The sequence below is a fragment of the Hordeum vulgare genome, chromosome 2H (assembly GCF_904849725.1).
Source record: "Hordeum vulgare subsp. vulgare chromosome 2H, MorexV3_pseudomolecules_assembly, whole genome shotgun sequence".
Taxonomy (NCBI): domain Eukaryota; kingdom Viridiplantae; phylum Streptophyta; class Magnoliopsida; order Poales; family Poaceae; genus Hordeum; species Hordeum vulgare.
The window spans coordinates 663,469,328-663,536,349 of record NC_058519.1 but is presented as its reverse complement, the minus strand read 5'-3'; the positions used below and the strand labels follow the sequence as shown (position 1 = coordinate 663,536,349).

At 45.5% G+C, this 67,022-nt stretch overlaps 3 protein-coding genes and 1 long non-coding RNA gene across 6 annotated transcripts; 2 read left to right on the top strand and 2 right to left on the bottom strand.

The window, feature by feature from the left end:
- The first annotated feature begins 7,761 nt into the window (after window positions 1-7,761).
- On the top strand, window positions 7,762-10,924 carry LOC123428563. Its single transcript, XM_045112780.1, has 3 exons — window positions 7,762-8,895; window positions 9,736-9,965; window positions 10,065-10,924. The coding sequence occupies exons 1-3, from the start codon at window positions 8,043-8,045 to the stop codon at window positions 10,731-10,733; spliced, it is 1,752 nt and encodes a 583-aa protein (XP_044968715.1). The 5' UTR covers window positions 7,762-8,042; the 3' UTR covers window positions 10,734-10,924.
- A 13,398-nt stretch (window positions 10,925-24,322) lies between these two features.
- LOC123428562 lies at window positions 24,323-26,319 on the bottom strand. Its single transcript, XM_045112779.1, has 4 exons — window positions 25,273-26,319; window positions 25,044-25,186; window positions 24,796-24,971; window positions 24,323-24,629 (listed from the first exon to the last, which is right to left on the bottom strand). The coding sequence occupies exons 1-3, from the start codon at window positions 25,825-25,827 to the stop codon at window positions 24,797-24,799; spliced, it is 873 nt and encodes a 290-aa protein (XP_044968714.1). The 5' UTR covers window positions 25,828-26,319; the 3' UTR covers window positions 24,323-24,629; window position 24,796.
- Window positions 26,320-32,382: 6,063 nt separating this feature from the next.
- Window positions 32,383-34,864, bottom strand: LOC123428561. 3 transcript variants are annotated; one of them, XR_006622579.1, is made up of 6 exons: window positions 34,762-34,864; window positions 33,699-33,764; window positions 33,324-33,431; window positions 32,762-32,964; window positions 32,557-32,606; window positions 32,383-32,459 (listed from the first exon to the last, which is right to left on the bottom strand). It is a non-coding gene; the product is annotated as an uncharacterized LOC123428561 (long non-coding RNA). The 3 variants fall into 3 exon arrangements; XR_006622578.1 differs by having other exon boundaries at window positions 32,383-32,606; XR_006622577.1 differs by lacking the exon at window positions 32,762-32,964.
- Window positions 34,865-35,741: 877 nt separating this feature from the next.
- Window positions 35,742-37,286, top strand: LOC123428977. The gene is made up of 7 exons (XM_045113049.1): window positions 35,742-35,823; window positions 35,911-36,014; window positions 36,103-36,314; window positions 36,419-36,571; window positions 36,627-36,714; window positions 36,800-36,880; window positions 37,149-37,286. The coding sequence occupies exons 1-7, from the start codon at window positions 35,742-35,744 to the stop codon at window positions 37,284-37,286; spliced, it is 858 nt and encodes a 285-aa protein (XP_044968984.1).
- The last annotated feature ends 29,736 nt before the right edge of the window (window positions 37,287-67,022 follow it).

Genomic DNA, 67,022 nt, shown 5'->3' with positions numbered 1-67,022 from the left:
CTGCCCCTGCAAAATATGAAGCATAAGAATTATATGATGGAAAAGCGTTCCTGAATATAAGTCTTTTAAGATATTTCATTAGAAAACTACATACAAAGCAAAATAAATAAATTTATATATACACTAAAGTATGTCTATATATTTATATGTAGTTCCTTAATGAAATTTTTAGAAAAACTTATATATTTAAGAATAATATAAGAGAACGCTTATATTAGAAGGTGTATAATATAAGAGCGTTGTAGTGTAAAAAGGGAAACATTTTGCCATGCTGCGCTGGCCGAATGCGGTCCTATGCGCGTCGTGCTATCACGCGTGCACGTGTAAACCATCCCTTTCTGTTTTTGCTGCGAGGCGTTATTTTTTATTGCAACTGTTATTTTTTTTTACTATCGACAGGTTTTTTGCCGTAAACGTTGGTGATTGTTGCTACATTTTGTCCACCAAAAAAGTTGCATTCATGTTCAGTTGCAATCCGAGTTTGTCGGATTTTTTGTTACAACTGTGTTAATTTTTGCTATAACCGGTATCATTTTTTCTACAACCGTTCATTAAGAAAGTTGCAAACACGTTCGTCAGAGTTGCAACCTGAGTTCGTCGGATTGTTTTTGCTATAACATTTTGCTGCATCCGTATCGAAATTTGCTGCATCGTGACCGAATTTGCTGCATCGACGATTTTTTGTTGCATGGATAGATCTAATGGTACCACCCGCGATCGGGTGGCCCATGTGCGACCATTTTCGGCCGGCGCACGGGCGTAAAGCACTGTGGGTGTAAAAAACGTTTTTATATCATGGGACGGGGGGAGTAGAACCAAATCATGTACCGGTGAGCTACCTGAGATAAGCAGAAGCCACTTATAACTCTTGTCCTCCTTTTCTCATATTTCTCCTCTGTCAAACTGAAGCCTGATTTACTATCTGAAGTAGGCGTCCCCCGAAGTCATAACTTGCTCCTGATTTAGGCATGAGCACTCAGACGGGTTCTCAGCAAATCCCCTAATTGCTTTTTGAGGAGCCAACACCCTCGATGGTCCTGCTGATCCAATGTGAATCCTGCTTATAAATACACCCCAGTTTAGTGAGACCGCACCATGTAATTTGCACACTGATGTTTTCATGTCCAGCTTCAAGCCCAAGAACAAGTCAGTGTACTTCCAAAAAGAAATCTACTGATGGACCTAATTTACAGTTCCACCACATTCGATATTTGGGAATCACCAAATCACATAACACTTCTTTGTGAAGGTTATTGCTACTTCAGTTCTGACATGAAAGGAGCATACATCCTACAAGCAATGCTGCAACAGTTTGTGTGTTTCCTACAGATTACAAAATGCAGCCTGATGTCCGTTAAAAACTTACAAGCCTTTTTCTGCACATATTTCAGTGTATTTTTCTAAAAACTTATAAGCATTATGCATCCAGTACTTTACATACCTCTGAATTTATTAGAGGCTGCAAAAACTAGTATTTAATCGTCAAGGGCCTCCTCATCCACACATAATAAGCTACTGGTTTTTGCTATTCCTTCTTACAACTCCATGTTATTGTTTTTGTTTTTCCCTTACTAGTAGAAAACAAAGCTTTTGTCCTAGCCCCGATTGAGCAATAGTCCCGGTCGACTAATGAAACAGGACTAATACGTGCATCAATCCCGGTTCGAGCGCCCAGGACGCCGGTCGGGCCTCGACGGGCATCAGTCCTGGTTCGTGTGTGACCTTTAGTTCCGGTTCCTACCACGAACCGCGACTAAAGGGCCTGGCTCGTGGTGCAACCCCTTTAGTCTCGGCTCGTATCTCGAACTGGGACTAAAGGCTAGTCTTCGGTCCCGGTTCTAGACACCATCCGAGACTAAAAGAATGCATATATATATAATTGTCCCTGCCCGCTCACTCCTCTCATTTTTGGCCGACCGACGTGTGAGAGGTGTGTGCTACTCCGTTCTCACCTCCTATGAACATGAGATGTTCGATGAAATGCCCGAGCCACACTTAGAGCATCTCTAGCAGACCCCGCATTTTTGCGACCCGCAAAAGCCGTTTACAGTTCGACGAAGCGGGGTTTTGCGGGATAAAATCTTGCGCTGCAGAACAGTCCCGTATATGAAACGGCATAATTTGGAAAAAGCATTCGCGGGCGAAATTGCAACCATACTCATTCAGAGTTCATTACTTAGTACATGATCATACATACTACATTCAGAATTCATCACTTACTAGAGGGAATAGATGTAAGCTAAACCTACCGGAGCTACTAACTATCCAACCGCGCTACGCAGTCGTCGGAGCTCGTGCAGTAGTAGATGCGTCAGCACTCAGTCGTCGTGGAACAGCTCCATGCCGAACCGCCACACGACCTCATCCAGCTAGAAGTTGGTGATGCCGTTCACCCGAGCGGCCACCTTGTGCAGCGGCAGCTCCACTATTGACAGCCAACACGGATCCTTGGCGTCGCTCATGTGCATATCCGGTGCGACCTCGCCATCAGCGGCTGCTTCGGCGTGCGATGAAGGTCGTCACCACATCCTCGCCCATCAGCCAGTTAGAGTTGGGCGGCTTCAGCTGGCCGACCATTTCCTTCAACTTGGCAAAGGAGGGCTCGATCGTCCAGTTCGTCTCAGTCGGCGGCTGATCGACAAAAGGGAAGAGGCCGACCCAGTCGCGATTCTCGTCAAGGCTATAGACGTAGAAGAACGTGTGCTGCCACTTCTTGAAAGATTCTTTAAATGTCATCTTCTGGAACGGTGGGCCGGTCCACCTATAGACCATCGCCATCAACCCTATGCTGGCTTATGTCACAATCAAGTATGGAGACTCTCAAGCCGACTCTTTCAGTCGACTTAAGACTCGGGGGCTACATGGATATGGCTCGACAACCTCAATTGGGATGAATAATTCAAGAACCCCGGGTCGCTACAGGAAAATTAAGCCGATCCCGGGGCTGCTGCCTCATTGACGAGAAGATTTAAAAATCATCCAAAGAGATAGGTCGCCATGATGCGACCGCCCAAACATGGGTGCCTGACCTTATTGGCGGATGATTTAGAAGTCGTCAAAAGAGGATGGCGCTATCAGTATCAAAGAGGATAAGTCTCCACGTTGCGCTTGTTCAAACATAGGTACTGGTAAGACGAAGAGGACCAAAAGTTGACATGATGCACGGTTCAAACATAGGCACCTAATTATGTTCTTGAAAGTTAAGCCGGCTTACTTGGGGGCGACTAGCTTCCCAAGTCATTTTGCGGTAAGAGCATGAGCTCCTGCAATCCTATGCTCGACTTTTCCCTGATCATAGGTCATTTGGGGGCTTCCCACTCACTGAGTTTAGCCTGAATACCCTCTTGGCTAGCGAAAAATTACCGCATTATAATGGTTATACTAGACTGTATGTTTGACGACTCACCCTTCACGCCCCAGTACTCTTGGCGAGTCAATCCAATCTTGGACCCTGAACTCCCAACGTTAAAACAAGTGGGGCTGGTGAGAGTTGTCATATGGAAAATAGAAAAACCATGGGTTCACTTAAACTGCTTCACCGAAGCTTGACTTGCGCCTCATCAACCAGTCTAAATTATACGGTTATTGCACAAACCTCCTCGGGGTACCACTAGAGCCTTGCAAGCTCGTCTTACCCCCCGCGTCTCACTGAGCCGAAATAACTTTTTGGGTACCACTAGAGCGTTATAAGCTCGTCCTACCCGCCGAGACTCATTGAGCCGACTTAACTCTTTTGGGGTACCATTAGAGCCTTACGAGCTCGTCCTACCCGCCATGACTCACTGAGCCGGCTTAACTCTTTGGGGCACCACTAGAGCATTGCAAAGCTCGTCCTACCCGCCGTGACTCACTGAGCCCGCTTATTTAAAATAACTTGATGTCATACTATGGTATTACCTGTTCTCAGAAAACCAACATTATTCTATCATATACATGCATCATATTGCACTGCATCATGCATCATACGTACATATCATGCCCTATCACATATAATGTCGGGTCATCTAATTGATCGTGTTGGATTTCTTCAATTTATGCTTTGTAGTAAACTACAACACTTATGGATTTCTCAAACATATGGAATTCCCAAGCATATATTTACCGGGTTACATGACAACCACGGTCAAGGATTTCTTTCATCACAAAGGCATCATCAGAGTGGATATGATTTTATTCTACAATAGAAGGAATAGACCAGAGTCGCTGTAGGCACACGACCCGTCACTTGGGGGATACACTATTTAGATCATAATTTTTAAAAGTCTCAGGTTGCTGCAGGCAAGACAACCCGACACTTGGGGGCTACAACACTCAATTTTTTCACAGATCACGAGGTACAAATTGAAGACCCGGGCCATCACACACTAATGAGCCGGCCCTTGGGGGCTACACCAGGACGCTACATAGTCATATATTAGTGAAAATCTCCAAGTCATCACCAACTGATAAACTTGGAGCTTTGGGGCTACAGGTAATATGGATATATCAAAAAAAATTGAAGAGCACATTTCATTTCATCATGGAGCTGAAGCATTGAGAGACCAACTCAACATATTTTTATCTAGTTGAAGTATTGAAAGACCGGTTCAACGTCACATGGATTTGTTTATCCCCAATAATTTCATCAAGTCAATTGGAGTTCAGTTGTTTGACGGGGCATTACTAAACAATCATGACCTGCCATTATCAATCATAACCCATCGAAGTAAGAGAAGCTGATTTAACATTGTGTGGATTTCTTATTCCCCAAATTTACATAAAGCCAAAGCATTGGAGGTCGACTCAATGGCATATGTATTTTATTGCAAAGGACACGTACCTACAAGATGATTGTGAAGACGACTCATTAATATCAAGAAGAAACCTGGATTTTGAAAGGAGCCACTTCATTGAAGTACGACGACCAGGGAAGCAAGCTGGTCTCTTGGCATATTTATTTCAGGAGCTTAGCATGAATAAATTGAAGCTAACCTGGGGGATAATGTCGGGGATATACCTCGCGGTATAACCCGGCTTGAAGTATGACCCGACTACATCTTGGCGACTCACTGGCGATTCATTAGTGACATGGCGGGCGACTCATACATGACCCGGCAGGCGACTCACACAAACGACAAAGGCCCAAGGCCCGGCATGCACCTCGGTACAAGGCGGCTCATAGAGAGGCCAAGAGGGCTAGTTTACAAGAGAAGGCCCAAGAAGAGGAAAGACTCCTCCCAGAAGGAAACAAGACCCGAATTAGGATTCAATAGAGACTAGTCCTATTCCTACTCCTAGTAGGACTCTACATGTAAACCTACCCCTTTCACTTATATAAGGAGGGGTAAGGCGCCTCAAGAAAGTTAAGTTAGATTGAGACATGACAAGGTCAAGCAATTAGAGATAAACAAACTAGACACCCTCGAGATTAGAGGTAGCGTTTCCGCACCCATAGATATACCTGACTATGAGAAACCTGACCAATTTTTTTTGGCCGGACCGGGCCTGGGCTTTCCCGTGGGCCGGGCCCAGGCCTAGGCCTGAGAATCAAGCCTGTGTGGGCCGGGCTTAGGCCCGCGGAAACCCGATTTTATGCCTACGTCGGACCAGGATTCTTCAGGCTCAGGCCGGGCTTGGACCCAGAAACTAGGCCCGATGGTCGGGTCGGGCCAGACCTGGGCCCGAGTTTTGTCCAGGTATAAGAGGAACTCCAACGGGGCGACCCATTTCGTCCGCCGCCGTCCGTTTGGGCCGGCGCGGACACAAAAGTTGGCCCAACGCGCTGACCCAAACGGACGCGTGTCCGCTTTTCGTCCGCGGACGACCCATTCCCGACGCATTTTTGAGCCGGATTTGCATCGGCGCGGACACGAGATGGACGCGCGTGCGCTCGCCTTCTCCTCCCCCCGGTCTCGTTGGTCGGTGGCACATTGGCCTCCCCTCATCCAACAACAACCCTCGCCCCCTTCGCCGCCGACACCATCGGCCATTTTTTCCGATGACTCTGCCAGCTGCCGGTGCCGCAACATCCGCTCAGCAACGCCGCCACCTCCCACGTCGCCCGCCCACCGCCGACTTGTCGTCGGGGAACCAACTGCTTCCCACCGCGACCAAGAAGCCGCCTCGCCGGCCCGACCAGATCCTCACCGGCACGGACGTCGGACGCCGGCAGGGCAACTAGTTGGTCCGTGCGTGTCGCGACTCCCTTTGCCAGCCGTCTCTTTCGTCGAGCTCGCAAGGTGTTCGACAGTTTTCCAAGGTACAAAATGGACTCCGCCGACGAGTTCTTTTTTCACAATTTCCTTTGCGACTCCGACGATTCGTCATTCGATGATGAGGAGGAGATATTGGCTGTTGTGTTGGTCCATCACCACCACAATAGCCAGCGGTCATTGTTTCGTGGCTCCATTCCGGACCACCTTCCGGCGTTGAATCACAACCGAGAGAGCGGGCATCTCCTTCTTTGGAAGGACTACTTTGATACAACAAATCCGTTGTTCAAACATCAGAAATTCTGCCGCCGTTTCCGTATGACCAGGCATCTTTTCAACCGTATTAGAGAGGGGGTGGTCGGCTACGACGACTATTTCGAGTGCAAAGAGGATGCCGTTGGAAAGATTGGTTTCTCCTCTTATGAGAAATGCACTGCCGCCATCTGAATGCTTGCATACGGAGTGCCCGATGACCTCATTGACGAGTACGTCTGTATGAGCGAGTCTACATGCCTAGAGGCCCTGTATAAGTTCAGCAAGGCTGTTATTGCTATGTTTGGCCCTGAGTGCTTGAGAGAGCCGACTTCTGAAGATACAACATGTTTGTTGGCGATGAATGCCAGCAGGGGCTTTCCAGGGATGCTTGGCAGCATAGACTGCATGCACTGGGAGTTGAAGAACTGCCCTTCTGCTTGGCAAGGATAGTATAAGGGCCATGTCAGGGCTTCCTAGGCTTGCCGAAGGCAACAACCCACTGGTGAAACTTCACTATCAATGGGCACAACTATGACAAAGGATACTACCTAGGTGACGGTATCTATCCTCAGTGGACCACTATTGTCAAAACATTCCCCAACCCTGTCGGAGAGAAGAGGAAAAGATTTTTCCAAGAGCAAAAGTGTGCTAGGAAGGATGCCGAGCGTGCCTTTGGTGTTTTGCAATCTCGATGTGGCATCGTTCGATATCCTGCTAATACATGAAGAATGCAGAAATTGTAGAAGGTGATGAGTGCTTGTGTGATCATGCGTAATATAATCGTAGAAGATGAGCGTCTGGAACGTCTGTACGATCAAGGGTTTCAGTTTCACGACGGGAATGTTGTGCGTGAGCATGGAGGAGCAGTAACGATCGAACAGTTCATCCAATTTCATCATGACATGCGTGATTGGGAAACTCACGTGCAACTTCAAAATGATTTGGTTGAGCAGATGTGGGCTTATGTTGACAATCAATAAATGTATCTTCTTTACTCGGCTTGCAAAACTATGTGAGACATTTTTACTTTTATTCGGATTGTAAAACTATGTTGTTTTATCCGGTTGAAACTATGTTATTTGACTATATTTCGAATGCAAAAGAAATGCAAAATTAAACTATTTATTGAAATATGGCGGCCAGCCAGCAACACCGGCACATATGGATCGACGCGTTAGGTGCAGTGTCTATCCAAATCTACAATGAGATGGACTCCGAACGGGTGACCGATTCAAACGGATAAAAACGGCACAAAATGGCCGTCCCAAACGTTTGGGTGGACATCCTGTTTGCTAGAAACCGAAGCGGTATGTATACAGAAAGGCCCCCCGCAGGGAAAAAAAGCCCATCCTCGCTCCCCCTCTCGCTCTCGTCTCGCACTCCCGCATAGGATAGGGTTCCTGTTGCAGCCGCCGCCGCCTCGTGTCCTCCGCGTCGCGGTTAGCTCCGGCGACATGGCCGGAGGGTAAGAGCCCGTCTGCCGCCGCTTCTTCAAGCTCGGGCGCGACCCCTACCTCCCCCGGCGGCCAGCAACAGCTCGTGTCAGTCCGGTCGGCGCCCCTCTCCGGCGATAGAATCCACGAGGAGGTTAAGCGTATGCAGTTGGAACTCAAGGAATTGGAGTCCGGTGTCATCTCCGTGGAGAGGGTGCACAGAGGCCTAGCCAGGAAGATGGACCAAGAGAAATCCCAATCCGAACCCCTGCTGAAGGATGCCATCTCCGTGGAGAGGGAGCGCAGAGACCTAGCCAGGAAGATGCACCAAGAGAAATCCCAATCCGAATCCCTGCTGAAGGAGGTCATCACCATGGAGAGGCAGCGCAGAGACTTGCTTGCCTCACTTACTCCCACTGTTTCTCTCTGGAAAGAAATCGATTCTCAAACAACCTGGACCATGGCCACAAAGGAGGAGCCTGCTACGGCTACTGCCACTGCCAGGGACGATGAGAATGAACTTTCTGACTACTTCAACTTGATGCTCCAGGATATGGAGGATTTGGGTCATCGAATGCTTTCCATGCTATATTTTCTCAACAAATCCAGTGACCCCATCTGCTCATACAAGGCCACTGAGCTGTGCAGCACCACAGCCAAATTGAATATGCAGATATCCAAGGGATTCAGCACGAAGCAGGAGCCCAAGCCGGAGCCAGAGCTGGAGCCGGGGCAGATCAACTTGCCTAGTCTTTTCAGGAAATACTTTCGATTTCCCAATAATTACGAGAACACCTTAGCCCAGTTAGACATGGAGGAGAAGGAGGAGACCAAGTGTGAGGACATTAAGGTGAAGAAGACCAAGGAAGAGGAGGACATGGAGAAGCGCCCATCCACAATGGAGTATTTCAAGAAAAGTATGGAGCTTGATCAATACTTTTTCGCCGAGAAACGGACATACTGGGAAAATGGGTGGGTCACCAAGATCGGACGCTGCGGTGGATTCGTAAATACAAGTAAGTTATTTCCTTTCTCCTTGCATATATCTGCTAGTCATTTCTGTTTTCCCCCCCAAAGTAGTATTGCTTGGTGTCTGCTGCCCTGTAATGAATATTCCCATAAGAAATGCCATGTTATGTTATAAAGTATGACCTCCTGTTATTGTTTGCAAATAATATAATTATATTATATCTTAGAAGCAGCTTGCTACCTCGGTGTTTGGATCCTCTGTAAGTGGAGGTGTACGGTTGCCCGAGATGGTTTAAAGGGTGGTCTGGTCCGTGCCACATTGGACACGTGGCTCAGTAGAGTCTACTTGGAAGAAATGGTCGTCGGCATCTAGAGAATTATCTGTTGGGGAAGCCATAGCAATAAACTGCGATGCCTTGGGACTGGTCTATTAACAGGACAGCATGGACACTACTTATAAGTGTCTCCCTCTGCTTGAACCTTTTTTTTGTCCAGCAGTACTTGCAACTTCTGTGGATAAAGCAGAATTTTATCATAGCGAAATGATTGCAACTTCTGTGGATAAAGCAGAATTTTATCATAGCGAAATGATTAGGAACACTGTATGCAATGCAGCATTAATAGATAGTAGTAAACTTGTGAATCGGTCGACAATCCGCTAAACTAGAAAGTTCTTCTAATTGTAGAAGATGAAACTATCCTTTCAAGCGCTGTGGCAATTTCTGGAGTAGGAACATTTGTACCATTTGGTAGCTCACAAGGATTTAAATGCAAGCAAGCCTGTGTGCTGTCAATGAAGTTCTGTTTTCTTCAAAATGAAATATTTCTATTCCAAAGCTTATTCATATTAGAATTCTGACACTTGTCACTTGTCTTTGGCGCTGCAGCCATACTGAGCCCTATGCAGTTTACACACTACACATCTGGTAGCATCCCTTCCCCTGCTGCTGTCACCGGTAGTACATTGCAGATCTACTCAATCAAGATAAAGAATCTAAAAGGCTTGAACTGGCCACTCAAAGTGTACGGCAAGGTTGCTGCTCGAGACACCGTTGACCGCAACCGCAACATTCTATTCTCTCGGCCAAAGTTTGATTACCAACAATTGATTGGAGAAGTATGTACTCTATTCAGTTTTTTGCTCATTTTGTTCATCCTCCTGACTTTGTTGTACAATTGCGATTAGGTATTTATAATGATGATATGATATTTGCAGGATGATTCCTTGTGCTTGACTGGTCCGTCTCGTGCGATTGTTGCTTCGGGCCATGTTGACTTTGAGGTTGAACTCAAAGCAATCGAGGGAGCGGGGTCGCAAAAATTGATCTTTTGTAGAGGCCGTTACGGTGGTACAGATGATTGTTCCTCTTCCTCCGCTAGCGTGATTTATGGTGGTGATGGACCTACCTTTTCGCTCTCCACTGACTGTTGTACGGCCGAGGTAACACTTGAGCAGCTTGATAGATCGCTCCAGGCTACTATCGTGGGTATACGTGTAACCAAAGGGGGTTGGCCTTTCAAATATGGATGCCGGGTTATTTGCTTTTGGGCTCCTGCTTCTGCCGCAGATGTCATTGATACCATTTGCAGGCCAGTTGTGCTGCTTGACCGCCGTGGTAAAGGATTGCCTAGAGGATCAGAGAAGTACCTTCAACTATCGAGGAAAGTGGTTTCAGTGGAATCACAAGGAACGCTGAGAGTGGCCATAGAAGCCTATGGGAAGTCCCGTCGCTGGATTGCTCGAAAGGGTCACGTCGACTTTCCTGTTCAGCAGTGCCAAACAAGCACGACAGTATGTTCAGTTGGCGACGCCACGGTGCAGGTTGTTGTAGCCTGGTCCTTGCTTGTCAAGGAAAAGGTGGATCTCCAGGTCTTGCTTAGTTGATTGCCCAGGTGGCTATCTATATAAGATTGTGATGCTTATATGCTGGCTATACAAATTGTATGCGGTGAATCATGCATTCTGGTTTGTTAAATGTGAGCACCATGCAGATTGTTATTCCGCCTGATGATTGTATTTCTTTCTTCTGACTATTATTCGGCTTATCTTGGCAAGGCTGTGCAAATCTCTTTTTATTCTGCTCTATGTTTGGTGAACTTTTAGATGTAAAAAATGTTTTTGAGGCAGAAATTCTTCTTTATTTTTTTTTCTCAAATTCCCTATTGGCATATTGCATATCTGGCTATAGGAAGTTGCGATGTCATCGGGATCATCATTGTGGCAGCCGCTCCTCCTGTGCGGTGCAGATGTTCATCTACCTCGTCTACAAGCTCGTATGCGGCTACATCTGCACGCTCCTCCGGAGGCTTCATTCCTCCTTTTCAATAAATATATCTGCACACTCCTCTGCTCGGCTCCTCCTCCTCAGTCTCTAAGCACAATAAATAAATCTGCACACTCCTCTGCTCGGCTCAGCCTCTAAGCACGACTGTGCGCTCGTCAGCAACAAAATAATCAGGAGTATCAAACGAGAACGCCGGAGACAGACACGGAGATCAAGGGGAAAATCATCACACTTCTGATCAATGTTTGATTTACTGGCCGTAAATTAATTCTCTCGTAACCGATGGCTAGGGAATTTGAGGTTTCACCCTCAATGGCCACCACTGCCCTATCTGGGCATGGACATCATGATCATCCTTGTGTTTCGTGGGATAATGTGTGAAATCCAAGACCACATGATTCACCTCTCGTCAGGATCACACTGCTAACAGAAAAAATGTTGTCTTATATATCACAAGGCGCTATATTGATTCAGATCTCAGCTGGGACAGGACCCTATGAGCACGGAGAATGCGATGGTTGTATATACCTCAACTGACATAATTAAAGACTATGAATAGTCTTTCAATCTCGTGAGTGGTCAATATAATTATTGTCCATTTTACGATGTTGTATTAACAACATAAGTATTGTCGTCCTAATATATTGTATACCACAATACATTATATCAACACTTTGATACAAATACATTTGTATGTACTATATATATCTGACAGTGATTTTCTTAAGAAACATCATGTCTAATATAGATTTCTACAGGGTTCAATCTGATGAAATATGATATGTGCCTTGTGGACATATGCATCACAAACTCTATACACAGGGAAGTCCAATGTTTCCACTCTCGTTGAGAGAAAGGAGACATTTTAAAATCGCTAGACGCGATGAGGTATTTGTTGACTCAACTCGAGTCATATTTACTATCCCCATGGGTACTTGAGTAATGTTAGGATGCTTTATTGCTTCCCGGGTTAACTCGTACCCTACTAAACTATAGAGGTATCCGTCAAAACAGTTTCCATGGCGAAACTTATGATGACAACAAAGAGAAATAACTTCTCTTTATCATATGCAACGGATATGGCAAGCACATTTTCTATGTATCATCTTGAGTGTACTACACATACGGCACAACCCGTAGCACATGTTGCGTACGAGATAGTTTTCTAGAGTGTCTTGTACATGACAAACTTGGCATTCTTGCCTTGGTCATTGAGACATTGGGTTGAAAGCGAAACTATCAACAATTCCAATAGTTTATTATTATTATGATGCTAAATTCTAATAGTATTTGGATTTTATGTGCACTACATGTGACACGGGGAAGCTAATTTTAAGGCTTGCGCACCTTAAAGTCTACGCTGAACCATTCACACTCCTTGAATGCATCAAGTTGAGGTAAGTGATTCTTCCCATCCATTGACTAGACCATTCAGGTATTCCATGGTTCTAAAAGACATATCTATACGATTGTCTCAAGTGTGATTTACTCACACGAAACCATTGGCTCATTATCCTGACATCGATTTCAAGCAAATCGAATGGATAACATTGCAAAATTCTCCTTGAGTGCCTTCTCTATGGCCCTTGGATTGAAGTTTAGCAATTTGTCCTAATGTCTAGACTCAAAATGGTTTGGTAGAATCCTATCCAAAGAATTAAGCTCATTGCATTATCTTTACTTTGGAATTGCAACTTACCAACTTTACGTTGGAGTCATGCAGTTTACACGCTCGTGACAGAACTGCATAATATTATTCCCCTCTATCATTGATACATGGAAATCTACCAAGTATTTCCATCTGCGGTTTTTCGGTTGCATACCGATATCACCACCCAGCATACAGCATTGGCCCCTCAACATATAGTTGGGATCTATGTGAGGAATAACTGTATTTCCGTCAATACCTCGAGCCCCTCGCATGGGGAGTTATTCAAGGCTAGTATGCTGATTCATGAGGAATATTTCCAAACATTAGGGGGAGATTTCAAGTACCATAAAGAATGCCAAGAAATTAGTGGAATGTTAAACACATTTCTTCCTCAAATCCACGTACTCAAAGATCTAAACCATGCATTCAGAAGGTTTGCAACACATTGCAAATAACCTGCTAGATTCATTTACTGACTATATAGGTGTCACGAAATCCTACAATCCTGCAAAAATACGTCGAAAAGAGTGGAGGTACCAACTAAAACCACTCAACTCCCCGTTCAAAGCAACATGGGGAGAAGTACGACGATGATATCATGATTCAGTTTCTCGCAAGCAAGGATATCAAGGCTTGTGAATCAATAAATGCAAGTCAACTTCACGTTGACAAACACCTAATGGGTAATATATATCCAGTGGATGGGAAACCTACGCAAACCCAGGTCATAGTGCACACAATGACCTAGACATCGGAATACCCGACTAAAACACATTGGGAAATCGCGAGCAGTCACCATGGGTAATGATATTTCCATCAACTATATGCTGATATATAGATTCTGGAGAATCATATAAGCGGAAGTCTACAATTGTCGACATACATTTCTCAACTAGATTGCAAAAATCTTTCAAATGATTCAGATCCAAAGACCATGGCCATGGCAAAGTGTGAACAACACTCGGACTGAACTCAAGCAAAGGGTATAATCTAGGTAGAAATGATCTTGCTCAATAATGAGAAGGTATTCATAAGCAATATCTACACCAGTTTTCTTCTGGAGACAGAATTGAGAACAACAAGGTGGTGAAACATAGAGGAAGCGTTGTAGCACAAGGGTTCACACAGATACCCAACTATTCTCCAGAGGTTGAATCTCTTTCTGATAACTTATATCATTGGTAGTACAGAATCATCTATCTCTGCAGTTGATAGATGTAGTGATCACATATCCATGTGGATCACTAGATTCATACAAATATGATTGCTTCCGATGGAATCTCACTTCTGAATTGAAATGCAAAACATACATTATGTAAAATCAGTAAGTCACCATAAAACTTATTGTTGTCGATACATATAGTATAACCGACGTAGTGGGATCTTTATACAAGGATTACTCCTACAATGATGATTATCCATTTTTGTGTGTGTGCAGTGACAACACATGTAATCATCTAAATGATGGACTTTAAAATGAATGATTTGGGTAAACCAAAATATCGCTCGTTACTACAACTTGAGCACCTTCATTGATACATTATTGTATACCATGTTGTCTATATCCATAATATATTGGGGAAATTCATTGTGGACAAATCTTATCCATCCATAACTCTCATGGTAGTTCATTCTCTAAACGTAGAGAAAGATCTATATAGACCAAGAGATGGTGGAAATGATATATTGGGACTCAACATTCCATAATGCCATTGGATCCACCAAACACAATTGATTGGTACTCAAGAATATCTTTCGATATCTCCAAGGCATTAAACATCTTGTCATGGTTTTTCAGTTTCACACAAATGTGAACGTCGATATCATTGGATACATCGATCAGATCCCAACTATGTCGGATCATAGACAAGCTTAGTTTTCCTACTAGGTGTGGTAGCCCTCTCATGAAGAGTCTTCGAAAGAGACATCATGGCTACATCCACCAACAATTATCTCCACGATACTGTTTCTTGTGTTGCCCGGATGCAAACATGCTACACAATAAGCAATATCACTATATTGCATATCTTGCAAATCAAATCATGTGACTCATTTTCTCGCGAAGTCTCTACCAACTTTTACATTCTAGAACTATGTTCACGGAATTGGTATATGACGGCTTCGAAATTTGCAAGAATCAAGGGAAGTATCTTCCTGAATTGTTGATGTTCAATGCATCATATTATACTCTTTTTCCCTTCATGAATTTACTATACATGTTCTCATAAAGGTTTTTAATGAGGTAATATCAACATGAGGTCATATGTCATACTTTCAGTTTTCCCCACCGGAGTTTTTAAGAAAGTATATATGACATATTTATTGTCCTCTTAGTTCTATGAGTTTTCTCATATTGAGTTAAAAGAGGCAATAATGATTATATGTTGCATCATTTTCTCCTTATTTTTCCCACTGGGTTTTGAAGGAGTTTTGGCAACATATGATACGTATTATTAAGATTAATTACACTAATGTAATTAGGGAATCTACTTTTCCCAACCGTCGGGCGGTTCTATCCTCAACCGACGCATCTCCCGCTCGTCCTGGAACCGACGTCTCTTCTCAGAGCGTCGTGTCTGTCCTGGCGATATATATACCCTCTGTAAACAGTAACGATGAATCTGAATGAGATTACTTTCGTTCACAACACGTTATCAGCACGTAGAACAGCCAGCGAGAGCGAAAAGAGAACATAGAAGGAGAAAGAGAGAGGGAGCACCTTGCCGTCGTTTTTCTATGGGGACAATCCAATGGAAGAGGAATTATGCCTAGTGGACAGTGGTACCACAAACTCCATACTGAGGGAGATGAAATATTTCCAAACTCTAAAAAATATGAATGGGGATATTTTAAGTATCGCTGGATGTGATACCGTGATTGTTGGTACTGGACGTGCCATATTCACCCTCCCAAGTGATACACAAGTGACGATAGAGGATGCTCTATTGTATCCCGACTCATCACGTACCCTGATCAGTTATCGAGATATCCATAAGAATGGTTTTCATATTGAAACCCATGAAGACAACAAAAAGGAGTATTTACTCTTTACCAAAGATCACGGATATGGCAAAAAGGTACATGAGAAAATTCCTTCTCTATCGTCTGGTTTGTACTATACGTACATCAAACCCGTGGAACATGTTGCATACAAAGTAATTTTTTAGAATGTTGACGCATTCCAAACCTGGCATGATCGCCTAGGCCATCCTGGAATAGGGATGATGAGAAAAATTACTAGCAATTGCATTGGTCATAATTTGCTTGAGTCAAAATTTCCTCAATCTTCTGATTTTGGGTGCACATCTTGTGCCACGGGAAAGATAATTTTCAGGCCCTCGCATCTCAAAATACAAGCTGAACCACTTCAGTTCCTTGAACATATTCAAGGAGACATTTGTGGTCCCATTCAACCATTATTTGGACCTTTCCGGTATTTCATGGTTCTGATTGACGCATCTACACGATGGTCACATGTGTGTCTTTTATCCACACGAAACCATGCATTTGCCAAGATAATGAGGCAAGTCATTAAGTTGCAAGCCCGTTATCCTGAAAGTCGAATTAAGACAATTCGAATGGACAATGCTGGAGAATTCTCCTCACGTGCTTTCAATGATTATTGCATGGCTTTGGGGATTGAAGTTCAGCACTTTGTTCCATATGTCCATACACAAAATGGTTTGGTTGAAGCATTAATTAAGAGGATTAAACTCATTGCAAGACCTTCGTTGACGAATTGCAACTTGCCAACCTCTTGTTGGGGTCATGCAGTTTTACACGCTGCTGACTTGATACAATTGAGGCCAACTGCATATCACACTTCTTCCCCTCTCGAATTGGTACGTTGAAAATAGCTCGATGACGCCTAGAGGGGGGAGGTGAATAGGCTATTTAAAAACGTCTTCGGATTTGGCTTAAACCTAATGCGGAAGTAAACTAAGAGGATACTTGTCAAGCACAAATCCTAAATGCACTAGGCACTGCAACGTGTATCAACAACACGATCTACCAAGATGGACACAATACAGTTACCAACAAGCACAAGTAAGTTACACAAACTTACTTGAGCTATATCACACGACAAGTAGGAGAACGACACAAGATACTAGATCACACTATAGCACACGATATATCAAAAGCTGCAAGTGTGAACATGTGGATATAGAGGGTATGCTTGAATGATTAATCTTGTACAAGAAATAGCCAACACAATATAATGAGCACAACCAATATGCAATGTATGTATGCTCAAGTAACACAAGTAAACCACAAGTAAGGAGTTAGGGTTAAGGATAACCAAGGTCACTGAGACGAAGATGTATCCCGATGTTCACTTCCTTGGAGGGAAGCTAGTCACCGTTAGAGAGGTGGATGTTACCACGAAGGCACACCAACGCCACGAAGTCTCACCCTATTCTCCCTTTGAGATAACACCACGAAGGCGTTTCTCAACCACTAGTGGTAAGCCTTTGAGGTGGCTTCCAAACCCTCACAAACTTTTCCGGGGGTAATCACATGGATTGATTCCTCTCCGAAGAACTCCTACTGCCTAGGAGTCTCCAACCTCCAAGAGTAACAAGATCACGGGGAATGCTCAAAACTTGCTCAAATCTCAAATAGCTTGGGTTGAGAGGAGGAGAGGGAGACGATCTATCTTTTGATTGGAACAACTCTCAAAGGGGCTCACAAATGCTCTTGGGATCTAAGATTTGGTGTGAGCAAATGTGTGTGAGGTAGAAATGTGTTCTTATGAGGATAAGGCTGTGTTGGGGCACCCTCTCACGAAGTGGGAGGGGGGGGGTATTTATAGTGGGGGAGAGAAAAACAGCTGGTGGAGACACTTTAAGTCACACAGGGTTTGGACATCCGGCAGTTCACGGATGTCCGGGCGTCCACAAGGGGTCGAACGTCCGACAGGGTTCGGACGTCCGAGGGCTGTAAATATATCTGGAACCATTGTGGAGTTGAACAGGGACCGGACGTCCGGAGAAGGCCGGAAGTCCGAGTTATTCGACTCAAACTTCTCTGGTGCAAGATTCCGAATTTCCGAAAGGGGACGGACGTCCGGCCCTCGGACGTATGGAGGGAGCCGGAAGTCCGAGTTATATGGCTCAAGTTTCTCTGGTGCAAAGCTCCGGATTTCCGAAGCTGGTCGGACGTCCGGCCCTCGGAAGTCCGGAGGGAGCCGGAAGTCCGAGTTATATGGCTCAAGTTTCTCTGGTGCAAAGCTCCGGATTTTCGAAGCTGGTCGGACGTCCGGGCCTCGGACGTCCGGAGGAGGCCGGATGTCCGGGCCTCAGACTTCCGGAGGAGGCCGGATGTCCGAGGCACTGGTCCTGTTTTTTGATAACAGCAGAGCAGTGGAGATGTGGTAAGAGCAGAACAGTGGATATCTAGTTTGAGCAAGTTCATCACAAAACCTGTGATCCCCTCTTAATAGTGCGGGATCCCTAAAGACTCAAGAATTATAAAAGGGGTACCGATGATTCATACTTGAGTGTATACTTTTATTCGCTCATCATCACTCCGCACCACTAACGTCAAAGAAACTGATACATTTGAGTTAGCCCTTTCACTTGAGCTTGATGTTGTTGTTCCTTCTTGGCTCAAGTTGAAAGCAAGACATGATGAAGTCTTCAAGCAGCTCTCTCGTACACAATGTGGAAACCTAGCTTATGTATTCATCTTCATTTGTCCACCATGTGAACATCCACAAGAATCAAGCATGTAGTGCTCAGGAATGCTTATCTTGATCTTGTCCTTGTTAGCACATGAGCTTGTCCTTATCAACACATGATCATTAACAATAGTTTCAATGATATATTCGTGCTGATCCACTTGAACTTGCACACCACAATCTTGATGACGATCACCACTTGACGTCATCCTTCATGGGTTGTATGAGATCTTCCTTTTGACGCAAGCCCATGGAAGCACACCTAACCCCCACATAGGACTCTCACAAAGACCATGGGTTAGTACACAAACACGTAATGGACAATGCTTACCATACCATGGGATCACTTGATCCCTCTCGGTACATCTTATACGCCTTGTGTGTTGATCATCTTGATTTACTCTTTGTGTGAGATCTTGATCAACCTAGTGTCTCTATGACCATTCTTTGGATAATACCTTGAATACCATCTTGGTCATCATATAAACTCCTTGAACCCAACAGATGGACTTCAAGAAGTGCCTATGGACAAATCCTATAAATATAACTTGAGGCAACCATTAGCCCATAGGAATTGTCATCAATTACCAAAACCACATATGGAGATATATGCTCTAACATACGTGGAAATCCTCCAAGCATTTCCCATCTGCGTAAATTCGGATGTGTTGCATACATCCTGATCTCACCACCACAGCGGACATCTATGGGCCCACACATAAAGTTGGGGATCTGTGTGGGGTACAAATCATCGTCGATTATCAAGTATCTGGAACCCCTAACTGGGGATTTGTTCACAACCCGTCACGCTGATTGCATATTTAATGAGGAACATCTTCCGGCATTAGGGGGGATTTCAAGTACCATAAAGAATGCCCGGAAATTGATTGGAATGATCATGCCATTTCATCCTCTGATCCACGTACCCATGTGACCGAACTTGAAGTTCGAAAGATCATGAATTTGCAACATCTTGCAAATAATCTGCCAGATTCATTTACTGATCTAAAAGGTGTTAGAAAAATCCTTGAATCCGGCCAGAAACGCGCTAGAAAGAGTGGATGTACCAATAAAAACCACTAAACTCCCTGTTCCTAAAAAGAGGGGGAGTAGTATGGCTTCTAACCTGGAGCTAGCTTCTAGCAAGCAGCAAAGGAAATCGAGGAGAAAATCCTCGGAGTCAGTAAATGCAGATCAACTCAACGTTGACAAACACCTGATGGGTAGTTCACACACAGTGGAAGGGCAGCCTCCACAACCCAGCTCCAGTATGCACAAACTGGCTGGAACATCGGAACACCCGGGCTTAATCGTATTGGGAAATCAAAAAGAGTCTCTAGGGGTGCAGGAAATTTCCATCAACTATGTTGATTCTGGAGAATCCCGTAAGACTACGATTGTCGGCATATATTTTGCTGAAAAGATTGCAGATACCCTTATCACTGATCTTGATCCAAGGTCTATCGTCGAATGCCAAAGGCGCTCCGACTGGCCTAAATGGAAGTATGCAATCCAAGCAGAGATTGCCTCGCTTAACAAAAGAAAGGTATTCACTGAAGCAATACCTACACCTCCCAATGTTTTCCCTGTGGTATTCAAATGGGTTTTCCTCCGGAAACGGAATGAGAACAATGAGGTGGTGAGATATAAAGCAAGGCTCGTAGCACAAGGTTTTACGCAGAAACCCGGCATTGATTTCAATGAAACATACTCTTCAGTAATGAGTGGTACCACTTTCTGATATCTTATATCTTTGGCAGTGCAAAATCGTCTATCCATGAAGTTGATGGACGTCGTGACCGCATATCTTTACGGGTCACTAGATTCAGACATATATATGAAGGTTCCTGACGGAATCTCTGTCCCGAATAACAGTGCAAAATGCAACATGTATTGTGTAAAGCTGAATAAGTCATTGTATGGCTTAAAACAGTCGGGACGGATGTGGTACAACCGACTAAGTGAGTTCCTTCTTCAGAAAGGTTACTCCAATAGTGATGATTGCCCATGTGTCTTCATCAAGAAGTCCTCTATAGGATTTTGCATCATTTCTTTGTATGTTGATGATCTCAACATCATCGGCAGTGCACCAGACATTGATGAAGCACGCAATCACCTAAAGATGGAATTTGAGATGAAGGATTTGGGTAAAACCAAATTTTGCTTAGGTATTCAACTTGAGCACCTTCCCTCAGGAATCATGGTACACCAAGCTGCCTATATCCAGAAAATATTGGAGAAATTCAATATGGACAAATCCTATCCATCTAAAACTCCTATGGTGGTTCGATCTCTAGACGTAGAGAAAGATCCGTTCAGACCGAGGGATGATGGAGAAGAGGTGTTGGGACCTGAAGTTCCATACCTCAGTGTTGTTGGAGCGCTTATGTATCTTACAAATTGCACAAGAACTGATTTGCAGTTGTACTGAATCTACTTGCTAGACAGAGCGCAGCTCCCACCAAACGGCATTGGTCTGGAGTAAAGAATATCTTTCGATATCTCCAAGGCACAAAGGATCTTGGCCTATTTTTTCAGTTCCAGCAAAATCTGGACTCTCATATGATTGGGTATGCAGATGCCGGTTATTTGTCTGATCCCCATAATGCGAGATCTCAGACCGGTTTTGTGTTCCTACATGGTGGTACAACTATATCATGGAAGTCTTCCAAACAGACTCTGGTGGCTACATCTACCAATCATTCTGAAATAATTTCATTATTTGAAGCATCATGTGAATGTGTATTTTTTTGCAGAATGATAAACCACATACAACAATCATGTGGAATTGGTTCGATAGAATCACTCACCATTATCTATGAGGATAATGCGGCCTGTGTTGCACAGATGCAAACAGGATACATCAAGATTAATATCACTAAGCATATTTCTCCTAAATGGTTTTTTCCCCCACAATCTTCAGAAAAGCGGGGAAATAAGCATTCTGCAAGTCAAATCATGCGACAACCTTGCTGATTTATTTACTAAGTCTCTAACAAACTCAACATTCCAGAAATATATTCATGGAATTGGTATGCGACGACTTAAAGACTTGCACGCAACAGGGGGAGTCTCTCCTTGAGATGTCCTTGTTCAATAACATCACATTATGCTATCTCTTTGTGAGTTTATGTTTCAGGTTCTCATCAAGTTTTCATGAAGAATTTTTGGAGGAGAATCTTTTCAAGATGATAGCCCTACCTGGATGATCGAGCAACGATTCTACATGGTCAAGCGTAGATTAGGGGGGTGTTAAGATTAATTATATAATTAGGGAATCTACTTTTCCCAACCGTCGGGCGGTTCTGTCCTCAACCGACGCCTCTCCCGCTCGTCCTGGAACCGACGTCTCTTCTCAGAGCGTCGCGTCTGTCTGGGCGATATATATACCCTTTGTAAACAGTAACGATGAATCTGAATGAGATTACTTTCGTTCACAACACACATATCTCCTCACATTTTTCCCATAGGATTTTTGAGGATCTCTTCAAGATGATGATGCTATATGAACAAGTGTAGATTAGGGGGAGTGTTAGAATTAATTAACAATGTTAATTATGGGGCAAATATCCCCTTGTTATCTGCCAGGCGGTTAACACTAATGCTAACCGTCGCATCTGTGTGGAACGGACACGTCCCCCCAACTTGTATATAAGCATCACTATCAATGAAAGAGAGGGATATCATTTCTGTTGTTTCTAAGAAATGACATCACAATATGCTATATCTTTGTGAGTTTATGTTTCAGGTTCTCATCAAGTTTTCATGAAGAACTTTTTGGAGGATCTTTTAAAGATGATAGCGCTACCCGAACAATCATGAAGTGACTCTACAATGTCAAGCATAAATTAGGGGGTGTTAAGATTAATTACGGGGAAAATCTCCCCAAGCCAAAACCGTCGGACGGGTCCTCTAGGAGATATATATACTCCTTGTAAATGTTGATGAATCTCGCTCGATCACTGTTGATTCGAAACAAGATTAACAATGTGGTGCATGGATTAATTCATGCAAAAAAAGACAAAATACAATGTGGTGAAAAAATCCATGCAATAGAACTTGCTCAAAATGCAAAACAAATGCCACAGATGGATTCCTTGGATTTTTATACCCCAAAATCATATATAATATGCATATGTTCTTGTGATTAAAAATGCCACAAACGCAATAAGTTAAACACTGCCTAAAAGGGAAATTGACAGAAATGACAATTTCCAAATTTGGAAATGTCCAGAATCGAGCTTGCCCCAAATGGAAGTTGGGCTCTTTCCTAAAAAGGAATTTGCGTTGGGTTTCTAATTAATAAATAAATAAAGAGGCACTAGAAGCTGACGATGGGGGCTACCTTGTAGGGACTCTAGAGGCCGACAACGTATGACACGTGGGTCCCATGGGCCCACGATCATAGGCTCATGAAGAAATTAAGAAGACAAATGAGCTACGCATCCATGTCAGTTAACAAGACAAAATGTAATGTTGACAAACTGCTTTGGACTAGAAGAAATTTAGATAGCTCAATTTCGCAACTTTGACATGGCATGTGCACAAGGTGAAAACTACAACTATACATGGATTTCAAGGCATGGCAAAAACTCTAGCAGCAAGTACACATGAAAATGGCCCTACCACATGTACAAAGTTTAACAATGTGGTGCATGGATTAATTCACACAAAGAAACACAAAGTACAGTGTGGCGAAAAACTATCATGCAACAAAACTTGCTCAAAACGCAAAACAAATGGCACAAATGGATTCCTTGGATTTTTATACCCCAAATCAAATATAATATGCATATGTTATTGTGATGAAAAATGTCATAAATGCAACACATTAAATACTGCCTAAAAGGGAAGTTGACAAAAATGACAATTTCCACTTTTAGAAACGTCCACGGTTGGACCTGCGCCAAACGGAAATTCGGCTCTTTCCAAAAAAGGAATTTCACAGAGTTTTTTATTAAAATAAAATAAAAGAAAGATGCAGTAGAAGCTGGCGATGGGGTTACCTAGCACAGACATGAGAGGCCTACGGTGTAAGGCAGGTGGGTCCCATGGGCCCACTGTCATAGCCTCGCAAAGAAATTAAAAAAGACAAATTATAATGTTGACAAACTATTTGAGACTTGAAGAAATTTAGATAGCTCAATTTGGCAACATTGACATGGCATGTTCACAAGGTGAAAACTATAGCTAAAAATGAACTTTTATGGCATGGCAAAAATAGTAGGAGTAAATACATATGAAAATGGCCCTAGCTCATGTACAATGTTTAACAATGTGGTATATGGATTAATTCAAGCGAAAAAAAACACAAAATACAATGTTGTGAAAAAAATGTCATCATGCGAGAACTTGCTCAATACGCAAAACAAATGCCATATATGGATTCCTTGGATTTTTAGACCCCAAAATCATACTCCCTCCGTACCATAATATATGACGTTTTAGCAGCTCTGCTAAAATGTCATATTATGATACTGAGATAGTATATAATATGCATTTGTTCATGTGATGAAAAATGTCAGAAATGCCTAAAAGGGAAATTGTTAGAAATGGCAATTTCAGATTTGGATATGTCCGGAGTTGGACTTGCCCCAAATGGAAGCTGATATCTTTCCTAAAAGGGAATTTCGCTGGATTTTTATTGAAAATAAAATATAAGTAAGAGGCATTTGAAGCTGACGGTTGTGGGGGCTACTAAAAATGGCACTTGAAGTAAGAGGCACTTGAAGCTGACAAATGGAAGCCGAGACGCTGGACCGTCCCAGGAGAGCAGACACCGACGCCAGCAGCAGGCCGGCGGGGTTCAGGATTTAGAGCGACACAAATATTACGGAAGCTACCAAAATGGACATTTGTTTTTGCAAGGAAATACAACCCATATCTCATTACCACATTACAAACAGCTTCCTGACAGCACCCACCGCCATCACAAAAGGAGTGGTTCAAGGTCTTCAATGTGACTCATCTGCCGCGGTTGCTTCACACTGCCACCAGAGTCCTTGACCCGCAGTCCTTGACATGCACAGACAACAGGCGGTAGCATTTGGACCAAAAATACACACCAAGAAACAGGTCTTCAAAGTGGTTCAAGGTCTTCACTGTGACTCATCTGCCGCGGTTGCTTCACACTGCCAGAGTCCTTGACCCGCACGCACAGACAATCTACCACCACCCATGAAAATGCAAACATACACCACAGTCAGTCATATGTTCAGAAAAAGGCAGGACTCAGATAGACTTAGCACACCACAAAAATAAATTGACAGCAGTAGCAAAACGATTCATAATAACTACAACAAACTAATCGGAAGGAAACTCATCACATTACCTCAGTCAACATCGCTGCCATACTGGGGACAGTTTGCTCCAATGAAATCAAAAAGAGCCTTCAAAGCAGCATTCAAATCAATTCTCTTCTCCACATCTTCAAATGCATTATTTTTTGCATTGTTTGACTCAATCCAAGCTCTCATAACACTTTTTGCAGCACCAACTTCAGTCATACTGTAAAGAATAAAATTTTCACCATTTAGCTAACATGCAACAAGTTTGTATACAGTACTATGCATGAATTACCTTTCTTTTTTAAATTTGAACATTTCACACCACTTCTCAACATCTTCGAGATCCAATGCCGGGCTTACATGCATGGAATAACACCACCGTTTTAGAAACACAACAGCATTATCATGAAACCCCAATAAGAGTGCCAACCTCCGCTGAAAACAAAACAACGCTTCAGTTTTCCAATAATGAAAGGAAATAAAATAATACATAATTTAATGCATCAACCACAAAGCGATACCTTGCCTTCTTTGTACTCAATTTCAAAAATCTTGTATTCTGCAATAAATAATGCCTCCGCATCCATGGCCCTCGAAGAACTATCCCTATCCTTAACCACAAATTCTTCTAGGTAAACTGGCCTTTTATACCCTTCGTGTCTCAACATGACACCAAGAACAAGTTCAGAATACATAATCATGGACAAGCAATAATCCACAATGCGGTTATAGGCTTTGTTTCTATAGACGTAGCAGCAAAGATTTTCTCCATTGACAACCTTGTTCACCTTCTCCTTTGTTAAACAGAGAACTTCTTGAATGTTCATCGTATGTGCTACCAGGTCACGGCAGCGCAGCTGCGCAATTTGATCATAACTTATGAACTCATTTTTCAATTCATCATACATATCAGGCCACATACCCTTTACTGCTGGAGCAATTTTGACCAATTCAATCGCAAGCTTGAGCAACAATGCTGTTTTGCAAGTGGAATTCCAGTTCTTACCAAGACCCTCAAACACTGGTCCAACAGGTTCACAATTTTCTTCATCTGTGCTTGTGATGGTCTCATACATCTTTTCCTTGTACGGATCTGACCTTGGGCATTCTCCCAGTAGAGCGGAAAAAAATGAAAGGCCAAAACAGTAGCAGGATCAAGACAGGTGTTCAGGTAACCATCATCATCAACAATATCATTGGCCTCTGCAGCATCTTCTTCATCAACAACACCATGACCACTATCATTGGCCTCTGCAGCATCTTCTTCATCAACAGCACCATGGTCATCAGGAGCATTGCGATATTGCTCATAAACTAGAGGAAGCAAGTTTGCTCCATTAATTATTGAATCTCTGCCAAATCTAACCTTCCACCTATAAATAAGACAGACAAATAAGATTCATTTGGAAGCACAATTTAATAAAGGTAAAAACAATAAATCCAATTCAGTACTTACGGATATACATATGCTGCATGGTAGTGTGTTCTCTTAAATTTAAAGATCCCAATCAGATCTTTTACAAAGTCAACAATATCACAGAAGTAACACCAATAAGGTGTAAGCAAATCATCCATGTGTGGATAGATCCGTGGAAGGTGGCCTGGTAGCAGGACCTAGCTGTGTAGCTGTTGTTGGCCGTCCATTTCCAGATCAGCTTGTCTGGCTCATGGGAGAGGGTGGCGCGAGACACCAGCATCCAGAGTTGGAGGTACTGCCCAATCTCCTGGAGGCCAAGGGTGCCGCAGATGTCCCGCGCCCAAGCATTGCCGTGAACGCCCTCCGCCACCGTCCGGGAATTCCTGCGACTCTTGGGGATGCACATGTACAGCGCGGGCGCGTGCTCGCGGATGGAGAGGTCGAGAAGCCATCGGTCCTCCCAGAAGAGCGTTGTGGTTCCATCCCCGAGCTGCATAGTGGTGGAGGCGTGGAAAAGGCCGTGCTCCTCGGGGGTGAACTGCATGTCCAGGCCATGCCAAGCGCGACCAGTGTCCGTCCGCAAGAGCCATAACCATCTGAGCCGAAGGGCGAGCCCCGTGCGCTCGAGGTCTCGGACTCCCAGGCCACCAAACTCGATCAGACGGCATACCCGGCGCCAGTTCACGTGGCAGTGCCCTCCGTGGACTGCCTGGTATCCTGCCTAGAGGAACCCGCGCTGAATCTTCTCGAGCTGCTTCAGGGTTTTTTTCGGGGGGGCGAGGGCAAGCATTTGGTGCGTGGGAATGGCGCTTAGCACCGATTTGACGAGCGCCAGTCGCCCAGCTTTGTTCATGAGCCACGCCTTCCACGACGGGAGGCGGCCTACCACCTTGTCGACGAGTGGTTGCATCTGGGCCGCAGAGAGGCGGCGTGTGGAGAGGGGGATGCCCAGGTATGAGATGGGCAGGTCCGCCGTCTGGCAACCCAGGGTCTCCAGCACTGTGGCAGTCGTCTCGTCCCCCTGCAGTGCCGTGGCGGAGCTCTTCCCGTAGTTCACGTGTAGGCCAGAGGCGACACCAAAGACTCCTAGGATGCCCTTCACGGCCCTGACCTCGCTGGTCGTGGCGTGACAGAACAGCATCACATCATCGGCGTATAGTGAGATGGCCGGCACCTCTCGACAGGGGTGGAGGCTCCGGAGGATGCCGGTCTAGAGCGCTCGTTGCATGAGGCGACTGAGGGTGTCGACGGCCAGGACGAATAGTTGCGGGGACGTCGAGTCACCTTGGCGCAGCCCGCGGCGGTGCCATATCGGGGGCCAGGCACTCCGTTGAGAAGGACCCGGGTGCTGGCCGAGGAGAGCAGAATGGCCAGCCACTCCCGGAACCTTGCTCCGAACCCATATTGGCGCAGGGTCTCAAAGAGGAAGGGCCAAGATATGGAGTCGAAAGCCCGGGTGAGGTCGAGCTTGAGCATGATTCTCGGAGCTCCCAATTGGTGCAGCAGCCTTAAAGATTGTCGGACTAGGATGAAGTTGTCGTGGAGGGTGCGCCCGGCAATGAATGCATTATGATATCGGCTCACCAGGGAATCAAGTTTCGGGGCTAAGCGCAAGGATAGCACCTTCGCGAAGAGCTTCGCCACGATATGTATCAAGCAGATCGGCCGATAGTCATTCAGCCTGTGGGCGTCGGCGCGCTTCGGCAGTAAGGTGAGCAGCGCTTGATTGAGCCTGTGGAATCCACGCCCTCGCAGAGCGTATAGCAGCTCGAAAACCTCAAGAATGTCGTGCTTGATGATGGTCCAGCAAGCGCGCAGGAACTCCGCGGTGAAGCCATCCGGTCCTGGCGCCTTGTGTGCGGGCATGCACCTCACAGCCTCCCAAAACTCCTCTGGGCTGAAAGGCGCCTCGAGGCTCGTTAGGTCAGTAGGATCAATGAGGTGTTCGAGGTCTAGCGTGTGTGCTCGGTCGGTCGCGGTGCCGAGCAGCCCGTCGAAGTGATCATATGCTGCCTGGGCCATCTCGTCGTGCTCTACTAATGTCTGCCCATCCACAAGCAGGCTGTGCACACGGTTCTTCTGACGACGGTAGGTGCATTGCCGATGGAAGAAGCTCGTGTTCGCGTCGCCGTCCTTGAGCGAGGCGAGGCGGGCACGCTGCCGGGCGATCGTGCGCTCAAGCGAGGCCAAGCCCAGGTAGGACATCTTGAGCTGCTTACGCAACCAGTCTTCCGGGGGCGTGAGTGTGCGCGTCTCCATGGCCTGATCAAAGCGCAGGATGAGTTCGCGGGAGACGGCGAGCTTGTCCCTGATGTTGCCCGTGGATTTGGCGCTCCAGCTCGTGAGGGCGCGGCCCGTGGCCTGCAGGCGCCCGACAAGCCGCCGGAAGGGGTCAGTGTCCGACACCGAGCTCCAGGCTGCAGCCACCGTGTCATGAAACCCGTCTAAGCGCAACCAGAACTCCTCAAAGTGGAAGCGCCGGTGAGCCGTGGGCATGGGCGAGAAATCCAGGAGCAGGGGACAGTGCTCGGAGACGACGGATGCCAGGCAGCAGAGGTGGCACTCGCCATGGCAATCCTCCCAGTCCGCGGTGCAGAGCACCCTGTCAAGGCGCACGAGCGTAGGAGGCGACTGCTCATTGGACCACGTGAAGCGGCGCTCGTTGAGGTACACCTCCTTAAGGGCGAGGTCGTTGATCACGCGGCGGAATCTGCCCATCATGCGATGGTTCACATTGCCCGTGCTCTTGTCCGAGGCGTGGCATATCAAGTTAAAATCCCCGCACAACATCCATGGTCCTGGGCTGGTGGTGCGTATGTCGCGCAGCTCCTGCAGGAACGCCAGTTTGTCCTGGTCACTCTGGGGTCCATAAACCGTGGTGAGCCACCAGGGGTTGCCACCGGGCACGCACACCTTCGCGGTCACCGCGTGCTGTGTGAACTGGAGGCGGAGATCGTGACAACCCTGGTGTTCCAAGCGAGAAGGATGCCGCCACGCGTGCCATCAGCCGGGAGATAGGTGGACCCATCAAATTCAGACCCCAACGTATCCAACACAACAGACGACGAGATCAAGGCCATCTTTGTTTCTTGGAGGCATACAATGGCCGCACGAGTGTTACAGAGCAGCGAACGGATAGCGCAGCACCGAGCGCGCGAGTTAAGGCCTCTAACATTCCATACAACGATTTTCAAGTCGTGATCCATGAGCAAGGGGTCGACGGTGGAGGAGCGACGACGCTAGCGCACGCAGGCAGCAGCGTTTGGTGCAGCAGACAAACATTCTGGGATCACCCTGTCAACGAGGGAGGCAATAGCCTGTAGCACGGGCAGCCGGATCGGTGCAGCGAACAGGTCGTCGTAGGCCTTCATCTCGGCCGTGGAGATGTGCTGGTTGATGCCGACTATGCCGAGGGTACGCAGAATCTGGACTTGGGCTCGCCTCTCGGTCCTGGGCGGCGTTGCAGTGGCCGCAGGAGATGCCGCAGATCGTCCTCGCCGGGGACTGAAGTTCAGAGGCGGCCGCGGGCGCTTCCCAGGGGACGGCAGGGTGGCGTTGAGCTGCTTAGTGGCGGCTGCCAGGATCCAGGAAGAGGGGCATGTGGCAGTCCGGCTGCGTGGCCGTTGCATGGTGATGGGGGGAGGCGAATCTGCTCGTTGCCGTCGCGCGAGGAGCTGAAACCGGGGCGCCTTTGGGGTCGCTGTGTGTGGGCCGTTGCAGAAGGCGAATCTGCTGGGGGCTGTTGTGGCATCTGGCCTCATCGAGCGCTGCGCGCGGGGGGGGGGGGGGGGGAGGCAGGAGGGTGGGCCTCTTGCGCTGCTGGCGCGGGGAGGGTGCGCACGGTCGGGGGCGCCTCTGCAGCGTGCTGGTCACTGGCCAAGGGCCCAGGCGCCAGGGCCGTTTCGACAGCATCGGCGTCCTTGATTCCCGCACATGCAAAAGCAGTTTCCGCGCATGACCGTTGTGTTTGATCCGATGCATCATGCGGGTCCCTCGCCGCAGGGGTGAGCGCAGCGCCACTTTGCCCCGACCAGGCGGCAGGCGAGACTGGTAGGGTAGGGCCGACTGGTTGCGAGTCTGGCACTTGGCTGGCGAGCGCAAGCTCAGCCGAAGCCGAAGTGGCCCCAATCGTGTCTTGGTCCGGCGCGGGGAGAGCTCGGGGGCGCGCGGTCCCGAGCGTATCCGCCTCGGTAGTGGTGGGGCTGCTGGGATTAGGAACGGCAGAGAGCATGTGGGCTTCGGCAGCCAACGGCTGCACACCAGCTGTCCCTGGGCATGTCCTTACTGGCACCAAAGCGGAGACCGGTCTGTCCTGGCCCGAGACCGTCCTGTCCTGGTCCGAAGGTGGGCGCGCGCGGGCCCCTGGGGAAGCTCCCTTTTGCAGGGGGGTGACGCGGTTCAGCGGGTCTTTCTTGACGCGGTGACGCATCTCGGTGGGCCCCTGCAGCCGAGGCCACGCCAGCATGCCCAGCCTGGCCATGTTGGTGCCTTTCGGCAGCGCAGCCGCGCCGGGCCAGGAGGCCGCCGTGGCAGTGCATCGGCACGGCCAGGACGACGCACGCGCCAGGCCGACGCATCAATGGCCATGCCGTCCACGCGCCCAGACGGGACCTCGTCGTAGCGCCTGCGCTTGCGGCCGCGGCGGCGCGCGCGCCCTGGGGCTGGCCCCTGGTCGTGGCCCGGGCCGCGTCCACCGCCCTCGCCAGCGCCGTCCCCATTCAGGTCTCCGGCAGCCTGGTGGCCGTCCGGCGCGTCCCTGATCCGCGCCGCCATGGTGAGCTCAATCGAGATGGGGTAAGACAGAGACCGGACGAAGGGGGTCCGAAGGCGCTCGGCCAGACACCTGATCAACGATGACCAGCACCGCGGCGCGCCGGATGTCAGCAGGGTCATGCGCGCGGCAGGAGAGACGGAAGACAGCGAGGTCGTCGCGCGGACGTGTGCGAGGGTGCAGCCTCTCCACCCAGCAGCTCGTGCCCAGTAGGTGCTCAGCCGTGGCGAGGTGCCACGCGTGGGCGGGGATGCCGCGGAGCTCGAGCTCCACGCGGTACCCCAGGTCGTCGGCGTTGGCGTGCGCCAGTTTGCACCATGGCCGCAGGGAGAGCGAGAACCGGGGCGAGCAGAGGAGGTGTTCGCCGTGAAGCCGGCGCATGGTGGCCATGGAGGAGAAGAGGATGAGGAAGTCCTCTGGGTGGTGCATGTGCACGGTGAAATCGCCCTCGGCAAGCTCCAGCAAACTCAGCAGCAGCTCGGTCACCTCGGCCGGAGTCACCCGCGGCCTGTTGCCCGTGATGGTGGCCACCATTGCGCGAGCGAGGACAAGCTTGGCGTCGTCCATCTCCGCCGTCTGCGCGGCGATAACCCTCGCGGGGCCATCGCATGGCGTCGGGGCGGCCGGGGCCGGAGAGTGTGGGGGTGGAGGCGGGGGTGCGCCGCTGGGGGAGGGCCTCTGGCATCGGCGACGGCACCGCGAGGAGGGGGGGCGGAGCGTTCTCAGCCGAGCGTGTGGGCCGCCGCGGCGCGTCCGTGGTGCGCCGGGACGCGTCGGCGGCGCGACGTCCGCCGCAGGCGCGGGAGGCGTGGCCGAAGACGAGGCAGCATCGGCACCGGACATCATTAGGACAGTCGCGTACGTGGTGCCGGGGGTCGAGGCAGCGAAAGCATAGGCTGGCGGCCTCCTCCGGGGTTGGACTGCGGAGATGCGGCGGGGATGCAGGGCTGGCCGGGGCGTCGCGGCGAGGTCGACAGTGGTGATGCCTGCGTCGGGCCTGCTGGAATCCTTCCGCGTCGAGCACCGGGCCGCCCGACGCGCGGTGCACCTCCGAGCGGGGCCCAAGGCGGTCCTGGACCGTCGGGCGGGTGGTGGGCGCAGCACGTCCGGGGGCGGTGGTGGCGCGCCTGAGACCAGCGGCAGCCGACGGGCATGCGGGGGGCGCGCGCGACGTCGCTGTACGACCTCCCCGAGGACTCGCCCTCTGAGCTGCTCCAGCATTTCCTGGAGGAGACGCGCTCGCCGGAGGGGGTCGCTCGACGGTCGACAGGGTCAGCGGCGGCGGAAGCAGCCATCGCGCGGGCTTGGGAGGGCCGGGCAAGATGACCAGATCTAACCTCCATTGATCACGGAAACCGTCAAATTAGGTGGAATTAATGACAGCAACAATAAAAACTAGGCCATCTTCATGAAATGGGAAGGTTCACATGGAAACCATACATAAATATTTACGAACTTATTTTTAGGGTTTTCTGGAACATACAGACAGCAATCGACTCCATAGGATCTCTCCAGTAATTCTGAATTGATGTAAAAAAAACAGGGGGTTTTAGCACCATCTTTTCACATTTTTAACCAGTGTTGAATGTGAAACTAACTAATTCACAAGGACATTACCAACTCAGAGATCAGGACAAAGGTGTTTCATGAACCGGCGAGCATCATCACTGGAATACAAGTGAGAAAATATGAGAAGGCACTGTGTATATCCATGGTGTTAAGATGTCAACAGAACAGTAACAAACAGTGCACATAGCAATTTATAGCATGTCCTCAAAGAGGAGAAAATAAATACAAATTAAAAAATGTAAGACACAGCTACCTAGGAGCATCCACAGCGATTTGGGACTCTTAGCCGTCAGATCACACTCATGTACGCGCCGGATTGGTTGGGTCGTCCCCAGATGGTTTACGCTAATTAATTCCCCGTTTGTCCCCTCATAGCACCGTTTTCTGGGTTCAGCCATGCTACTAGTACATAATACCGCTTGATAGATATCAAGCCGTTGTGAGAGGCAGCGCCCTCTGGGAAAACAGATTGAATCTCAGGTCAGAAGGTGAGGAGGAGAACAGTCCACATTTCTTCAGTAGTAGTAGTATTTAGTAGTACAAGTTACTGAATTCGTTGCTTGTCCCGCATGAGTTCAGACACATCTTTCTTATGGGATATGGGATAGCTTGACACTCAGCTCACGCAACGGAGGATTATCTATTGGGTTTGTTTAGCTCTAAGCTTGATGGAAGTGTCACTCTCATCCATTCATCCAAGAACAAGAAAGAAGTAGAAGTATGTCAAATACTTTAACCCAAAAAGCGATCGTCAATCTCATGAATATTACTGGAAGAATACAGAAACTGGATCGATAAAAAAAAAGTGGACGCACCTTTGCTTTTAAACTAAAGATCATCTCGTTGTTTGCTTCATCAAACTGATCCCTCTCTTCCCTTGTTAGCTTGAGCCGCCTAACAGCAGCATTCAGTGAAATGTTGACCTGTTGGACAAAATAAGGAATGACCTCAAAACACGATATTTTTCGAAACTCATACATATGATTAGTTTTAGCACAACAATAAATATCACTTTTAACTCAACACCTCCGATAATCCTGCATCAGAGAGGCTTTGGGTTTAGGCGACTAATGATGAAACTCATCAGTCTGTCAAACAGAAACATTTGTTTCCATGTCAAACCTATGCCTAGAAGTAGTCAACACGAAAATAATAATATAGGAAGGTCTTATTAAGGAAAACATAGGTACCTTCTTCAGCCGAGCCTCGAGTTCATTCTTTTGCTTCTCCAATTCAGAAATCTCAGCAGTCAACTCCTATATAAGTGACACATTAAAAGGTAAGGAACATCAGCAGAATTTACAACAAAGCAATATTAATCCAAGCATTTATTCTAATGTATGTGTGACATATGTGAATTTGCATGTGAAGTACTTATGATCCAGAAATATAGGTAGACATCCTAATGGCCTTGTAAACAAAGCTTGGGCTCCACAAGCTGCTCGAGCTTGGCTAGAACTAGCCTAAGTTAAGTTTGGTTCAAGTTCAAAGTGACCTGAGCTCAACCTCATCTCAGTTAGCTGGAGCTGACCTCACAAAACTGTCTTCACTTCTTATATGCATGGCCTTACTGATCTTTTTCGAGCTAAGCTGAACCACATATCAGTTTGCTAGAGCTGAGCTCGAGCCTAACTCTAGTCTCGAACCACATCGCGGCTGGCTCGAGCTTGACTCGCTAGCAACCCTACATATCATGAACACTGTGCGCATGCATAATGGTTTCCTTACAGCAGGTGTTAGATGCCGTTTTCATGAAATAAAACACATGTCCAAAGGTGCACGGCCAAAACCAGCTGCTAAATGAAAATCACGATGAGAGACCTATGTTCCAAAATGTGAGTTCTTATAATACAAGGAGTACAAATATTTCTACTGCCACCGTATGGGCTAGGATTCCTACTTTTTCAACTGCACTCACTTCATTCTCCTTTTTGGCACTTAAGTTAAGAGCCTCCTCTTTCTGGGGTCTGCAGTATGCACAATAAATTTTGAAAGGTCACCTCGAAGTTCTTGTACAACCAATGGATTTGTTAAAGAAAATAGTGCCACAGCAAAATCCAGAAAAAGAATGCAACCACGCTAGGGAGCAACATGACAGATACTTCATGGTCTACCAAGTTTTTTAATTCACCCACAAAAAACATAAACTCAAAGGGTTCATGGATGAAGGAAAATGAATCCGTAAAGGTAGATGATATGAAGTAAATCAAATGGCATCAAAATATTCATAGACGAATTGTATGGAAGCTCCACCTGTGATCCAAAATACGCTTCTATCCCTTGGAGGATGAATTGGCAAGGGAGGATGCCAAGACATTTAATTTTTCAACCTGCAAAATTTACCACAATGTATTTGTTATTGCAATCCATGCCTTTTTCAACAAGTAAACATATATAAGAAGCGTTCATGCCGAGTGTCTATCAAGTCAATATCAGAAGTCTAAACTAAACACTTACAAGCATATGGGCTTGAACCGTCTAAACTCCACTTTTGAATTCAGAAAAGTCTAAAACAGCAGGCAGTTGCAACCCATCCACTTTCGAATTCAGAAAACGGTATGCGAGAAGGGCCCGTGAAGAAATCCTGCAGATGGAATCGAAGGTGCTTGCTGTGGTACACAGCGGAACAAAAGCTTGTCAAGACGTCCATAGGACCAAATTTTAATTTTAAGATTTGGTTGGGGTGCGCGTGCCGAGGCAATAGTGCAACGCACTGGGCGACACCCGAGGGCCCAGCAGCAAGCCACTGTGGCGAGCCCTCCCCCACAAAAAATAAATTTAATATCGTTCTGGGCACATGGCCCACATATCAGATATCTCCCCTAATAATAAAGCGCGTAGTGCTTCTGTCGTCCGTTACGGCATTTTTGCAAAAACACCCTCAATTTTTCCGGTATTCAACCCGTGGTACGTTTTTAAGTCATGCAAACAGAAAAACGTTTCATTTTTGTAGAAACGCCCCTGTAGTTTTCGAAATTCAACCTGCAGTCCATTAAACAAACACATCACGCCAGATCCCCTTCCTCAAGCACGAGCGCACCGTCGCCGCCACCGCCGCAGGCCTGGCGTTGGACGCACCCAACACCTCTCGCGCCGCCCGACAACCCAGCACCGAATCGATGGAGTCTGACGGCGAGGAGGAGGCGGCGGCGACGCCGACGTCGGGGACGGCCGCGGCGGCGCAGGCGGCGGGGAAGCTGAAGGGCCGCCCGAAACTGACGGTGGAGGGCGACATGCGGGAGATGGCCAAGACGGCCGCCTGGAGCGTCAACTCCTGCAAGCCCGGCAACGGCGTCGCCTCCCTCCGCGACGACAGCCTCGACACCTACTGGCAGTAAGCGCCCCCGACCCATCCTCTCCCCCTCAAAATCTCTCCCTTGTCTCGTGAAACCACAGGCTGAGCCGCGTACCTGGAATCCGACATCCCAAAGGAGCAGGCCAGGTACAAGATCATATTCGTCCATGGCTTCTTCTGCTGCAGGCACGACGTGCTCAACGTCTCCCAGGTACACGGATGATTTGGATTTCAGAATCAATCCGTCATACGCAGACCAACCAGAGTGATGAATAGCATGAGTTGGGCTCTGTTTCGAGGGGCTGCTACAAGAGCTTGGCATCTACCTGCTGTCCTTTGACCGGCCGGGGTACTGTGAAAGCGACACGCACCCGGCAAGGACGGAGGAGAGCATCTCCGTCGACATCGCCGAGCTCACCGACAACCTGCAGCTGGGGGCCAGGTTCCACCTCATGGGCTTCTCCATGGGCGGTGAGATCATGTGGAGCTGCCTCAAGCACATCCCGCACAGGCAATAAGTGGGTGGAATCTCATCTTCTTCCCCCATCTCAACCTGTTGACAGTCTTTCTTACCCATATTGCATCGCGTGCCATGGATGAAATCGACAAGCGCAGGCTCTCCGGCGTGGCCATTCTCGCGCCGGTGGGAAACTACTGGTGGTCCGGCCTGCCGGCGGACGTGTACGAGGAGGCGTGGTACGCGCAGTTCCCGCAGGACCGGATCGCCGTCATAATCACGACAAGACAGAGACACAGACAAGGAAATATGTGGGTTTGAAGTGTTTAAGCCTGAAGTTTCTAAAATGAGTTTTTTTGTTTTCAGTTTCACTGACAAGACAGAGAAGCGCTATAATCCAAACATGTCTCCCGTCATTAGAAAGGATAAATGGAGGAAAGGATCACATGTTCTTGTGATTTCATGGCTTTCTTTTTGCTGTAGATTTTTCATACTTGTTTAAGAGCTTAACTCTGAATCCATCTGCCATCTCATTACAGTGGGTAATGTTAATCAGAAAGCACGCAGAGGTTGTTGTTGGTGACAAGCATGTCTTTCAAGTATTCAGAAAGCATTGTAAGGTAGTTGTTGTTGTGGTGATGTGGATGCCGGAATTTCCGCGGACGTGAAGTAAATGTTACATTGTTTTTGGATGTGTTTGTTTGAGTTTCTCTTCATGTGCTACAGCCTTGAATCTTAAACTTACAATTCGTTTAACAAATAATGCTAGCAATAGAAAATCTGTTGTGTCCTTTCATTAAGTACATGTATATGAAATCATGGCCTTTATATTCCCTCCGTTTTCGAGCATTCAACCGCAGTCCTTGATTAAGTGGAAAAACGTTTCAGATTTGCAAGAAAGCCCCTCGCGCCCGGATCGGATCCGCCCCACCGCCGCCAGGGCCGCCCCGCGCCAGCCACCCCCGCGCCTCCCCTGTCCTCCTCCGCCCCCCGTGCCCCTCCTCTCCACCGACTGGCTCCTCCTAGCACCCGCCCACAGCCCCGCCGGCCACCACGTCGCCACCAGCCACCTCCTCCACCTCCGGGCGGACGCGTCGAGGTGAGTCTCTCCCGGCCATGGGGTCGGCGAGGAAGGCCTCGGTAACGCCGAGGATGGGGTCCTTGGGCGCCGGCTCGACGTGGCCGAGGAGCAAGGCCATGGCCCGCGCCGGGAGCATGGGCGGGGCCCCACGCCGCCGGATCGCGGAGGCCGCGCGGCGGTACAGCGCCATGGCGGATCCGGCTTGAGGGGTAGGCGGTGGGCTTCTTGGCCGGCCGGTCAGTCGCCGGAGCAACAAGCGGTACAGCGCCATGGCGGATCCGACTTTATTTATATTGTTTACTGACAGTATCAAACTTGAAGAAACCTAGACGGCATTCATGGCCATCAAACTTCTCTTCTGATTTGCCAAATCATGTGCAAATTTTATAGGGCCACATGACTCAGAAAATAAGAGTTCGGAGTTTCAAACAGAAGCTAGCATCGAGCTCATTGATTCATGTTTGCAATTCAGAGTTATTGCACTTCTTTAATCGTAATCGGCTGCATAGTAGAAATACAGTACTGTACTCTTTAAGGTTTAGTGCATTTCTTCTTTGAACTTCTGATTACAAGACAACAGGGTTCTCTAAAAAACAGATTTCAGAGCTTATGTATGACAAATCCTATAGACAGAGGACATCATCAACGTGTTTGGTTGGGACAACAAGCATGCCGGCCTCAATGTCCTCATTTCCAAGATTCTCCCATCAACCCTGTTTCATTTCTAACACAACTACCAAATTAACATAACACACGACTGACTCACTTGGTCTGCAGGAATTCATACGAGGTGACAGATTCTGAAGTTGCAGATTTACAAAGGGAGGCATTACATCTCACCAGCAGCAGGCAGCAGCACATGTCATTCCGGGCGGAGGAGCATCAACTTGCAGAGCATCAAAAGGAGCAGGATCAGGACCTTCGATGCAGCAGGAGGAGCATGACCGGGGTGCCGGAGGAGCTTGTCGTCCGAAGAAAAAAATAAGTTTGACTTTAGTCAACCCTAATATGCAGAGTAAATAAAATTATAAAAACGAAGGGAGTACCATATGACATTCAAATAATGGAAAACCAACTTGTACATGTGATTGGAATGGATGGCTGCATTTGTTGGGTAAATGTGGCAAAGATAGAAAGACGTGCATACCTTTACAACAGGCATCTAGTTCTTTGTCGTAGATGCTGCCCAGTTATTGCAGCACGCATCTTGGGAGCTTCCTTAAATCAGGACAACATGTAACTCTAAGCCATTTTAGAGACCCGTATGCTTGCAGACCCGTATGCATCGGGAGGGAGGATACGGGGTCAACGGTGGATGGATCTGCGTGGAGGCCACGACCATCCCGGAGATGCGGGGAGGCAGGGCGGCGCTCCGGATTTGGGCGGAGCTCCAGAGGAGGCAGGGCTGCGGGCGACGGCTTAGGTAGCTCGCCGGGGCGGGATCCGACGTGGATCGGGGCCGGCGACCGGCGAAAGGAGCGGGGTGGCGGCGCGGTGAGCAGATCAGGGGCTCGGGAGGAGTCGGTGGCTGCCTGCTGCCTTGGCCCGCCCCGATGCAGGGGCTTTTTTGGAAAAAGAAAAGTTTTTCCACTTAATGAAGGACCGCGGGTTGATTATCAAAAAACAGGGGGGCATTTTTGCAAAACTGCCACGACGGACGATCAGAAATTGTATTTGCTTTATTAATAGGGAGAGATTGGACTTGAGATCAGTGCATGCACTATAATTTTTGTATGTTATTCTAGGGTAAAAATATGATAAATTACGTGCTTGATTTCTGAGAGTAGACGGATATTCTAAACATGTTTTGTTTTTGATTTTTCCGCATAATTAGGTTATTTTATTATTAGGGAAGATTTTAAAACTTTAAAAGAAACTCCTTCCGTTCAAAAATAGATGTCTTACATTTAACATTATAATTGACATTTATTAAAATTAATGCGGCATAATGACAAAACAAGTAGGTTTTGCACTTTTTTCTAGCCCGGTGCAACGCATGGGCATTTGTACTAGTCTATACCTAATAATAAAGAGGCTATTGCTTTCGTCGGAAAACCCATCACGACATTTTTATAAAAAAACCCGTGTAATTTTTGTTATTCAACCCACGGTTTAAAACCGTTTTGTTCATGAACGACCCAAGCGCACCTAATAATAATTAAAAACGAACATCGTTCTCCACATGATCTCGCCTCGCTTGACCAATTTCGGACAAGGACTCTGCAGGAGCCTCGAAGCATCACGACCCGATCCATGACTATATAAATTAACACCAGTCAATATATCAAGCCTCGAAACTCCTCGCTACCGAAATCACCTGTCGCTCCCCAGGCAACTGCGTGTTTAACCACGCTCATCTTCCTCCCCATCGGCTATAGGTCAGGCAGTCCTGAAATCTTAAAAAAAAGATCATTGGTGCGACTCCACGCCACCGAGCTCGCCCGCGGAGAATCGATATCTCCTCCGCTCCCTCGCCTGTGAGTCTCATCGAAATCGAGCTCCTGGAGAGGCAGGAGCTTGCCTCGCTACCTTGGCTGCGCTGCTTGCCGGTCGCCGGCCGCCGCACTTGCGCAGTTACCTCGAGTGCCTCCAAGCGACACAGATCTAAGGTATGAAGGGACTTTGCGTGGAAAGAGAGAGATGAAGACTTAGAGAGACGATGCATGGACAAAATCGCTGGAAAGAGAATAACGACAGACAACCAACCGTCGATAGCCTATCCATCTTAGCATCAAACCAAAACAAATATGGGTCCCACGAAGGGGCGTGCGGTGTGTAGCACAATTGACTGCGTGATATGCTCTAGATTTCCTATTATATTCTTTCTGATGCGTATACAATATATGGTTCATTTTGAGCTGAGATTTTTGCATGCACAAGTGGATTTTGTGCCTCCTAATGATTACGCATGTCTCATGGATTTGTGGCTACTGGCCTACTGCTTGTTTGTCACATGATTAGTCATGTGGAGATGGATTTCTGGGTACAAGTGATTAAGCTTGTGATTTTATGATCCTTATCTCCATTCTTTTCTTGATCTCGCTTTTGCACCATCATTTTTTCTCATCTTCTCTTTTAATATGTTTTTTCTATCATGCCTACTATTTTTTGTAGGTGTTGGGCAGAAAGGTTATGCATGGGCGGATCCATCAAGATACTATTATACCTTGACCCAAGATCATCACGTGTGAGAGGTGGGTGTTTCGGCCACACAAAGACAAAAATGAGCTTTAGTTACACAGTTTAATGTTCAAATTTGAAGTTGTTTATTCAAAATCCATACTAAAATGCGAAGAGTCTTGCCGATAAAATAATTGTATTTTGCGTTTTAAAAAGAAAATATTGTTCTTTCCGTTGCAACGCACGGGCATTTGTGCTAGTATTATTAAAACAAACTGTCGTCCACGCAGTAGTCTTCTTTGCAAATTGGAGCCCATGCTGCGGCAAGTCTTAAACTCCCAAAGTGCTACCATAGGGTCACAAATTACGTAGTATAGATATAGGTAAAATAGTTGAACAGTTTTGCTGAAACTCAGCTAGCTGAATTTTTAATTTTTATTCTCAGTCGCTTTTCTTTATCATAGATAACCACGGACCAGGTTTTGTTGTGGTTGTGCATTGTGAGGAGTCCCTAATCAGCGCTAGACGTGCCCGATCACAAACTCTTGGTTTTGGGCCGGTCCAGTTACACGAGCACCGGACTCGCTCTGCGAGGTCGCTCACATGAGCTTTGTTTCAGTCGCGGTTTACCAGCTTCAACCGTTGACTTTGGAAAAACAGAAGAAAAAAATCAAAAAAAATTCGGGAGTCCAAAACGGTTCATGAATTTTGGAAAAGATCATTTAAATTTTAGGAAAGTTCATCGAATTTGAAAAAAACGATTTTGAAAAAAGATCATCATTTTCAAAACAATTCGTCGAATTTGAAAAAAAACGATATTGAAAAAAGATCATGATTTTGAAAACAATTCATCGAATATTGAAAAAAGTTCACCGATTTTGGAAAACAAATTCATCAAATTTGAAAAAAAGTTCACCGACTTTGAAAAACAGTTCATCGAATTTGAAAGGGCTCATCAAATTTGGGAAAAGTTCATCAAATTTAGAAAACAAAAATCATCACATTTTAAAAAGTTCACCAGTTTTGGAAAAAAGTTCATCAAATTTAAAAAAATGTTCACTGATTTTGGAAAGAAGTACATCGAATTTGAAAAAAATCATCTATTTAAAAAAAATCAAAAAATTGAAACCAGTTCATCATTTAAAAAATAAATGAATAAAATTTGATGAAATCTTTTCAAATCGTTGAACCAGGTCAAAGAAAAAAGAAAAAGAAAAAAGAAAAAGGAAAAAAAGAGAATGAAAGAATAAAATGGGAAAAGGCTTTCACTAGTCAAAATCTGCTTCGTTGTGGGGTGGTCCAAAGTTTGAGCATATCTTACCTTGTAGGTCCAATGTTTGAATCCCATTGAACGCGTTCGTTTTTGCAAAACAAAACATGGGGACAAAAACCTACATGGGCCGGCCGTTTGCAAAATTTCACTGCAACGGGCGTCGGTGGCGTCAAATAGGATTTGCCTGCGTTGTGTCATACAGCGGGGAGCCCATCTGCATGAGGGCTGGCCTTTGCTTTTTTGTCTATAGAACGGGGCTACGTGGGATTTTTTTTGCCCACACGAAAAAGAGAAACATGATATGATCAAACGAAATCACTAATTAAGAAGTGTTCATTTCAAAAATCACTTTCATCTTTCCAGGTTGCATAAATGGCATGCTGCATATATGTCACTTGTCGTAACCTACGAGTTTTTTTCTTTTTTCGTATATCAGTATTTTCAAAATGTTTTATCTCTTAAACCGTGCATCCAAATCTCGAACTATTTTCATCATTGGGTTTCTTACGTCAAGATCATCAAAACTAGATGACATGTTGATAGGTTTTGACGAACTTTTTTTCACGAAAAAAATGGATTAAAAAACCAAACGAAAACTAGACGGTTTTATCTCTTAAACCGTGCATCCAAATCCTACTTGCACGTTGGTTCGCATCTTTCGGCAAGGGCGTGCAAGTTTCTTTTGTAATCTCTCATGCATGTTTGTACACTACTTGGTGAGAGACATCAGAAACACAACCAACTTTGCTTAGGCTGGAAACTACAACTTTTACGTACTTACACCTAGAGTAGACAACCATCCACTCTAGAAACCTCTATCTCCTTTAGAGTTCTAAGCCATGATATTTAGGAAAACTAATTTTTTTACAAGCCAATACATATTGTTTTAATTCATCTAAGTGGAATAATTAATCTACAAAGACATGCAACTTTTTCCCTTTTCCGTTGAACAAAAACACTAAAGTCTTAGCCAATGATTTGGAAGAAGCATTATCTAAAACAAATAACATCATCTTTTACAACGTATAGTTTGTGTTTAGGGGGCCCTTATATTTATTATATGTGCATTTGATCATATAAATGACAAAATTAGATAGTTAAAATATTCTATCACAATATTTATACATATTACTATTTGTTTAGTTTTGCTACCTCAAAAAATAGTTTTGCTGAATATAATAGAAAATTGTACCAATTAAGACTATTCATGAAAAAAATCAACAACAAATGTAAAAATGTTTAGTATAATGTTAGACAATCTTTTCGGGCGAAGGGCAACGGAAATGACGGCGCCCAAGCAATATTGCAGCTCCACCGGGCGAAGGGCACACACCCTTGTACCGATTGTTCCGAGATATATAGAGAGAGAGAGGGAGGGAGGAGTTGCGGCGGCGGCGGCTAGGGCAGCAGACTGGCTAAATAAACTGTGTCGGGCCCCGACGGATGGGCGGGCCGGTCCAGCCGGCACACACAGGAGCGGCACGCCTGTCCGTCGATTGCGGCGCATAACAGGCCTTTGAATCCGGCCCGTAGTAGATGGGCAAGATCCGATCCTCCCGACTCCAAAGGACGCTCGGCGGCACGCCGTCGGACGGATGAAGCACATGACACGCTGACTGTTGGAATTATGCCCTAGAGGCAATGATAAATAAGTTATTATTGTAATTCATGTATCAAGATAATCGTTTATTATCCATGCTATAATTGTATTGAATGAAGACTTAGATACATGTGTGGATACATGGACAAAACACTATCCCTAGCAAGCCTCTAGTTGGCTAGCCAGTTGATCAAGGATAGTCAGGGTCTTCTGACTATGTACAAGGTGTTGTTGCTTGATAACTGGATCACATCATTGGGAGATCATGTGATGGACTAGACCCAAACTAATAGACGTAGCATGTTGATCGTGTCATTTTGTTGCTACTGTTTTCTGCGTGTCAAGTATTTGTTCCTGTGACCATGGGATCATATAACTCACTGACACCGGAGGAATGCTTTGTGTGTATCAAACGTCGCAACGTAACTGGGTGACTATAAAGATGCTATACAGGTATCTCCGAAGGTGTTCGTTGAGTTAATATGGATCGAGACTGGGATTTGTCACTCCGTGTGACGGAGAGGTATCTCGGGGCCCACTCGGTAATACAACATCACACACAAGCCTTGCAAGCAATGTGACTTAGTGTAAGTTGCGGGATCTTGTATTACGGAACGAGTAAAGAGACTTGCCGGTAAACGAGATTGAAATAGGTATGCGGATACTGAAGATCGAATCTCGGCCAAGTAACATACCGAAGGACAAAGGGAATGACATACGGGATTATATGAATCCTTGGCACTGAGGTTCAAACGATAAGATCTTCGTAGAATATGTAAGGTCCAATATGGCATCCAGGTCCCGCTATTGGATATTGACCGAGGAGTCCCTCGGGTCATGTCTACATAGTTCTCAAACCCGCAGGGTCTGCGCACTTAAGGTTCGACGTTGTTTTATGCGTATTTGAGTTATATGGTTGGTTACCGAATGTTGTTCAGAGTCCTGGATGAGATCACGGACGTCACGAGGGTTTTCGGAATGGTCCGGAGATGAAGATTGATATATAGGATGGCCTCATTTGATTATCGGGAAGTTTTCGGCATTACCGGGAATGTACCAGGAGTGACGAATGGGTTCCAGATGTTCACTGGGGAGGGGGGGGGGCAGTCCACCCCGGGGAAGCCCATAGGCCTTAGGGTGCCCCACCAGCCCTTAGTGGGCTGGTGGGTAAGTCCAAGAAGGCCCCTGCGTAGGATAATAAAAAATCAGAGAGAAAAGAAAAAAAAGGGGGAAGTGGGAAGGAAGGGGAGGACTCCACCTTCCAATCCTAGTTGGACTAGGATTGGAGGAGGATTCCTCCTCCCTCCTTTGGCCGACCCCCTTGGGGCTCCTTGAGCATCAAGGCAAGGCCCCTCCCCTCCCACCTATATATACGGAGGTATTAGGGCTGATTTGAGATAACTTTGCCACGGCAGCCCGACCACATACCTCCACGGTTTTTCCTCTAGATCGCGTTTCTGCGGAGCTCGGGCGGAGCCCTGCTCAGATTAGATCACCACCAACCTCCGGAGCGCCGTCACGCTGCTGGAGAACTCATCTACCTCTCTATCTCTCTTGCTGGATCAAGAAGGCCGAGATCATCGTCAAACTGTACGTGTGATGAACGCGGAGGTGCCGTCCGTTCGGCGCTAGATCGGAGCGGATCGTGGGACGGATCGCGGGACGATTCCTGGGACAGTTCGCGGGGCGGATCGAGGGACGTGAGGACATTCCACTACATCAACCGCGTTTATTAACGCTTCTGCTGTGCGATCTACAAGGGTACGTAGATCTGAAATCCCCCTCGTAGATGGACATCACCATGATAGGTCTTCGTGCGCGTAAGAATTTTTTGTTTCCCAGGCGATGTTCCCCAACAGTGGCATCATGAGCTAGGTTCATGCGTAGATGTAATCTCAAGTAGAACACAAAAGTTTTTGTGGGCGGTGATGTGTGATTTGCTGCCTGTTGCTGGCTACGCCTATAGGGATTTCCTTGGCAAATGTGCAAAGGATTCCCCCGCGGCCTTGGAGCCATGTGTTGGTGTTCCCTTGAAGAGGAAAGGGTGATGTAGCACAGCGGCGGTAAGTATTTCCCTCAGTTTGAGAACCAAGGTATCAATCCAGTAGGAGGATCACGTCAAGTGACAAGTACCTGCACAAACACAAAGAGCTTGCACCCAACGCTATGAAGGGGTTGTCAATCCCTTATAGATTGTTTGCAAAGTGAGAACTGAAAGCAAAATGTAAACAAAGCAAAGTAAAAGTAAAAGCTGAGATGATAATTGTGAGTAGACCCGGGGGCCGTAGTGTTGACTATTGGCTTCTCTCAGGAAAGCAAGTAGACGGTGGGTGAACGAATTACTGTCGAGCAATTGATAGAACCGCGCAAAGTCATGACGTTATATATGGCAATGATCATACATATAGGCATCATGTCCAAAACAAGTAGACCGATACTTTCTGCATCTACTACCATTACTTTGTTGGGGAACGTCGCATGGGAAACAAAAATTTTCCTACGCGCACGAAGACCTATCATGGTGATGTCCATCTACGAGAGGGGATTTCCGATCTACGTACCCTTGTAGATCGCACAGCAGAAGCGTTAGTGAACGCGGTTGATGTAGTGGAACGTCCTCACGTCCCTCGATCCGCCCCGCGAACCGTCCCGCGATCCGTCCCACGATCTAGTGCCGAACGGACGGCACCTCCGCGTTCAGCACACGTACAACTCGACGATGATCTCGGCCTACTTGATCCAGCAAGAGAGACGGAGAGGTAGATGAGTTCTCCGGCAGCGTGACGGCGCTCCGAAGGTTGGTGGTGATCTGATCTCGGCAGGGCTCCGCCCGAGCTCCGCCCGAGCTCCGCAGAAACGCGGTCTAGAGGAAAAACCGTGGAGGTATGTGGTCGGGCTGCCGTGGCAAAGTTGTCTCAAATCAGACCTAATACCTTTGTATATATAGGTGGGAGGGGAGGGGCCTTGCCTTGAGGCTCAAGGAGCCCCAAGGGGGTCGGCCGAGCCTAGGGGGGAAGTCCTCCCCTTCCAAACCGAATCCAACTAGGTTTGGAAGGTGGAGTCCTTCTCTCCTTTCCCACCTCCCTCCTTTTTTTTCTCTTTCTCTTTGATTTCTTATCCTTTGGCGCATAGGGCCTTCTTAGGCTGTCCCACCAGCCCACCAAGGGCTGGTGCGCCACCCCCAAGGCCTATGGGCTTCCCCGGGGTGGGTTGCCCCCCCCCCCCGATGAACACCCGGAACCCATTCGTCATTCCCGGTACATTCCCGGTAACTCCGAAAACCTTCCGGTAATCAAATGAGGTCATCCTATATATCAATCTTCGTTTCCGGACCATTCCGGAAACCCTCGTGACGTCCGTGATCTCATCCGGGACTCCGAACAACATTCGGTAACCAACCATATAACTCAAATACGCATAAAACAACGTCGAACCTGAAGTGTGCAGACCCTGCGGGTTCGAGAACTATGCAGACATGACCCGAGTGACTCCTCGGTCAATATCCAATAGCGGGACCTGGATGCCCATATTGGATCCCACATATTCTACGAAGATCTTATCGTTTGAACCTCAGTGCCAAGGATTCATATAATCACGTATGTCATTCCCTTTGTCCTTCGGTATGTTACTTGCCCGAGATTCGATCGTCAGTATCCGCATACCTATTTCAATCTCGTTTACCGGCAAGTCTCTTTACTCGTTCCGTAATACAAGATCCCGCAACTTACACTAAGTCACATTGCTTGCAAGGCTTGTGTGTGATGTTGTATTACCGAGTGGGCCCCGAGATACCTCTCCGTCAGACGGAGTGACAAATCCCAGTCTCGATCCATACTAACTCAACGAACACCTTCGGATATACCTGTAGAGCATCTTTATAGTCACCCAGTTACGTTGCGACGTTTGATACACACAAAGCATTCCTCCGGTGTCAGTGAGTTATATGATCTCATGGTCATAGGAACAAATACTTGACACGCAGAAAACAGTAGCAACAAAATGACACGATCAACATGCTACGTCTATTAGTTTGGGTCTAGTCCATCACGTGATTCTCCTAATGACGTGATCCCGTTATCAAGTGACAACACTTGTCTATGGTCAGGAAACCTTGACCATCTTTGATCAACGAGCTAGTCAACTAGAGGCTTACTAGGGACAGTGTTTTGTCTATGTATCCACACATGCACTGTGTTTCCAATCAATACAATTATAGCATGGATAATAAACGATTATCATGAACTAATAAATATAATAATAACTAATTTATTATTGCCTCTAGGGCATATTTCCAACAGTCTCCCACTTGCACTAGAGTCAATAATCTAGTGCACATCACCATGTGATTTCAACGAATCCAACACCCATATAGTTATGGGTGTGATCACGTCTTGCTCGTGAGAGAGGTTTTAGTCAACGGTTCTGGAACTTTCAGATCCGTGCATTCTTTACAAGTCTTTATGTCATCTTATAGATTCTGCTACTACGTGCTATTCGGAAATGCTCCAAATATCTACTCTACTATACGAATCCGTTTCACTACTCATAGTTATTCGGATTTGTGTCAAAGCTTGCATCGACGTAACCCTTTACGACGAACTCTTTAACCACCTCCATAATCAAGAAAAAATCCTTAGTCTATTTAGTTACTAAGGATAACTTTGACCGCTGATCAGTGATTCAATCCTGGATCACTCTGTGTACCTCTTAACAGACTTGCTGCAACGCACACATCAAGTGCGGTACTCAGCATGGCATACTTTAGAGTCTACGGCTAAGGCATAGAAGATGACCTTCGTCTATCCTCTTTATTTTTCCGTGGTCAGGTTTTGAGTCTTACTCAAATTCACACCTTACAACGCAACCAAGAACTCCTTCTTTGCTGATCTATTTTGAACTCCTTCAAAAACTTGTCAAGGCATGCATCTTGTTGAAACTTCCATTAAGCGCTTTTGATCTATCTCCATAGATCTTTGATGCTCAACGTTCAAGTAGCGCAATCCAGGTATTCCTTTGAAAACTCCTCTCAAACAACCTTGTATGCTTTACAGAAATTCTACATTACTTCTGATCCACAATATGTCAACCACATATACTTATCAGAAATTCTATAGTGCTCCCACTCACTTCTTTGGAAATACAAGTTTCTCATAAAGCTTGTACAAACCCAAAATCTTTGATCATCTCATCAAAGTGTATATTCCAACTCCGAGATGCTTGCACCAGTCCATTGAAGGATCAGTGGAGCTTGCATACTTGCTAGTATCTTTAGGATCGACAAAACCTCCTGGTTGTATCACCATTGCTTTCTCCATAACTCGTAGGTTCACTGTTGCTCAACAACATGACCTCCAAGACAGGGTTACCGTACCACTCTGCAGTAGTACGTGACCTTATCAACCTACAAGATTTGTAGTAACTTGATCCGGTGCTCGATGATCACCATCATCAGCTTTCATTTCAATTGGTGTAGGCGCCACAAGAACAACTTCCTGCGCCCTGCTACACACTGGTTGAAGTGATGGTTCAGTAACCTCATCATGTTCCACCACCCTCCCACTCAATTCTTTCGAGAGATACCTTTCCTCGAGAAATGATCCGTTTCTAGAAACAAACACTTTGCTTTCGGATCTGAGATAGGAGATGTACCCAACTGTTTTGGATATCCTATGAAGATGCATTTATCAGCTTTGGGTTCGAGCTTATCAGACTGAAACTTTTTCACATAAGTGTCGAAGCCCCAAACTTTCAAGAAACGACAGTTTAGATTTCTCTAAACCTCAGTCTATACTGTGTCATCTCAACGGAAATACGCGGTGCCCTATTTAAAGTGAATGCGGTTGTCTCTAATGCATAACCCATAAACGATAGTGGTAATTCGATAAGAGACATCATAGCATGCACCATACCAAATAGTGCGTGGCTATGACGTTCAGACACATCATCACACTATGATGTTCCAGGTGGCATGAACTGTGAAACAATTTCCACATTGTTTTAACTGCGTACCAAAACTCGTAACTCAGATATTCATTTCTATGATCATATCGTAGACAGTTTATCCTCTTGTTACGACGAACTTCACTCCTGAAACAGAATTGAACTTTTCAATATTTCAGACTTGTGATTCATTAAGTAAATACTCTTGTATCTACTCAAATCGTCATTGAAGTAAGAACATAATGATATCCACTGCGTGCCTCAGCACCCATTGGACTGCATACATCAAAATGTATCACTTCCAACAAGTTACTATCTTATTTCATCTCAATGAAAACAAGACCTTGCTCATGTGGTATGATTTGCATGTCACTAGTGATTCAAAATCAAGTGAGTATAAAGATCCATCAGCATGGAGCCTCTTCATGCAATTTATACCAACATGACTCAAGCGGCAGTGCCACAAGTAAGTGGTACTATCATCATTACCTCGTATCTTTTGGCACCAATATCATGAACATGTGTAACACTACAATCGAGATTCAATAAACCATTGAAGGTGATTATTCAAGCAAGTAGAGTAACCATTATTCTCTTTAAATGAATAATCGTATTGCAATAAACACGATCCAATCATGTTCATGCTTAACGCAAGCACCAAATAACAATTATTTAGGTTTAACACCAATCCCGATGGTAGAGGGAGCGTGCGACGTTTGATCATATCAACCTTGGTAACACTTCCAACACGTATCGTCACCTCGCCTTTAGCTAGTCTCCGTTTATGCCGTAGCTTCCATTTCGTGTTACTAATCACTTAGCAACCGAACCGGTATCCAATACCCTCGTGCTACTAGGAGTACTAGTAAAGTACGCATCAACATCATGTATATCAAATATACTTCTTTCGACTTTTGCCAGCCTTCTTGTCTACCAAGTGTCTAGAGTTGCTCCGCCTCAGTGACCGTTCCCCTCATAACAGAAGCACTTAGTCCCGGGCTTGGGTTTAATCTGGGGTCTCTTCACTAGTGCAGCAACTGCTTTGCCGTTTCACGAAGTATCCCTTCTAGCCCTTGCCTTTCTCGAAACTTAGTGGTTTTACTAACCATCAACTATTGATGCTCCTTCTTGATTTCTACTTTCGCAGTGTCAAACATTGCGAATCGCTCAAGGATCATTGTATCTATCCTTGATATGTTATAGTTCATCACGAAGCTCTCGCAGCTTGATGGCAGTGATTTTGGAGAACCATCACTATCTTATGTGGAAGATCAACTCCCACTTGATTCAAGCGATTGTCGTACTCAGATAATCTGAGCACACGCTCAACGATTGAGCTTTTCTCCTTTACTTCATGGACAAAGAATCTTGTCGGAGGTCTCATACCTCTTAACAAGGGCACAAGCATGAAATCACAATTTCACCTCTTTAGAACATCTCTTATGTTCCGTGACGTTTCAAAACGTCTTCGGCGCCTTGCTTCTAAGCCATTAAGTATTTTGTATTGAACTATCGTGTAGTCATCAGAAACGTGTATGTCGGATGTTCACAACATCTACAGACAACGCTCGAGGTGCAGCACACCGAGTGGTGCATTAAGGACATAAGCCTTCTGCGCAGCAACGAGGACAATCCTCGGTTTTACAGACTCAGTCTGCAAAGTTTGCTACTATCAACTTTCAACTAAATTTTCTCTAGGAACATATAAACACAGTAGAGCTATAGCGCAAGCTACATCGTAATTCGCAAAGACCATTAGACTATGTTCATGACAATCAGTTCAATTAATCATATTACTTAAGAACTCCCACTCAAAAAGTACATCTCTCTAGTCATTTGAGTGGTACATGATCCAAATCCACTATCTCAAGTCCGATCATCACGTGAGTCGAGAATAGTTTCAGTGGTAAGCATCTCTATGCTAATCATATCAACTATACGATTCATGCTCGACCTTTCGGTCTCATGTGTTCCGAGGCCATGTCTGCACATGCTAGGCTCGTCAAGCTTAACCCGAGTGTTCCGCGTGTGCAACTGTTTTGCACCCGTTGTATGTGAACGTTGAGTCTATCACACCCGATCATCACGTGGTGTCTCGAAACGAAGAACTGTCGCAACGGTGCACAGTCGGGGAGAACACAATTTCGTCTTGATATTTTAGTGAGAGATCACCTCATAATGCTACCGTCGTTCTAAGCAAGATAAGGTGCAGAAAGGATTAACATCACATGCAATTCATAAGTGACATGATATGACCATCATCATGTGCTTCTTGATCTCCATCACCAAAGCACTGGCACGATCTTCTTGTCACCGACGTCACACCATGATCTCCATCAACGTGTCGCCATCGGGGTTGTCGTGCTACTCTTGCTATTACTACTAAAGCTACGTCCTAGCAATATAGTAAACGCATCTGCAAGCACAAATGTTAGTTTAAAGACAACCCTATGGCTCCTGCCGGTTGCCGTACCATCGACGTGCAAGTCCATATTAACTATTACAACATGATCATCTCATACATCCAATATATCACATCACATCGTTGGCCATATCACATCACAAGCATACCCTGCAAAAACAAGTTAGACGTCCTCTAATTGTTGTTGCATGTTTTACGTGGTGACCATGGGTATCTAGTAGGATCGCATCTTACTTACGCAAACACCACAACGGAGATATATGAATTGCTATTTAACCTCATCCAAGGACCTCCTCGGTCAAATCCGATTCAACTAAAGTTGGAGAAACTGACACTCACCGGTCATCTTTGAGCAACGGAGTTACCCGTAGCGATGAAACCAGTCTCTTGTAAGCGTACGAGTAATGTCGGTCCGAGCCGCTTCGATCCAACAATACCGCGGAATCAAGAAAATACTAAGGAGGGTAGCAAAATGCACATCACCGCCCACAAAAACTTTTGTGTTCTACTCGAGATTACATCTACGCATGAACCTAGCTCATGATGCCACTGTTGGGGAACGTCGCATGGGAAACAAAAAATTTCCTACGCGCACGAAGACCTATGATGGTGATGTCCATCGACGAGAGGTAACTTCCGATCTACGTACCCTTGTAGATCGCACAGTAGAAGCGTTAGCGAACGCGGTTGATGTAGTGGAACGTCCTCACGTCCCTCGATCCGCCCCGCGAACCGTCCCGTGATCGGTCCCACGATCTAGTGCCGAACGGACAGCACCTCCGTGTTCAGCACACGTACAGCTCGACGATGATCTCGGCCTTCTTGATCCAGCAAGAGAGACGGAGAGGTAGATGAGTTCTCCGGCAGCGTGACGGCGCTCCGGAGGTTGGTGGTGATCTGATCTCGGCAGGGCTCCGCCCGAGCTCCACAGAAACGCGGTCTAGAGGAAAAACCATGGAGGTATGTGGTCGGGCTGCCGTGGCAAAGTTGTCTCAAATCAGCCCTAATACCTCTGTATATATAGGTGGGAGGGGAGGGGCCTTGCCTTGAGGCTCAAGGAGCCCCAAGGAGGTCGGCCGAGCCTAGGGGGGAAGTCCTCCCCTTCCAAACCGAATCCAACTAGGTTTGGAAGGTGGAGTCCTTCTCTCCTTTCCCACCTCCCTCCTTTTTTTCTCTTTCTCTTTGATTTCTTATCCTTTGGCGCATAGGGCCTTCTTGGGCTGTCCCACCAGCCCACCAAGGGCTGGTGCGCCACCCCCAAGGCCTATGGGCTTCGCCGGGGTGGCTTGCCCCCCCCGGTGAACACCCGGAACCCATTCGTCATTCCCGATAACTCCGAAAACCTTCCGGTAATCAAATGAGGTCATCCTATATATCAATCTTTGTTTCCGGACCATTCCGGAAACCCTCGTGACGTCCATGATCTCATTTGGGACTCCGAACAACATTCGGTAACCAACCATGTAACTCAAACTCAAATACGCATAAAACAACGTCGATCCTTAAGTGTGCAGACCCTGCGGGTTCGAGAACTATGCATACATGACCCGAGTGACTCCTCGGTCAATATCCAATAGCGGGACCTGGATGCCCATATTGGATCCCACATATTCTACGAAGATCTTATCGTTTGAACCTCAGTGCCAAGGATTCATATAATCCCGTATGTCATTCCCTTTGTCCTTTGGTATGTTACTTGCCCGAGATTTGATCGTCAGTATCCGCATACCTATTTTAATCTCGTTTACCGGCAAGTCTCTTTACTCGTTCCGTAATACAAGATCCCGCAACTTACACTAAGTCACATTGCTTGCAAGGCTTACTAGGGACAGTGTTTTGTCTATGTATCCACACATTCACTGTGGTTCCAATCAATACAATTATAGCATGGATAATAAACGATTATCATGAACTAAGAAATATAATAATAACTAATTTATTATTGCCTCTAGGGCATATTTCCAACATACTCCACACGTCGACCGCTATCCAGCATGCATATAGTGTATTGAGTTCATAAGAACAGAGTAACGCCTTAAGCAAGATGACATGATGTGATGGACAATCTCAAATTTATGATGAAAGCCCATCTTGTTACCCTTGATGGCAACAACACGATGCGTGTCTTGTTGCCCCTTCTGTCACTGGGAAAGGTCACCGCATGGTATGAACCCAAAACCAAGCACTTCTCCCATTGCAAGAATCATAGATCTAGTTGGCCAAACAAAACCCAAGACTCGGAGAGACTTACAAGGATATCAAATCATGCATATAAGAAATCAGCAAAGACTCAAATATAATTCATAGATAATCTGATCAGAAATCCACAATTCATCGGATCTCGACAAACACACCGCCAAAGAGGATTACATCGGTAGATCTCCATGAAGATCATGGAGAACTTTGTATTGAAGATCCAAGAGAGAGAAGAAGCCATCTAGCTACTAACTACGGACCCGTAGGTCTGAAGTAGACTACTCACGAGTCATTGGAGAGGCAATGATGTTGATGTAAAAGCCCTCCAGCTCCAAAGTCCCCTCCGACAGGGCATCGGGAAGGGTCTCCAGATGAGATCTCATGGAAACGGAAGCTTGCGGCGGCGGAAAAGTGGTTTCATGGACGCCCTGATTTTTCTGTGATTTTAGGGAATATATAGGCCAAAGAGCTAGGGTAGGGGAGCTCCAGGGAGGCCACAAGCCTGGTGGCCGCGGGCCCCCCTGGCCGCGGCTACAGGGCTTGTGGGCTCCCTGTGGGCCTCCTGCCTTGGCCCTCAAGTCCCCCGATCTATTCTGTTCTGGAAAAAATCATTTCGGGGATTTTATTCCGTTTGGACTCCGTTCCAAAATCAGATCTGAAAAGAGTCAAAAACACAGAAAAAATAGGAACTGACACTTGGCACTGAATTAATAAGTTAGTCCCCAAAAAGATATAAAAGGTATATAAAACATCCAAAGTTGACAAGATAACAACATGAAACCATCAAAAATTATAGATACGTTTGAGACGTATCAAGCATCCCCAAGCTTAACTCCTGCTCGTCCTCGAGTTGGGAAGTGATAAAGAATGAATTTTTGATGCTTTCATGCTACCTAGCATAGATGTCCTCTGTAACTCCTCTTATGTGACATGAATGTTCAGATCTGTTAGATTCAAAAAAATAGTTTGCTATTGACGTGGAGACAATAATACTTCAAGCAAACTAGCAAGGTAATCATGAACTTTCAAAATAACAAGGCCAAAAGAAAGTTATCCCTACAAAATCATATAGTCTGGCTATGCTCTATCATCCTTGCACAACGAATTTAAATCATGCACAACCTCGGTATTGGCCAAGTAATTGTTTTCACACATTTACTTTCTCAAACTTTTTCAACTCTCACGCAATACATGAGCGTGAGCCATGGTTTTAGCACTATAAGTGGAATGGAGTGTGGTGGAGGTTGCAAGGCAAACAAGGAAAAGATGGGCACATTGACTAGGCATATCAATGAACTATGGAGATGCTCATCAATAGATATGAATGTGAATGAATAGGGATTGCCATACAAATGATGCACTAGAGCTAAGAGTATGTGAAAGCTCTTAAAGAAAACTAGTGGGTGTGCATCCAACTTGCTTGCTCACGAAGACCTAAGGCAATTTTCAGGAAGCCTATCATTGGAATATACAAGCCAAGTTATATAATGAAAATTTCCCACTAGCTATATGGTGGTGAGGAAACGAGAGACTCTCAATCATGAAGATCATGGTGCTTAGTAATCACAAGTGTGGAAAGATAGTAGCACTGTCCCTTCTCTCTTTTTCTCTCATTTTTTGGTGGGCTCTTTGGCCTCTTTTTTTATATTTTTTTGTGGGTATCTTTGGCCTCTTTTTGCAAATGGGCTTCGCTGGCCTCTTTTATTTCCTCACATGGGACAATGCTCCATCAATGATGATCATCACACTTACAACTCAAAATTACAGCAATGATGACTCTATATGGAATGCCTTCGGTAGTGTACCGTGACAATGATCTAGCATGTCATAGACATCAATGGAAACATCATGCTAGCTATCTTATGATCATGCAATGGCAATGTAGAAGCTGTGGCACATGTCATGGTGGTAGTTGCATGGCAATATATCTCAGAATGGCTTTGAAAAAGCCATAGTAGGTAGGTATGGTGGCTGTTTTGAGGGGGGCTAATGGTGGGTTTTGTGCACCGGCAAAAGTTGCACGACACTAAAGAAGATAGTGATGGTGGAAGGTGAAAGTGCATCTAAACCATGGACTCAACATTAGTCATGAAGAACTCATATACTTGTTGCAAAAGTTTTAGTAGTAGTCGAAACAAAGCATTCAACACATACTCCTAGGGGAAGGGTTGGTAGGTATAAACCATCGCGCGATCCCGACCGCCACACAAAGGATGACAATCAATAAACTAATCATGCTCAGACTTCATCACATAGCGGTTCACCATACGTGCATGCTACGGGAATCACTAACTTCAACACAAGTATTTCTAGATCCACAACACCTTACTAATATAACTTCAATATTACCACAACCACAACTCAAAACTAATTGAGATGAATCAAACTTCTCTAACTACTCAATGCACATGAAGGTGGAAGTTTTCATATCCCTTTGGATAACTACCCCTTTTGAGACTACTTTCATAGCATAGATCAACTGCCACGCCACGCACTGCCGTGCTCCAAAAGATAGAAGTGAAGCACACAGAGGAAAATCAACTAGCTCAAAAGATATAAGTGAAACACATGTGAGCTGAATTGCCTAACCAAAGGATATAAGTGAAGCTCGACAAAATCACAGTGAGTGCATGTCTCTCTCTCTAGGTGTGCAGCAAGTAAGATTGTGACACAACAAAAAATAAAAGACTCCTACGATACAAGACGCTCCAAGCAAAACACATAACATGTGGTGAATAAAAATATAGCCCCAAGTAACGTTACCGATGGATTGAAGACGAAAGAGGGGATGCCTTCCCGGGGCATCCCCAAGCTTAGGCTTTTTCGACATCCTTGAATCAACTTGGGGTGACTTGGGCATCCCCAAGCTTGAGCTCTTGCCACTCTTTATCTCTTTGTCCATAAGAACTTCACCCAAAACTTGAAAACTTCACAACACGAAACTTAAACAGAAACTCGTGATATCATTAGTATAAGAAAGCAAATCACCACTTCCTTAGGTATTGTAGTAAACTTAAATTCTACTTATGTTGATGTTGGGTTACTGTATTTTCAATCTTCCATGGCTAATACCCCCCGATACTATCCATAGTTTCATCAAAATAAGCAACCAACTCAACAAAAAACAGAATCTGTTAACAGCAGACCAGTCTGTAGAAATCTGTATACTTCGTATACTTCTGGTACTTCCAAAATTCTGAAAAATTACGACAGTATGAAGAATTTGCGTAGCAATCACCAGCAAAAAGAATCAACTCAAAAGCTCTTACAGAAAAAAATGAAAATTATTTTCGTGAGCAGAAAGTTTCTGTCTTTTCCAGCAGGATCAAACGATCATCCCCAAGACTAATCATAATGGTTTTACTTGGCACAAACGCAAAAGAAACACAAAAACACAATCATAACAGAATTATGAAAGTGTGGAAAACACAAAACAGAAAGAAAAAGGATAGATTCGTTGGGTTGCCTCCCAACAAGCGATATTGTTTAACGCCCTTAGCTAGGCATAAGGTGATGGAATCACGTATAATCATCTTTGGTGCTCAAACCATAAGTAGCCCTCATCATAGATTCATAAGGCAATCTTATTTTCTTCCTAGGAAAATGCTTCGTGCCCTTCTTTAGAGGAAACTGAAATCTAATATTCCCTTCCTTCATATCGATGATAGCACCAATAGTCCTTAGGAAAGGTCTAGCAAGAATAATGGGACATGAAGGATTGCAATCTATGTCAAGTACAATGAAATCCACGGGTACATAGTTCTTATTTGCAACAATAAGAACATCATTGATCCTTTCCATGGATTTCTTGACAGTAGAATCCGCAAGATGCATATTAAGAGAACACTCTTCAGTCTCATGAAAACCAAGAATATCACATAAAGACTTTGGAATCGCGGAAACACTAGCACCCAAATCACACAAAGCATTGCGTTCATAGTTTTTGATCTTGATTTTGATAGTAGGTTCCCACTCATCATGAAGTTTTCTAGGTATAGAGACTTCTAATTCGAGTTTCTCTTCAAGAGATTTCATCATAGCATCTACGATATGTGCGGTAAAAGCTTTGCTTTGGCTATAAACATGTGGAGAGTTTGCAATGGATTGCATCAAGGAAATGCATTCAAACAAGGAGCAACTATCATAATTGAATCCCTTGAAATCTAAAGTGGGAGTTTCATTACTACCCAATATTTTGATTTCTTCTACTCCACTCTCCACACCTTTATCATCAAGATAGGTGGGCTCCGAATCATTGGGGCGTTTTTCAACCAAAGTGGATTCATATCCAGCACTTTAAGATCTTCGTGATTTGCATCACTAGAACGCACCCTTTTAAACCATTCATGCTTAGCGCGAATTTGGGCGGTTCTTTCTTTGCTCTCATTCATGGAGACACGCATAGCTTTTAGAGTTTCATCCAAGTTAACCTTGGGAGGAGCACATCTAACTTTCAAAGCATCAATATCACAAGACATCCTATCAAGGCTCTTAGCCAAATCGTCTATTTTTAGTAGTTTTTCCTCTATGGACGCATTGAAAATCTTTTGAGAGTTGATGAACTCTTTGATATTACTCTCTAAATCAGAGGGTAATTTGTTATGATTTCCATAAGTGTTGTTTTAGGAATTGCCATAATTGTTAGAGGAGTTACTAGGAAAAGGCCTAGGAACATAGTTTCCTCTAAAAGCATTGTTGTTGCCAAAATTGTTCCTACCAACAAAATTAACGTCCAAACTAGCGTTGCTACTCTCAATCAAGGAAGATAGTGGCATGTCATTAGGATATAAAGGAGCATTTTACTAGCAACCAAATTCATCAACTCGTCCATCTTAGCACTAAGCGAGTTAATTTCTTCTATAGCGTGTACCTTTTTGCTAGCACGTGACCTTTCAGTGTGCCATTGAGAGCAGTTGGTCATGATATTGTCTAGGAGTTTTGTAGCTTCTCCTAACGTGATTTCCATGAACGTTCCACCTAAGGCAGAGTCCAAGATATTTCGAGAAACAAAATTCAAACCAGCATAAAAGATTTGTATAATCATCCAGAAACTCAAGCCATGATCGGGACAATTTCTAATCATTAACTTCATCCTCTCCCAAGATTGTGCAACGTGTTCATGATCAAGTTGCTTGAAATTCATGATATCGTTACGAAGAGAGATAATCTTAGCCGGCAGAAAATACTTGGATATGTAAGCATCTTTGCACTTATTCCAAGAATCGATACTATTTTTAGGCAAAGAACAAAACCAAGTTTTTGCACGATCTCGCAAAGAGAACGAAAAAAGCTTCAATTTAACAACATCATTATCCACATCTTTCTTCTTTTGCATATCGCAAAGTTCAATGAAAGTATTGAGATAAGATGCGGCATCTTCACTAGGAAGGCCAGAAAATTGCTCTTTCATAACAAGATTCAGCAAGGCAGCGTTGATTTCATATGATTCCGCACTAGTGGCGGGAGCAATCGGAGTACTAATAAAATCATTATTATTAGTATTTGAGAAGTCGCAAAGTTTGGTGTTTTCAGCCATGATGACTTCAACAAACAAACAAGAACAAAAGCAAACAAGAAAACTGGCAAAGGGAAATGGCAAAAGGCAAATGAAAACGACAAAGGAGAAAGGCAAATGAAAACGACAAATGTGAAGTGGGGGAGAGGAAAACGGGAGGCAACTGGCAAAAAAGGTAAATGCAAGAGATGAGTTTGTGACACTTACTTGGATAGATCTTGACTTGATCTCTCCCCGGCAACGGCGCTAGAAATCGGCATGTTGACGGGAGATTATTCTTGTCTTGATACTCCTCGGCAAGCGATCCTCCCAGGCAACGGCGCCAGAAATCCTTCTGCTGCTGGCTACGCCTATAGGGATTTCCTTGGCAAATATGCAAAGGGTTCCCCCGCGGCCTTGGAGCCTTGCGTTGGTGTTCCCTTGAAGAGGAAAGGGTGATGTAGCACAGCGGCGGTAAGTATTTCCCTCAGTTTGAGAACCAAGGTATCAATCTAGTAGGAGGATCGCGTCAAGTCACAAGTACCTGCACAAACACAAAGAGCTTGCACCCAACGCTATGAAGGGGATGTCAATCCCTTATAGATTGTTTGCAGAGTGAGAACTGAAAGCAAAAAGTAAACAAAGCAAAGTAAAAGTAAAAGCTGAGATGATAATTGTGAGTAGACCCGGGGGTCGTAGTGTTCACTAGTGGCTTCTCTCATGAAAGCAAGTAGATAGTGGGTGAACGAATTACTGTCGAGCAATTGATAGAACGGCGCAAAATCATGACGTTATCTATGACAATGATCATACATATAGGCATCACGTCCAAAACAAGTAGCCCGATACTTTCTGCATCTACTACTATTACTCCACATGTCGACCGCTATCCAGCATGCATCTAGTGTATTGAGTTCATAAGAACAGAGTAATGCCTTAAGCAAGATGACATGATGTAGATGGACAATCTCAAATCTATGATGAAAGCCCATCTTGTTACCCTTGATGGCAACAACACGATGCGTGCCTTGCTGCCCCTTCTGTCACTGGGGAAGGTCACCGCATGGTATGAACCCAAAACCGAGCACTTCTCCCATTGCAAGAATCATAGATCTAGTTGGCCAAACAAAACCCAAGACTCAGAGAGACTTACAAGGATATCAAATTATGCATATAAGAAATCAGCAAAGACTCAAATATAATTCATAGATAATCTGATCACAAATCCGCAATTCATCGGATCTCGACAAACACACCGCCAAAGAGGATTACATCGGATAGATCTCCATGAAGATCATGGAGAACTTTGTATTGAAGATCCAAGAGAGAGAATAAGCCATCTAGTTACTAACTACGGACCCGTAGGTATGAACTAGACTACTCACGAGTCATTGGAGAGGCAATGATGTTGATGTAGAAGCCCTCCAACTCCAAAGTCCGCTCCGTCAGGGCACCGAGAAGGGTCTCCAGATGAGATCTCAAGAAAACGGAAGCTTGCGGCGGCGGAAAAGTGGTTTCGTGGACGCCCTGATTTTTTCTGGGATTTTAGGGAATATATAGGCCAAAGAGCTATGGTAGGGGAGCTCTCGGGAGGCCACAAGCCTGGTGGCCGCGGGCCCTGATGACCCACAAGTATAGGGGATCAATCGTAGTCCTTTCGATAAGTAAGAGTGTCGAACCCAACGAGGAGCAGAAGGCTCTGATAAACGGATTTCAGCAAAGTAATAACTGCAAGCACTGAAAGTAGTGGTAACAAGTGATTGTGTAGCGAGGTGAAATGTAGCGAGCAAAAAGTAACAAGTAACAAGTAGTAGCAACGGTGCAACAAGTGGCCCAATCCCTTTTGTAGCAAGGGACAAGCCTGAACAAAGTCTTATAGGAGGAAAAACGCTCCCGAGGACACACGGGAATTTCTGTCATGCTAGTTTCATCATGTACATATGATTCGCGTTCGTTACTTTGATAGTTTGATATGTGGGTGGACCGGCGCTTGGGTACTGCCCTTACTTGTACAAGCATCCCACTTATGATTAACCTCTCTCGCAAGCATCCGCAACTACAAAAGAAGAATTAAGACAAAGTCTAACCATAACATTAAACTAGTGGATCCAAATCAGCCCCTCACGAAGCAACACATAGACTGGGGTTTAAGGTTTTGTCACTCCAGCAACCCACCATCTACTTACTACTTCCCAATGCCTTCCTCTAGGCCCAAATATGGTGAAGTGTTATGTAGTCGACCTTCACATAACACCACTAGAGGAAAAACAGCATACATCATATCAAAATACAGAACGAATATGAAATTCACATGACTATTATCAGCAAGACTTATCCCATGTCCTCAGGAATAAAAGTAACTACTCACAAGACATAATCATAATCAGGACCAGAGGTGTAATGAATAGAATCAAAGATCTGAACATAAACTCTTCCACCAAGTAATCCAAATAGCATCAACTACAAAGAGTAATCAACACTACTAGCAACCTTACAAGTACCAATCAGAGTCGTGAGACGGAGATTGGTTACAAGAGATGAACTAGGGATTGGAGAGGAGATGGTGCTGATGAAGATGTTGATGAAGATGCCTCCCCTCTGACGAGAGGATTGTTGGTGATGACGATGGCGATGATTCCCCCCTCCGGGAGGGAAATTTCCCCGACAGGATCGTCCTGCCAGAGCTCTAGATTGGATCTGCTCAAGTTCCGCCTCGTGGCGGCGGCGAAACCACGAAAAAGCTCCGGTATGATTTTGTCCAGGTCAGGACGCTTCATATAGCAAAAGAGGGGGGCTAGTGGGACTTCAGGCAGCCCACAACCTTGCCCACCGCCACCAGGGTGGTGGTGGCAGAGTGGGGGCATGTGGGGCCCTGGTGGCCCCCCTCCGGTAGTTCTTTCACTCAGTATTTTTAATATATTCCAGAATAAATCCACGTAAATTTTCAGGGCATTTGGAGATGTGCAGAATAGTGGACTAGGATTTGCTCCTTTTCTAGTCCAGAATTCCAGCTGCCTGAATTCTCCCTCTTCAAACAAACCTTGCAAAATAAGAGGGAAAAGGCATAACTATGGTACCACAAGTAATATAACAGCCCAAGAAGCAATAAATATCAACATGAAAGCATGATGCAAAATGGACGTATCAACTCCCCCAAGCTTAGACCTCGCTTGTCCTCAAGCGAAAACCAACTTCCATAAACATGTCCACATGTTTGGGGACGAAGGTGTCGATAAAACATAATACATACATGAGGGCATCATGATCACTCATATAATAGCAATATATCATAAAGATTCTTATGGGAAAGTAACAATTCCTTCAGAAAGCAAAGCATGAAGCAAAAACCTTACCAAGAAGTAACCAACAATAGTCCATAGTCATTGAAGCAATTGCAATTTATCACAACATCAGAAAGAGTCAAATAAGAGCTTGTAAGGCAAACCCACATACTCAATCATCTCTTTTGTTTTCCACAATTGTTACAACTCACGTGGTACTCATGGTGTCAAAGTTTCAACTGGATACAGAGGAAGATAGGGGCTTATAGTTTTGTCTCCCAACAGTTTACCTCAAGGGTAAAGTCAACAATAATAAAGCATGAGTACTCAACTCCAAGTTGATATATGAATATAGATCTTTCCCAAGCATGTGACGGTAGCCAAGACAAAGGCAAAAAGGGAATTGGTGATGATCACCTTGACTCTTACAAGGGTAAAAAGTAAAGGTACAAGATAGGCCCTTCGCAGAGGGAAGCAGAGGTTGTCATGCGCTTTTGAGGTTTGAATGCGTGTCCTCTTAGTGCGGAGGAACGTCACTTTATATTGCCTCCTGTGACAAAGAACTTTATTATGCAGTCTGTCGCTTTTATGTCTTCCTCATCACAGGTTCATACAAAGCTTATTTTCCACACACTAATAGATCATACATATTAGAGAGAAATTTTTATTGCTTGCACCGACGACAACTTACTTGAAGGATCTTATTCAATCCAGAGGTAGGTATGTTGGACTCTCATGGCAAAACTGGGCTGGAGGTTTATGGATGCACAAGTAGTATCTCTACTTGGTGCGGGAGTTTTGGCTAATATGAAGTGGAAGCAATCGTCACATGCTAAGGGATCTCTAGTCATATAACATTGTTTGGAACCAAACAAACACAATTCATTATGTTGTCTTCCTTGTCCAACATCTACTCCTAGGCATGTAATAGTTTGGTGAGTGCTCACAATTGTAAAAAGTGTCTAAGATGATATATTTATATGTGAACCTCTCTTTCCTTATTACTTCTTATTAATTGCAACAATGACTGAGGTCTATGTTAATTTATTCTCAACAAGTTTCAATCATCATACTTGTCATATGTGAAGTTATCACTTTCCATAAGATCGTCTCATGATCTTTCATGCTATCGTTCTTTTCATACTTTTGATCATGGCACAAAGCAAAGCCCTTGACTATGACACTCTTTATTATATAGCTCGTAAGCTCGAATACATCGGGGGAGAGACAAAAGCAAAAGACTCAAACTAAAAACTAAATACTTATTCCTTTAAAAGAAGAAATAAAAACTGAAAAGGAAAGAACTAAAACAAAGGTAAAAGCAAAAGATATAAAGGTGATACGATACCAGGGCAACTCCCCCAAGCTTGGTAGAAGCCAAGGGGATTGCCCATACCAATGCTTAGTTGTCTTCCTTTGGCGGTGATGGTGGTGTTGTTGGAGTAGTCTGATCCTCTGTCTTCCAAGGCATAGGTGCTCCATCATGGCAGGATGAACGAGTCACCGGAATCCTCAAATCTGCAGCCAACCTAATTGATTTAAATATGTACTCATACTCACAGTTTTGATTCTGCAGGTCATAGATCTGGCCCTGAAGTTGGTCAACCCTATCATAGAGCCTGGAGAGGTGTTTCCCAATATCAATGGCATCCATCTTGTGATTGCTAGTGAACTCTGTGATCATCGTGTAGTTGGCGTTGAGTCCACGCTCAACCATCCCTTGGCACTTGAAGACTTGTTGCTCCATTGCTTCGAGCCTCGTCTCCACGCTTCCGGTCTTCTTAGGCCCCTCAACATCACGGATGTGCAAGATCCCCTCGCTCATCTTGATAGATTGAGGGTGTTTCAGCACTTTCTGAGGTAGGGATTGATGACCTTCTTGAAGATCTTGTCCTTAGGAACGTTTAGGGAAGTCATGATGATCTAGATCTGTGGCAGACAACAAGCTCGAAATGAAAACACAGCAAAACTAAGCGATACGAGGATCAAGACCTTCGGGCGACTATATATTGATTTTTTCTGGGCCAGAAGGAGTCCTACGCAAGAAAACGGAGTCCAGGAGGCACACGAGGTGCCCACAAGCTTGCCCACCACCACCAGGGGGTGGTGGCGGAGTGGGCCCTTGTGGCTGCCTCGTTTGCTCTCCGGATTGCTTTTTATTTTTCCAATTTTCCAAAAATTCCAAAACTGAGGAAATTTCCTATTGGAAAAGTATCAGAGTCCAATTTCTTGCCGAAACAGATACATCTTTGTTTTCAAGGTCTGAAACAGGCTGATAAACATCCCTTATGTACTCCTCTGGAGTTATGACATTGATAATATTGGTCTCAACATTTATGGGAGTACCAGAGATGTAATGCTTGATTCTTTGCCCATTTACCACTCTAGGAAAATTTCCTTCCGTGTTATTGATTTTGATGGCACCAGAACGATATACTTCCTCGACAACATAGGGACCTTCCCATTTAGAGAGAAGCTTGCCTGCAAAGAATCTCAAAAGAGAATTGTATATCAAGACATAATCACCTACATTTACATTGAACTCTCGTTTCTGTATTCATTTGTCGTGCCATCTCTTAACCTTTTCCTTGAACAACCTGGCATTCTCGTATGCCTGGGCTCTCCATTCATCGAACGAGCTGATATCAAACAACCGCTTCTCACCGGCAAGTTTGAAATCAAAGTTGAGCTCTTTGATTGCCCAATAAGCTTTGTGTTCCAACTCAAGAGGTAAATGACAGGCCTTACCGTAAACCATCTTATACGGTGACATGCCCATGGGATTCTTATAAGCAGTCCTATAAGCCCATAGTGTATCGTCAAGTTTGCTTGACCAGTTCTTTCGAGATCTATTGACGGTCTTTTGTAGAATCAACTTGATCTCCCTATTACTCAACTCAACTTGACCACTAGACTGAGGATGATAAGGAGATGAAACTCTATGGTTGACATCATACTTAGCTAGCATCTTGCGGAAAACACCATGAATAAAGTGTGAACCGCCATCAGTCATCAAGTATCTAGGGACTCCAAATCTTGGGAATATGACTTCTTTAAGCATCTTAGAGGTGTGGTGATCAGCATTTTTAGTGGGGATAGCTTCTACCCACTTAGTAACGTAATCCACAACAACTAAGATGTGAGTGTACCCATTGGAACTCGGGAAGGGTCCCATATAATGAAAGCCCCAGACATCAAATGGTCCAATGACAAGTGAATAGTTCATAGGCATCTCTTGACACTTACTGATGTTCCCTATCCTTTGGCATTCGTCACAAGACAAGACAAACTTACAGGCATCCTTGAAGAGAGTGGGCCAATAGAAACCTGATTGCAATACCTTATGGGCAGTTCTATCTCCAGCTTGGTGTCCTCCGTAGGCTTCGGAATGACACTTCTGCAGGATCTGTCCCTGTTCATGTTCGGGCACACAACGTCTAATAACACCATCTACTCCTTCCTTATAAAGGTGAGGATCATCCCAGAAGTAGTGTCTCAAATCAACAAAGAATTTCCTCTTTTGTTGATAAGTGAAACTGGGTGGTATGTATTTGGCTACGATATAGTTTGCATAATCGGCATACCACGGTGCACTAAGTGAAGTGCAGATGGCATTTAATTGCTCATCAGGAAAGCTGTCATCAATAGGTAGTGGGTCATCAAGGACATTCTCTAGCCTAGACAAGTTATCTGCTACAGGGTTATCAACACCCTTTCGGTCAACGACGTGCAAATCAAATTCCTGTAGCAGGAGAACCCATCTGATCAGCTTAGGCTTAGCGTCCTTCTTCTCCATGAGGTACTTAATAGCAGCATGATCAGAGTGAATAGTGACTTTGGAGTCAACTATGTAAGATCTGAACTTTTCACATGCAAACACGACTGCTAAAAATTCCTTCTCCATAGTGGCATAGTTTCTTTGGGCACTGTCTAGAGTTTTACTAGCGTAGTGAATGACATTCAACTTCTTGTCAACTCTTTGTCCTAGAATAGCACCAACAGCATAATCACTAGCGTCACACATGATTTCAAAGGGCAAGTTCCAGTCAGGTGTTTGAACAATAAGTGCGGTTATCAAAGCCTTCTTAAGTATTTCAAAGGCTTCCTCACAATCCTCATCAAAAACAAAAGGAACATCCTTCTGCAAGAGGTTGGTAAGAGGCCTAGAAATCTTAGAGAAGTCTTTAATGAACCTTCTATAGAAACCAGCATGACCTAGGAAACTTCGTATACCTCTGATATCTGTGGGGCAAGGCATTTTCTCAATTGCATCAACCTTAGCCTTATCAACTTCAATGCCTCTTTCAGAGATTTTGTGTCCTAAGACGACACCTTCATTAACTATAAGGTGGCAC

Excerpts from the sequence above, each read along its gene's own strand:
- LOC123428563 (XM_045112780.1), top strand. The coding sequence starts at position 8,043 with ATGCAGTTGGAACTCAAGGAATTGGAGTCCGGTGTCATCTCCGTGGAG. Across the intron at positions 8,896-9,735 it reads CGGTGGATTCGTAAATACAA|CCATACTGAGCCCTATGCAG; the intron begins GTAAGTTATTTC and ends TTGGCGCTGCAG. Across the intron at positions 9,966-10,064 it reads ACCAACAATTGATTGGAGAA|GATGATTCCTTGTGCTTGAC; the intron begins GTATGTACTCTA and ends TGATATTTGCAG.
- LOC123428562 (XM_045112779.1), bottom strand. The coding sequence starts at position 25,827 with ATGTATGAGACCATCACAAGCACAGATGAAGAAAATTGTGAACCTGTT. Across the intron at positions 25,187-25,272 it reads TTGAGTACAAAGAAGGCAAG|CGGAGGTTGGCACTCTTATT; the intron begins GTATCGCTTTGT and ends TTTTGTTTTCAG. Across the intron at positions 24,972-25,043 it reads TTCAAATTTAAAAAAGAAAG|TATGACTGAAGTTGGTGCTG; the intron begins GTAATTCATGCA and ends TATTCTTTACAG.
- LOC123428977 (XM_045113049.1), top strand. The coding sequence starts at position 35,742 with ATGCGGGAGATGGCCAAGACGGCCGCCTGGAGCGTCAACTCCTGCAAG. Across the intron at positions 36,015-36,102 it reads ACGTGCTCAACGTCTCCCAG|GGGCTGCTACAAGAGCTTGG; the intron begins GTACACGGATGA and ends CTCTGTTTCGAG. Across the intron at positions 36,572-36,626 it reads AGACACAGACAAGGAAATAT|TTTCACTGACAAGACAGAGA; the intron begins GTGGGTTTGAAG and ends TTTTGTTTTCAG.